Here is a 72,089-nt window from a genome sequence, read left to right as displayed (position 1 = left end):
AACTTTCCTACTGCAGCTCACACACTTAGTACCCATGGTAGTTTGGAAATTATTTAAGACATTCACTAAGTGGTAACGATAATATATTAAATACAGATGCAAAAGGACAATAAATATATTTTGGAAACTAATATGTAAATAAACTATTACCAAATGCATTTAAATTTGTGGTTAACGCTAAATACGCATGATCAAAAATGAGGCCTAAACAGCCAAATGTAGCCAGAACAAACTTTTTGCGATAAGTGGAAGAATACTTAAATAAAAGAAAAACCTTTAATGGCAAGCTTGAATGTTAATTAGTTAATCTATACCAAATGCACTTAAGATTTCGTTATAGCGCTAAGTATGCGCACTCGGAAAGTAAGGCAAAGCCGCGAAATATAAACAAAACGATCTTTTCGCGATTACTGTAACAATACGCAAATAAAATAAAAACCTTTATTGGTGAGCTTGAAAAGCACCCTAATAAACGTATTTAATCAGTTAAACTACAGCAAATGCACTTCCACTTGCGGTATAACGCTAAATATGCACACTCGAAAAATTAGGCCTAAGCAGCAGTAAGTGACCAAAGGAACTTTTCGCGATTATTAGAACACTACGCAAGTAAGAGAAAAACTTTTAATGTTTGGCTTGAAGAGTACACCAAAAAACGTATCTAATTAGTTAAAAGTGTTCAGCTACAATTAATTACAACCTATATTACTTATCTTTCACGAGAGCTCTGTCTCCTTACGTGCGGCCTTGTTCAGGGCTACCAACCTGTAAGAACCATCAAACAATCCAAATATCAGACTATCGCATATCCTATAGTATAATAATTAAGTAAATATGTCAGATATTCATGAGAAGACACATCATGTGATCAAACAGTCGGTCGAATTTAAAACTGTTACCGTTGAAATGCAACTAAAATGCAAATACTAATGTGTGAAAATAGCTGAAGAACTTTTGCAGCGTATTGCTCTCGCTTTGCACATGGTATTTAGGATTTCATTTTCTTTTACTTGACTGTCTGATAATCCATTGCGCTTGCATGGCCATGCAGCTGTATTATACGAGGTGTTCAAAAAGTCTCTCCGCAGTGCCGTATGATTGTTCACCTGCCGCGGTTACTTCCCTTCAATTGGACTCTCCCAACATTGCACTGTTTCGTTTATCTCAGCAAAAGTCAGTAGTATCGTTGGTGTGTGTCGTTACGTGTTGACGTGAACGTTTAAGTTCAGTTCCTTTGTCGTTTGTTTCGTTTTTGGCACTGTTAAAAAGCTAACCATTGAAGGACGTGTGTTTTTAGTCCAACAAGTGTTCAAAGCTGGTGGTAAATACACAGTTTCAGTTCGTCAAACATTCAATTCAGTTTTCCCGGAGACAACACCCCCACATCGCGATACAGTGCGACATTTCATAGACAAATTTTGAAGTACGGGTTCAGTGAGAGATGCACCGTGAAGTGCTCATCCTAGCTCTTTGTCTGAGGATAAACTACTCGATACTTCCGATAAAATGTCCATTGGTCCGAACACGTCAGTAAGAAAACTCTCCCAGGAAATCGATGATAGTGTCGGAACGGCCCACACAGCTGTAAGGAAAAAATTAGAACTTTTCCCATACAAAGTGACAGTCGTGCAAGAACTGAAAAATACTGATAATGGCAAGAGACTGCATTATTGTCAATGGCTCAAAAATTTCGTTCAACAATATGGAAGGGATATTCTTAATGAAAAGTTTTTCAATGATGAGACTTGGTTTCATTTATCCGGGAACATGAATTCGCAAAATTCTCGTACGTGGAATACTGCAAATCCATTGTGTATTCATGAGGAACCACTTCATTCTGTGAAAATAGGGGTTTGGATTGCAATTTCTAGACGTCGGATTGTGGGTCCCATATTTTTCAACGAAACAATAAACGTACAACGATACTGCACAGATATTCTGTACCCATTCATAGGAGAACTTGTGTTAAGTGAAATACTGAACGCTTATTTTCAACAAGATGGTGCAACAGAGCATACAGCTCGCGTTTCAGTGTCACTGCTTGTTGATGTTTTTGGTGATCGCATAATTTCACAGGGACTTTGGCCTCCAGGATCGCCTGACCTAACACCACCAGACTTTTTCATCTGGGCTGCAGAGAAAGCAACTTTCTCTCAATACCGTCCAAAATCCATCGATGAATTGAAAACTGCAATATCCACTTTCACTGCTTCTGTTACAGAAGAAATCTTACAGCTTGTGTTTGGAAACATGATTAGACGAATTGAATTGTGTATTCAACTACAGGGGAGACACTTTCAACATTTAATGTGAAAATTTGTAAGTAAAAATGTATGTTCAATAAATTAATAACTTGTATTCACTGATTTTCATTACGGTATATTCACTGCGGCATACGGCACACGCAGCTAACGATCATATCGCACTGCGGAGAGACTTTTTGAACACCCCATATACTTTTCCAAAACACTGTCTGTTATTGGACGTTCTCTGGTAGGTAATGTTTTACATGACGATCTTTAATGCTGTCTTACGAAAATTCTTAACAGCTTACTATTTTCAGATTTCTTAGTACAGTTCTCTTCCAGTATTTATTGTTATTATATCACCTAATTGCCACAGCATGTCCACTGGCGCAACACTGGTTCTTTTCTTTGAATTTGGCTCATATTTTTATACTGCCTCATTTTAGCGTTTTCTTGGTAGTTCCTGTTTACAGGCATTAGTCCCCTGACTAATGAATACAGCTATTATTGTTTAAAGTAATAGTAAATTAATTTTTATTTTGGCATATTTACAGAACATTTATTAATGCAGATTAATGTTACTTACAGCGATACTTCTCGCTGCTTACAACGTGCTGATCCCACTTCATGCAAGAAACATCATTTCTATTGTCCGCATCTTTTTTTCACTTGATGACATGGTAACCTACAACACTAGGTTTCTAGCTTAATTGCCGATTCAGCTGTGTGGAATACTTTGTCTGTATTCAGTTGCAACTCAAATGTTTCCGATACATCTGTCTTTCTTTCTTTCATCTGCTGATTAATCTGTTTACTGACATTCGCCCGTTAAGTAATGAATATGGATATCTAGGTGACGCTGTTTCCGGTTTACACTGTTACTTTTATGCTAATGTGTTGTACTGACTTCATGAGTTACTTCTTATTTAGTAACACCCCTACAGGTTACAAGATGTCAATACTCATAATACCCTACAAGCTTTTCTTTTATTTGCTGTAAGTTCATATTTTTACACAATTTGCTTTGGTTCTCTTCGGATGATTTATGACACCAATGCCTACTTGTTTGAATTATTCATATTATGTAGTAGTGATAGCTTTGCTATGCGACATTGTTGGTTATTACCTTCATAGTTATTTTTCTAATACAGTTATTAGTGTTACTCCTAGCACAGATATCATTTCTTACAATTTTACTTTACAAATCTGACGCTATTTTTAACGTTTATTTTGCATCAAAAAATAAATAAATCATTTTTTACTTTAACTTTCTAATATTGGTAGACAATGAATGTATACGGCTAATGTTTGCATTACCTGACACTACTGTGTTATTGTTATTTCTGTTAAGTGACTGAAGTGCTTGTTGAAGGTTTCATATCATGGTGTACGTTCATGGTGTATCTTTAGTTATAACTCAAATATTTTACTTCATCACTGGTTTATTTTACTGAAATACATTAATATGTATCATTGGCTTCGTTTATGTAATATGTACTACATGTGACATCCTTTTATGTGTTTATCTGCTGTCCTATATTTTACATATTGGCGTGAAGATGACGTGATTTGAACGTCCAAACTGGTTGTCTAATAAAACAATATCAAAAAACCTTTCTTGGTACGGTACTGTTATATTTCACCGACCAACCGCATGCCCAAGGTTCTGAATCAAAGATGAAATTACATTTACTGTTTGTTATCTATCCCTCGTGCTTCATTTCGGTGGTTGAAGATGACGAGGAGATGTCGCTTATGGTCGGATGAGAAATGTTTAACCATCTGACTGTGGATCAGATCTTGCCCAAGAGCTGTGTTGGAGCAATGTACAATGGCGCTGAGGAGCTCCCACTCTGTAAATCGGGCGTTATAGGGTTCACTTGTGTAGTGTAGTGAACGACAGGACTTTCCCTACCATCCGCTGTTTGAGGATGCGAAAGGCTGAGAGGTAATTCTCCGATGCAGAACCTTCAGCACACCGCTCAGCAAAGTGCTCGGCAATTGTGTTTGCGTCGGTAGATAACAAGCCATTGATGTTAATTCCAGGGGCACCTGTCGGGGTCTGGTGCCCAAAAAACACGTCTGATCTTCGTACAGATTTAGAAAGTCGTGACGTTCCTCTCCCAACACTCCTGTTTCCGTCTTTTTATAAGCTAGCGAACGCGGACACGGAGCCGTTTAAAACCTATTAGGTGCTTCTGGGAAGAGATCTGCTTATGTCGCTATAGAGCCTGTCTACGCTCTTTAATGGCCTCAGCAATTTCCGGCAACCGCCAAGATACTGTCTTTCGCCAGACGCGCCCTAAGAAACAAATGATCGCGTTTTGTGCCACAGAAACGATAGTCCGGTTCACTCCGTCAACCATCACATCGGTGTTACCATAGGCCTCCGTGGTCATTACCCTGAGGAAATGACAGGAAGATGAGGAAGTGGTCACTACCACACAAGTCATTGTGGGCTCTCCAGTGGACAGATGGGAGAAGCCCTGGGCTCCAAAGTGATAAATCAATGGCTGAGTAACTACCATGAGCCATACTGAAATCTGTGAGGGCACCACTATTTAAGAGGCAGAGGTCGAGTTGAGACAATAAATTTTCGACCTCTCTACCTCGGCCAGTAAGCATGGTGGCACCCCACATGGTTATATGGGCATTAAAATCTCCCAAAAGCAAGTAAGGTTTCACGAGTTGATGAACCAGTGCAACCAATACATTCAGGGTAACTGCACCATCTGGAGGAAGATATACATTGTACACAATTATTTCCTATGTCGTCCTTATCCTGACAGCCACAGTTTCAAGAGGAGTTTGAAGGGACACTGGGTAACTACATATCGAGTTCAGGACATAGACGCAAAATCCACCTGACCCTAAATTATATTCTCTACGATTCTTGTAATATCCACTATAGCCACACAGGGTGGGGGTCCACATTACTGGGAACCAGGTTTCCTGAAGGGCAATGCAGATAGCAGGTGTAAAGCTTAACAGTTGCCATAAATCAGCCAAATGGTGAAAAAAACCGCAGCAATTCCACTGGAGGATGACGTTATTGTGAGTCTGGACAGGTATGATGCACACAAGGGGGCAGGTTACACCTCAGGGTCACCTGCTGCCACCGATTGAGTATTTGTTTCCATTCATATTGCGGATGAAGTATCAGTGAGATCCAGATCCTCAGACGACGCTAAGATCGCCACCTCATCCTCAGATGCAGAATTTGTATGGAGTGATAGTGTTGGGGCCACCAGAGGGTTCTGTTTCTTAGCAGTCTTTTTCTTCGTTTGCTTACGCTCTTGCTTCTCTTTGGGGGCTTGCTGGGAGGCCTTCTCTAAGTAGCTTCAGGGACAGAGGAAGACTGCGAAGCTCTTCGTCCAGCAGCTTTTCGCTCCGTTAGACACTGGCGAGTGTCTGCTGTGGCATTGTGGAGACCTTGGGAGAGAGGGTCCCAAGGGACCCTTCTGCGTCAGAGAAGCTGGAGGAGGCTGTTGCTTCTTTGGCTGGAGGGAGTGGACTGATGTCCCCTGCATTTGGTAGTGCCTTGCTTCTGAAGTAGAAGATTTTCCCCCTACCACAAAGGGGGCGGATGTATTTTGGCGGTCCAGAGGGCCCATTGTTCATGGCACAGAGTGTGGAACGAGTGGCACTTGTGACCAATATGTTAAAGCAGCTGCAGCATATGTGGGCCTCAATCAAATGGCGTGTGATCGTTCGAATTTCCATTTAGCCTCTTGGTAACTCAATCGGTCCATGGTCTTGTACTCCATGATTTTATGCTCCTTTTGGAGTATTGTGCAGTTTGGCGAGCACGGGGTGGCGAGATACAAGTGGGAGGAGGCGCACATGGAGTATCTGGATGGAGCGGATGTCTGCAGTCTCGATATGTGGCGCTGGAAGTGCAGAGGCAAGAAAAGTGTCCGAATTTCCAGCACGTAAAGCAAATCATAGGGGGAGGGACGTTTTGTTTAATGTCACAGCGGTAAACCGTCACCTTGACCTTTTCAGGCAATGAATCACCATCAAAGGGCAGGCTGAAAGCACTGTTGTCTTTGGGTCAGCTGTAAACGCTCTGGATGAAATGAACACCCCGCCGTTCTAAAACTGCGGCGAGCTCGTCGTCAGACTGCAAGAGCAGGACTCGATGGATAATAATCCCCTGGACCATGTTGAGGCTTTTATGGGGAGTATCACCCAGCTGGTCACACGTGAGTAACACCCGGGATTGGGCTAGGGATGCTGTCTGAAACAAGAGTGCACCACTTCTCATCTTGGACAGTGTTGTCACTTCCCAAAACGAAACTTATCCTCAAGATGTTCAACAAGAAACTGAGGCTTCGTACGGAGAAAGAAGTCCCTGTCCATTCGGCTACAGACTAAATATCGAGGCTAATATGGCTCTCTTCTTTCTGTAGCACTACTTTCCTCCCAATGTGTAGCGAGGGAGGGAAACGATTTAGGGTCATATCTGTCAGCATTTTATTCGATATTGCCCTTTTTAGAGAATGCTGGTGCCGCACAGTCAGTACAGTCACCCACTTCATTGCGGGTCATCTGGCCTGATGTCACCCACTCCAATCAGGGTCTCTCTCCATAGGCGCCACCCAGCCACAGCAAAGGCTACCTGGCACGATGATTGTTGCTGGGAGTCCGGGCTCCCCATGAAGGTGGGGACTCCTTGGCATACATGGTTAGTTCACAGCTCAGGCATCAGCAGCGCAATACCTGTGTTGTCAGTGGACTGTCACCAAATGGGTACATTGTGGCCCCACCATAACGAACTGGCTACCATGCTGGATATTGGGTGAAGAGAAATCCAATATTGTCATGGGAGTGAAAGAAGACAGGAGACAATGGAAGAAGATGACATGCCCTCGAAAGTGTCTTCGCCCAAATAGTTGAATTGCAGGTGGAGATGCAAAGCCATGACGACAAGAGGGTCAGGGGATCGAATCTAAGGGCACTATGGATAACTCTGGCACCACGTAACGCGTCTTTTCCCCTATGGCCCGCACTTATGTAGAATTTGGAAAGTGGCATGTCCAACAATAAAATGGGACCTGAACTTATAGGGCCAAAAAGTGTGAGACTCCTTTTAGTCGCCTCTTACGACAGGCACGAATACCGCCGGACTATTCTAGCCCCCAGACCCTCAGGAGGTCAGAAAAAATGTAAGTAGCTCTGAGTGTTCAATAAAAACTTAATAATGCATTTAGATAATAATAATAATTTCGTGTGTGGTGCAAGTCTCCCTATTGAACGCCACTGCAGCGGCCTGCGCGTCCCTAATCTGCCGTAGCTAGGGAGAGGGCAACCACGTATTGTTTCTCGCGACTCCTCGCACCGTTTCGAGGGCAAGGCTGGGTTAAAACGGAAACCGAAATGTCCGTAGTCCTACCGAAAGTCGACCGTGGGAACTTTTGCTATGCAGGAACGCCCTTTCTCGCTACACCACCGAAAGAGGCATGTATATAGATGGTTCGTCTATAGACTGTGCTTAGTGAATTTGCATCAAAATATGTGACCTATATGGTCGTATTTCTGACTGCATTGACTTAGAAGCTTTACACAGCCAAGGGACCATAGACCTTGGTGTTTGACGTAAATTTTAATTTGAGATCTCTACCAATCCTTGAAAAATAAGGGTTAAAACTGTGCCGGATCGGGACCTTCGCCTTTCGCAGGAAAGGGCTCTACCACCTGAGTTATCCAAGCGCCCCGTCCTCAGTTCTTTGTTTCCGCCAGTACCTCGTCTACTACCTTCCTCGTCTACTACCTCCTTCCACAGGAGAGCTCCTGTGAAGTTGCTAATTTTTTGGATTCTAGGTCAGCTGGAAGTATCCTATAAGTTTTGATGAGTGAGTTTTCAAGTATCGGAATATGATATAAATGGCCGTATATTTTGATTTCATTGACTTAGAAGCTTAAATTTTTCAAACCACGAATAGATGGTGGACCTTAGTATATTACATAAATTTGAACTTGATCCACCTATCCGTTTCTGAGAGAAGGGGTCTTAACAGTTGGAAAAACACACAGACAGACGGAAAGCAAAGGGATCCTGTAATGGTCACGTTTCTACCGATTCGATTACGGTACACTAAAAAGAAGCATTCAAGAAAAATATCAGATAGCTAAACATTCTGTTTTCCACATACAATTATGTTGCTCTGCCTAGAAACGACGGTAGAAACAGCTGCCAGGAAAAAAAATATCGTTACAATTTTTAGATTTCTCATGGCGCTGAGTGAACGTCAATCTGAGATGAAAATGCGTTGGAAACAAAATTCAAAGTTTGTTCTGTCACGTAAGCTCAAACACAGCGTAAAATGAATATTCAAACTCAAGAGGAAGACATTCAGGTCGTGGTGTCTGAGGAAGAACAAATTAAGGAAAAACTACGTATAAAACAATGTAAGAAGATTGATTGACATTTTTGAGGTATTCAAAGGAGAAAAAGGAACTCCTACTTCTGTTGTTGTAATCAAGATTTTAGAATCAATATATAATGATTTCAAAACCAGGTGTAAGAGTTTTATATATATATATATATATATATATATATATATATATATATATATATGCGCGTGTGTGTGTGTGTTTCTGTGGAGTCTTTGGAGCTCATGTCATTGTATCATTCCTGGAATAGGGAAGCTTGGAGGGCAGTATCTGCTACTATGAAACTAACGTCGTGTTGTTACCTATTATATGGTTTCAGTTTTGGATTTATTTTCCGTAAACAACTAGAATACCAGAGAGAAGTGGAGTACACGCTCAGATCCACTTGCACTGCACGTACCGTTACTCATTCGCGCTGCCCTTCAGCAATGGATTTTGTTGAACGTAGGAAGTTTGACGGTCAGTAGGGAATAGAGAGAGAAGGGAAACCGTAACAATAGCTCTCACTTGTGGGGGTCATTATGACATTTGAAGGAAACACTGCAGAGGCCTTCACTAGCGACTGGATAAAGTGACCTCCGTTTGCTTCCTGCTTCATTTATTATCTCCAGTTCTGATGGACAAGTTTCCCTAATTCATTTTGTATCTAGGACACGAAACTGCTGCATTTGCTCATCCATTCATCGTGACTAAGTAGAGCATTAAAAATGAAAATTATAGTTCTCTTCATTCCTGTTTCGTTTTTTCAGTGTTTGTCATTCTGGAGCTTTTATATTTATGTTTATTTGTATGATAATGTTACACATTACTTAATACTTTCTGTACATTCGAAATATTTCCTTAACAAAATTATTTCTCTTCGAAGTCTCGAGATGTGAAATTTGAATGCAGCTGATTTTTAAACGAGGAAAGTTAGACATTAGAAAAATTGATATGTTTGGACACTATGTGACTTGTCAACATTTGACCAGAAAACGATACAAGAAATCGAATTCTGTAAAGATCTATTTTGGGAAAATGAAAGAAGCATCTTGTTCTACTGTTTCGTACAGAACAGATCAAGAAGGTGGTCAACGTTTATGCTCATTGGAAGACAATTGAGGACAATGGTAATAGAAAGTTGAGCCTGTTGATGACGCCATGAGGACTAAAGAAGTATTCGGAATGAGGGTCAGAAAGTAAAATTAGAGAGTCGGGTATCCGTGAATCTGTATAGCTTTCCATAAATCTCAACGGTAACCTAAAACTTAAATTGTCGTTTGTGATAAGATTTATCAATAGATGTTACACTTCTATCAGGAAATTTTCACTATTTTGTTGTAAGGCTTCTTAGTTATTTTATAAACGAAGAGATTGATTGATGTGGTTCAGTCATTCAGGTAATGGTAATTTAACGCAATGAATCTCACTTGTAATTTTGAACATGTTTGAATTGTATGAAATAGACGTGCATATAGGTCAGTGGTTATCACCTATCCTGCGACCATTATCCTTCAGTCATAAGCTATCACTCTACCCCCCCCCCCCCCTTCCACCCAATCATCAACATTAGCGAGTAATAAAACTTTAGAAAGAAAAAGAAATTTCCTTGAACTCTTTTATATTAGAAGTCATGAAAGATAATTGATATTTAGTTTTGTTACACTACGAACTAATAACTCAATGGCACAATTGAAGCAGCTTATTTCTAACAACCTTTTCTTATAAAATGATGTAGCATTTCTCAGCGCATCGTGCGTCATACCTACAATTCCTTCTCAGAAAAGAAAGCTATCTACTTTGAGGACAGACACTTGTTACAAACACAAGTCCTATGCGCCAAACCTCTGACTACGGGGAGTTGCTTCGACCACCCCTGCATCATCATCATCAGTTTTCTGCTGTATTAGCAGTTCCTTTGCCTCTCCATTTTCTGCCATCCAATGCTTCCTCCTCGAGGCTGCTGTATGTTGTACCGTCCATCACGTCATCCAGTAACTGAAATCTCTTCCTTCCTCGCTACCTTTTCATTTCTACATAACCTTCTGTAACTATTTGTATCAGTCCGTCATTCTTTCTTAATACACACGTCAAAAAACGTGTCCCGTCACCTCGGTTCCAAGAGTTCCAAAACCTGTACAGAAAATTGGAATAGAGATCAAGATAAACATCATTTCTGCCCTTTTTATAGCTCATGAAAACCACACATTGCATGTTGTACCACCATACAGCGAGACCTTCAGAGATGATGGTCCAGATTGTTGAACACACTGGTACCTCTAATACCCAGTAGCACGTATTTTTGCCTCGATGCATGCCTGTATTCATCGTGGCATACTACCCACAAGTTCATCAAGACACTGTTGGTAGAGATTGTCCCACTCCCCAACGGCGATTCGGCGTAGATCCCTCAGCGTGGTTGGTGGGTCACGTCGTATATAACCTCCTCGGCAATATGAATGGATACAAACAATCGGTGGCAGCAGGTAACCCAGAGGTGTAACCTGCCCCCTTGTGTAGTTCATACCCCCCCCCCCCCCCAGACGCACGATAACGGTATCCTCCAGTGGAATTGCTGCTGTTTCTTTCCACCATCTTGCTGATCTACGGTAACTGTTAAGCTTTACACCTGCTTTCTGTATTGCCCTCCAGGAAATCTGGTTCCCGGCATTGCGGACCGCCGCCCTCTGTGGCTTTAGGGGATATTACAAGAACCGTAGATAATCATCAGGTAGATTTTGCGCCTATGTCCTGAAGTCGGTATGTAGTGAAACTGTGCCTCTTCAAACTCCTATTGAACCTGTAGCTAAGGACGATACAGGAAATAATTGAGTACATTGTATATCTTCTTCCAGATGGTGCAGTTACCCTGAATGTATTGGAAGCACTGATTCATCAATTCACGAAACCTTCATGCTTTTGGGAGATTTTAACGCCCATAACCCCTTGTGGTGTGGCACCATGCTTATTTGCCGCAGCAGAGATGTCGAAAATTTATTGTCTCAACTCGACCTCTGCCTCTTAAATAGTGGGGCACTCACGCATTTCACTGTGGCTCATGGTACTTACTCGGCCACTGATTTATCACTTTGCAGACCAGGGCTTCTCCGATTTGTCCACTGGAGAGCCCACAATGACTTGTGTGGTAGTGACCACTTCCTCATCTTGCTGTCACTTCCTCAGAGTCATGACCATGGAGGCCTACCCAGATAAGCTTTAAACAAGGGAGACTGTGAAGTTTTCACCTTTGCTGCTCCCATTGAATCTCCTCCCTCTCTCCTCTCCACCTCCCCCCCCCCCCCCCCCCCCCACTTGGTAGCACCGATGTGATGGTTGACCGAGTCACCAGGACGATCGTTTCTGTAGCACAAAAAGCGATCACTTCTTCCTTAGTGCGTCTCCGGCAAAAGACAGTACCTTGGTGGTCGCCGGAAATTGCTGAGGCCATTAAAGAGCGTAGGCGGGCTCTATAGCGACATAAGTGGATCGCTTCCCTGGAGCAGGTAACAGCTTCGTGTCCGCATTCGCTAGCTTGTAAAAAGATGGAAACAGTAGTGTTGGGAGAGGTACTTCACGACCATTGGGTGCTATACGTCGCCTTCCTAAATCTGGACGAAGATCAGACGTGTTTTTGGGTACCAGACCCTGATAGGTGTCCCTGGCATTAACATTAATGGCGTGTTATCTACCGACGCAAACACAATTGCCGAGCACTTTGCTGAGCGGTATGCTCAAGCCTCTGCATCGGAGAATTACCCCTCAGTCATTTGCATCCTCAAACAGCGGATGAAGAGAAAGTCCTCTCGTCCACTTCACTTCACAGTGAACCCTATAACGCCCATTTTACAGAGGGAGCTCCTCAGCGCCCTTGTATATTGCTCCAACACAGCTCTTGGGCCATATCGGGTCGACAATCAGATTGTTAAACAACTCCCATCTGACCACGAGCGACATCTCCTCGTCATCTTCAACCTTCTTGTACGATGTCAGCTTTCCATCACGATGGCGGGAGAGTACCATCGTTCCAGTGCTCAGATCCGGTAAAAACCCACTTGACGTGGATAGCTATCGGTGCATCAGCCTCACCATCGCTCTTTGTAAGCTACTAGAACGTATGGTGAGTTAGCGGTTGTGTTGGCACCTTTAGTCACGGGGTCTACTGGTTACACACCAAGGCGGTGTCCGCCAGGTTCTCTCTACAACTGATAATCTTGTGTCCCTCGAGTCTGCCATCTAACAGCCTTTTCCAGACGCCAATACCTGGTTGTCGTCTTTTTTGATTTATGAAAAGCTTACGACACGATCTGGCTGCATCGTATTCTTGCCACATCATATGAATGGGGTCTCTGTGGTCTGCTCCCGATTTTTATCAAAAAATTTCCTGTCTCTCCATACTTTTCATGTCCAAGTTGGTGCCTCCCATAGTTCCCTTCACATCCAGGAGAATGGATTCCCGCAGGGCTCTGTATTATCTCTATTTTTCGTGGCAATCAACTGTCTGGCAGCAGCTGTAGGAGCATCTGTCGCACCTACTCTGTAAGCAGACGACTTCTGCATTTTGTACTGCTCCTCCAGTACTGGTGTTGCTAAGCGACGCCTACAGGGAGCCATCCACAAGGCGGAGTCATTGGCTCTAGCCCATGGCTTCCAGGCTTCAGCCACGAAGTCATGTGTCGTACACTTCTGTCAGCATTGTACCGTTCATCCAGAGCCAGAACTTTACCTTAATGACGATCCACTCACTGTAGTGGAGACATGTCGATTCTTACGATTGGCTTTCAACGCCAAATCGACTTGGATTCCTCATCTTCATCAGCTGAAGCGGAAGTGCTGGTTACACCTCAGTGCCCTCCGATGAGTGAGCAACACCAACTGGGGTGCAGATCGCTCTACGCTGCTGCAGTTCTACAGAGCCCTTGTTCAATCCCGCTTTCACTATGGGAGTCTGGTTTATGGTCGGCTTTGCCCTCAGCATTTCATTTACTCGACCCAGTCCAACATTATGGCGTTCGACTAGCTTTTAGGACGAGTTCGGCGACCAGCTTCCTGGTGGAGGCCTTAGTCCCTCCATGGAAATTTAGGCGGGCACAACTGCTCACCAGTTACGTTGCACTCATTTGTAGTTCTTCTAAGCATCTGCATTACCGTCTCTTTATCCCAGCCACGGCTGTTCATCTCCTCCATCGGCGGCCCAGGTCAGGGCTTACGATCACAGTTCGTACCCAATCCTTCCTGTGTGAACTACTTTCCTTTACCACCTCCCCTCCGCTTCCATCTACATACACCTCCATAGAGTATACCTATGCGCAGCTTCGTCTGGACCTATTCCATGGCCCTAAGGCCTCAGTTAACCCCGCGCTTTCTGCTGTCACTTCCTCTCGATTTTTGACATGTACCAAGGCCATGAAGTGGTTTACACCGACGACTTGATGGCTGATGGTTATGTTAGCTTCGTGTATGTTCATGGGGGACATATTGAACAGCACTCCTTTGCCAGATGGCTGCAGTGTTTTCACTGCAGAGCTGGCGGCCATTTCTCGTGCTCTTGAGCACATCCGCTAATTCCCTTCTTCTCTGTACTGACTCCTTGAGCAGTCATTCAGTGGTGTTTTTCTGGAGCCCGGGTCACGTCGGAATACGAGGAAATGAACTTCTGACACATTGGCCAAACAGGGTAGACGGAAACCGCTTCTGGAGATCGGCATCCCAGTAACTGACCTGTGATCATTATTATGCAGCAAGGTTTCTCAGCTTTGGGAGACGGAATGGCATAATCTCAGTACGCACAACAAACTGCTTGTGCGTGCCATTAAGGAGACTACGAATGTGTGGAATTCCTCCATGAGGGCCTCAGGCAGGGACTGGATGGTTGTCTGCCGGCTCCTCATTGGCCACGCTTGGGCGACCTACGGCTACCTCCTGCGTCGCGAATACCCACCAGTGTCGGTGAGGCGTCCGTATGACAGTGGCCCGTATTCTTTGCATTTCCTTACTTTGGCTTCCCTGAGATGTCATATTCTGTTACCGTTATCATTAATTTTAACAGACAACGACTCATCGGCTGATCTGGTTTCAGGCTTTATACGTGAGGGTGGGTTTTATTGTTCAATCTAAGTTTTAGCACATGTCCTTTGTCCCTCTGTGTCCTCCACCCTATTGCTTTTAGTCTCGAGGTTTTAATGTGTTGCATCGTGGAATTAGCCTAGCGGTCAGAGACGCTGCAGCCATGGACTGCGCGGCTGATCCCGGCGGAGGTTCGAGTCCTCCCTCGGGCATGCGTATGTGTGTGTTTGTCCTTATGATAGTTTCGGTTAAGTAGTGTGTAAGCTTAGGGACTGATGACCTTAGCAGTTAAGTCCCATAAGATTTCACGCACATTTGAACATTTTGTTTAATGTGTTGCAGAGTGGCTGGCTTATCCATTTATTTTCGTGGCAGCCAGCCATGGTAATCTGCTGTCCTGTTTTAATCTCTTCTACCTGTTTCCTGCGTCTCTGTGTTTTTCTTGTCCTATTTTGTTCCTCGTAGTGTTTGTTGCTCTTGAGTCGTTCTTGTGGTTTTTCCTTTCTCTCGGTATTGTGCTGTATGTCTCGTTTGTTTTATTCTTTCTCATGTGGAATTGCTACAATATGAACATTTCCTCCCCTTTTAAACCAACCAACCTTTTTTGTCTCTTATATCACAACATTTGATGAGTTGTATGTGTTTCTCACATTTATGTTTGTGTTGTAACTGCAGACACCTGCTTTACTGCTTCGGTGATTCTAGTTATGTCGAATGAGATTTTCTTTGTCTTGGAGTAGTCAGATGCCATTGTGTGTTAAACAGCTTTTAGTTGTATCATTTTTCACATCTGCACCTGTTGGCTATGTTGTGCTATCCTTGGATCCTCTGATTGACTGGCGTCTCGGTAGGAGGCGCGAGTGCCGTACTGATTCCCTCGCTTTATCGCTGTTTGCCAGTGAGGAAAAGAAGGGACCCTTTCCACGGTTGCCCGTTTGTTGTTGTTACGAGGTGGCAGCACGTACGGACTGAGAGGCTAGTCTGTTGACATGGTGGCCGTTGGAGCCTATTGCTGTATTTGGAGTCGAAAGTGCGATAGCATATAGTAACGCTGATTTCTGAGTTTTGGAGAGACAGTGCATTAGTAATTTGCCTTCTGTGCTGTTCTCGCCGTGTGCAGTTTGCATGTTGGTGGCCAGAATAGTGTTCTGAATAATGACAAATGTGTTTGTTCCCTCAGTGAAACTCGCTGGGGAGTTTGAAAGATGAGGTTTCCTTACATTACTGTGACCTATTTGAAGCAGCGAGTGTACATTTGCTGTTTTGCTTAGTGATTTATAATTATGTGTGTATAAGTAGTGTTGTACGGGCAGCTGGTCTGATGGAACCTCCGAGTTGGTCTCGGGTTACATGAATGTTGACTTAGATGGGCCACTGACTGAAGTGGTAAATTTGTCTTTCAACTGTTCCGCTCAGAGTCTGCCGGCGGTGCTTGACGTGGACTGGTGTTCCGATTTGTGGTTCTTTAGCTTTAAGCCATTCCTTGTCTTTCGTAAGTTTTGAGCAATGTTGAATCAGCTTTTGACGTTTTACACTAATGTTCCTTTAAATTTGCTTTAGATAGGTTTAAATATTGAAGGTCTGCAACCTCAATTTTATCTGTAGATGTTAAGCCTGAAGTCCGTGTCAGGCGAGTAAGCTTCTCTCTACTATTCTGAGGTTTCGAAAGAGCATTCGATGTCTGTTGATAAACCTGCTCTTGGTTATCACAAGTTTCTCATCCTTGTATTAGCAGTTTTAGTACAGGAACTGAAATTTCTACTTATAATTAAAAACGTTTAATCCTTATTCACTTAACTTAATTTCTTAGCGAACGTTACGTTACTTTAAGGCTTTATAAAGTCTTGAAGGACCTGAACACCTTATTGTCGGAGCTCTTGATTTTATTGTCGTAATGTGTACGCTTTTTGTTGACAGCTTTGGCTTCTGAGCCGTGTCGTCGTATTGATGCAGCGCTTGACCGCGTGTACATATTCCTGTATTTCGGCCTGTGCTTGTATCTCGACAGCATTGCCAATGACAGTTATCTCTCGCTGGAGTTATGATTCCAGCTATAGCTGCTAAACAAGTAAAGTTTTCCGGTTATGCTGTCTGATAGGCGGTTTTAAGTAACTGTCTTGTGATCTAACGTAACGAAGCTGTTAATCTGTTTTCTCTACATTAATTTACGAACATTTACTGTACTTAAGTTTTTGAATGTTTAAATTCCATCTGTAATTCACTGCCTTTGGCAGCCAGCTTGGCTTAATTGGGTGCACACTTCTTGTAACTCATTCCAAGATTACCAGTCTTAAAGTTTTGAATTTGCCCTTTTTTCTCCGGGGATAGATTCTTGTTATTGGTTGTTGTGTAATTTAATTTAGAAATATTTACTTAATTCTAGTGTTATACTTCTGTGGGTTTTATTTAAGGGCCTTATGGCCGTTCGAAATTTTGTATAAGAGTGACCCCTGCGAAATAAAGATTGCTTCGGCCTACTTACTGTAACAAACAGTATTTAGTTCAACTATTGTTTCTCCATTTTAAGTTTACTTGTGTTTAAATTTATATTTATCTTCTCTAAGTAACGCTTGTGTAACAGAAACTTGCTGTTCATTATTACAGAGAAGATTGTGGTTTTAAGTACCATTCTCATTGTTGGCCCTTCCACGTCTTCTAAACGTTTGTCAACCCTGTGCATGGACATTCCACTTGCGTGGGTGTATGTATGAATGTGTGTGTGTGTGTGTGTGTGTGTGTGTGTGTGTGTGTGTGTGTGTGTGTGTGTGTGTGTTTGTGAGACAGAGAGAGAGAGAGAGAGAGAGAGAGAGAGAGAGAGAGAGAGAGATGTGCGTTCCGAGACATGGCTTTGCAATGTGTGCGTGTGTGCACGCACGAGTGCTTGTGTGTATATTGGGTGTCTCTGTGTGGGTGAATGAAAGCGCTTTCTTATTTTCTAGTAGATATTGATAAAGTTGTTCTAGCTCAGTATTTAATTTGTCAACCTTATTATACATTTAACTAATTCCCTAATTGTGAGATTAATTTCCTTTATTTTCACTGCACAGTTACATACTATTCTATTGACATTAGGAGGAGCGCATAAACAAGCTATTTTTGTCTTGTCGGCCTGAGAATTTTGCTTTGAAACGACAGAGGAATATCACGTCGCGTAGTCTTGTGGTAGGCAAGGGTAAATCCTCTCGAATTGTTAGAACAAGTGCAGTACCATTTAACATCAACAACTGACGGCTGAAGGTCAGGGGAGATCATAATTGCAGTTTTTTCAAGGAGCATGCAAATCCACTGTGTGGTTAAATGATCTTGGATGAGGTATTCTGGAGGCAAAATAGTCCCTCATTCGGACCTACAGGCGGGGACTAATCAGTAGGATGTCGTTATCAGGAGAAACGAAACCGGATTGGAACGTGAAATGTTAGATTCCTAATCGGGCAGGTAGGTTAGAAAATTTAGAAAGAGTAGTGGATAGGTTGAAGTTGGAATCTAGTGGGAATTAGTGAAGTTGGCAGGAGTAACAGGGCTTCTGGACAAGTGGGAATGCAGGAGTGGGTTCAATAATGAATGAAGCAATAGCGGGTAAGTTACTACGATCACCATACTGGACGCATTATCGTAGCCAAGATTGACACCAAGTTCACGTCCTTCACAGTAGTACAAATTTATATGCCAACCAGCGCCACAGATGAAAAGATTCAAGAGATGCATGAGGCAGGCGAAATACCGTCAGATTTCAAGAAGAATGTAATAAAACTTTTGGGAAATTGTTCTAAAAAAAACACCTTCTTTATGACATTATAACTTATATCAATACACAATGTTGTGATCGTATTTAAGTTTGTTATTTTTATATGACCGATTTCCGTCTTCTAAAAGATCGTCTTCAGAACTATGATCATCAAGAAATATAAGATCTGAAGATGTACTCTGAAGAGACCCAAACCCATCATCTAAAAATAATTACGACTTTGTGTATTGAAATAAGTAATAATAACGTAATACTAACACGAAATTCTTACAGAAGAATGGAAAAACTGGAATAAGCCAACCTCGGGGTAGATCACTTTGGGTTCCGGAGAAACATAGGAACAAACGAGGCAATACTGAACCTACGACTTACCTTAGAAGATACGTTAAGGAATGACAAACCTACGTTTACAGCATTTGTAGACTTATTGAAAGCCTTTGACGATGTTGATTGGAACACTCTCTTTGGAATTCTGTAAGTAACAGGGTAAAAAGCAGAGAGTGAAAGGTTACCAGTAGCTTGTACGAAAACCAGGCGGTAGTTGTAAGAGTCGAGACACTTGAAAGGGAAGCAGTGATTGAGAAGGGAGTGAGACAGGTTTGCGCACTGTCTCTGATGTTGAACGAAATGGGCAGCTTCTTAAAGAGAGAATATAAGAAGAACATCAACAAAATCCTAACAAGAATAAGGGAATATAGACGAAATAAATTATGTGATGAGAGAATCAGGTTATGAAACGAGACAATAAACGTAGTAGATAAATTTGCTGTTGACAGTAAAATAACTGTTGATGGTCGAAGTAGAAAGGATATAAAAAAAATAGGCTGGCAATGGCAAGAAAAGTGTTTCTGAAGAGACATTTGTTAACACCGAATACGGATTTAAGTGTTAGGAAGCCTTTTCTGAAGTTATTTGGAGTGCAGCCATGTATAGAAGTGAAACATGGACTATAAACAGATTAGAGAAGAAGAGAATAGAGGAATCTAAAATGTGTTGCTACAGAAGAGTGCTGAAAATTAGATGGGTAGATTATGTAACCAATGAGGATGTACTGAATAGAAGCGTGGGGACAAGAAATTTGTGGTACTGCTTTATTAAAGAACGGATAGGCTGGTAGAACATATTCTGAAACATCAAGGGAAGACCAATTGGAGTGAAGTGGGGGGGGGGGGGGGATAAATCCAGTAAGCGGGTTCTAAAGGACGAATGTTCCAAAAGTTATTCGGAGGTGAAGAGGCTTGCAGAGGATAGAGTAGAACGGACACTTGGAACAAACCGGTCTTCTCACTGAAGACAATTACAACATCAGCAACAAGTGAGCCTGTTTCGTGTCTCAGAAGGAGCTGCTTCTGTTGCAATATAGAAAGGATGAGGCCAGAAAGGGAGGTATTTACGCAATCCACACAACATAGTTATCTATTTACGTAAGTATTTTTCCTATCTTCAATAGCTAGGTGCACACAGTAATTTTTCTCAATACCGAACGCCAAAGGCTGTTGAAAAGAACATTAAATGTAACTCATTGTGATAATAAAGCAGTTTCTTGAGAATAAAAATCTTACAGAAAGATGCAGCAACACCGACTGTTAAGTAACACTGAAAAGCAATAGCGTAACTTCTCAATCTGGTTTAGCATACATCTTTCAGATTTGCTCAGCCATTTGTGTTAGCCTGACGTTCTGATGCACTTTCATAAACACTCGTTTGCCATATAGTAAAATTTCCTTCGTCGCTGAAGTTCATCAAAATTGTATAACAGAGTACCGGGTTTGTCGTGTTTTCCTCACGAGGTCTTACCACTAGCATCGGTGACAGAGGCACCGATAATTATGCTGATGTACTGCGTCACCTTTCGAGAGTGGAACGAGAAATATTGAGCGACGGATGAGTAAGCGTTTATATGAAGTCCATTTCATTTTTCCGTCACACGCAGATGCACATAACGCCGCATTAGCGTGCTGCAACATGCCAGAACGCCTGTTCCACGAGTAGAGTGCTGGATTTATTACCATATACTAATTAAATACCATTTTTTAAAGAGGCACACAATTTGTCGAAAGATTTTACACAATGAAACAACTGTTTACATTTACAACAAACGATTACAAAATGTCTACGGTTTCCTATACTTATATACTGTGACAGCTTTAACTTGCACTGCACAAATGCGACCTGTTGCGCTAGCGGTTGAATTCCACACCCAGATGCTAAAGCAACAGATGCTAACATGAAATACTTCTGATGCGGCTAACACGGTACAGTTACAAAATCAACGTTGAGAAGTACCTCAAGTACTCCGTCTTCAGGTCACGAATCGCCTACTGGGACCATCCGACCGCTATGTCATCCTCATTGGAGGGTGCGGATAGGAGGGGCTTGGGGTCAGCACACTGCTCTTCCGGTCGTTATGATGGTATTCTTGACCGAAGCCGCTACTATTCGGTCGAGTAGCTCCTCAATTTTCATCACGATTCTGATTGCACCCCGAAAATGGGGCCTGGATGGTCACCCATCCAACCACGCCCTACAGCGCTTAACTTAGGTGATCTCATGGGGACCTGTGTATCCACTGCGACAAGGCCGTTGCCTTGAGGATTACCTAGATAGAATATTTCAGTAACATCAAAATTAATGGAAAGCCACCACAGCCATATTAATACACCTTCATTCTCTCAAAACATCACTAGGTTGCCCTCACTAAAAGAATTTAAAAAAAAATTGGTTTAAAAATTACATACACAGGAATCGAATTATTTTTACGCTTTAATGTCATTCTGTCTTTAAGGTTTTTGTTTTGTAACAATTATTATCCTACGATCGATATATTACACTCGGCAGAGACCACGTAATACACTTACGTGCTTGCCTCTGTCGTGGAGCATCCGTATCTGAACAGTCTACACAGGCTGCTGTGCCGCGTGCACTTAATCCTTAGGCATGCTTCCGCCAGGCGCTTTGCACAATGTTTATGTAATCGTCGTTTCGAGATATTGTCACTAACGTTCAATATGACAGAGACCTTTTCTATCATGATGCATTACTTGGTGAGTACTGTTGGCTGTGGGAATTGCTTTTTTTTATTCGTGAAGTTGATATACTTATGAGGTTGATGTGTAACTTAGTAGCGTTTTTGTTCTGCCTGTTGTTATTCCGATTGCTATGTGTTTATTTATCGATTCTCATTTTTTATTTGTAGTCCACTGCTACTATTGGAGTTAGCATGTTGCCGTTCTGTCATTTGGAGATAGTGAATGGAACTGTGAACGTTAGAAACTGTAGTTTGAAGTGGAGAAATAGGAACATTTCCGACGCATTCTTCCGTTTTGAGTACAATAGAAGGGAGACAACAGCGGAAGCAGCCAGAAAAATTTGTTCTGTGTATTCCTTCGAGGTTTGATGAAGACCGTTTAGGCGTAATAATCCACAATGGGCCACGTCAGTGTACTCTTAAACTGGCAAATGCGATTATCTGTGATCATTCCACCATCGTACGCCGGCCGGGGTGACCGATCGTTTCTAGGCGCTACAGTCTGGAACCGCGAGGCCCCTAAGGTCTCAGGTTCGAATCCTGCCTCGGGCATGGATGTGTGTGATGTCCTTAGGTTAGATAGGTTTACGTAGTTCTAAGTTCTAGGGGACTGATGACCTCAGCAGTTAAGTCCCATAGCGCTCAGAGCCATTTGAAGCACCATCGTAAGATGCTTTCAGGCCGTGGAAACGCTTTAAAAATCGGGTGTGAGCGTACCGAATCTCTAAGCCAAAAGCACAAAAGCCGTCGGATGATCATATATGCATTTCTGCTTACTCATCACCAATTCGATTGTGAACAATACAGACGATTTGTAACCTGTAAAGCTACTGGTGACAAGAAATGGTGTCTTTTTGCCAATGAAAGGAAAAGAAAGGAGTGATTGAGCCAAAAATAAGCAGCACCTTCCGGTACAAAGAAAGACCTGCGCGTATCAGTAAAAGATAATGTTACGGAGCTGGTGGAACAGCAACAGTGTGGTATGATACGAATTGCTTCCCAGGGTGTAAACATCACTACTTACATTTATTGTCAACAACAGAGAGACGTAGTCCGAGAACAACGACGAGGAAGACTACGTGAAGTGATGCTGCTACACAATGAAGCTCCCCAGCAACTTGTTAGACTGACCAAAAATACTATACAGTTGAAGTCATTCCGCACCCACCTTAATCACAGAATCTTGTGCCCTCAAATTTTCACCTTTTCCGCTTTCTATCGAACAACCTTCTAGCAATTTCCTTGCCGTTGAAAATCCGCTCCGAACATGACGAGTTCTTCGCCTGAAAAGCACGAGCTTTCTCCCACATTTGCCAGACTGTTGTATATAGTGAAGAGGAATATATTTTAAACGATTAAAGTGTATCCGTTGTGTTTATTAAACTTACGGAAAAACGCTACGATATTGTACACCAACCCATTATATAGCTTTAACCCTAAATTCTTGTTTCGCTTAACACGAGGCAACCTGATACAGAATGAAACCGGTCGTGACACAATTAATGCGAGTTAGTCGACTGCAACTCTATTGCACCTGGGAATAAGGGAGGCTCCACTCGGCTGTTGTGTTTGCCTGTCCCATAGAAGCCGATCAGGAGGTGTTCTGCTGTTGTAACGACCGGACAACCTGCACATGAAACTATCCAGACCTTCACAGTGTTCACGAGTTGGATACTGTTTTTACGATAATGGCAGCGCGCGTTTCCGAGAACGGTCGCCGCAGGCCAAGTACAACAGTATCGTGGTTGAGTAGTTACAGCCGTTGTGATTTCCATTAATCAGTAATATTAGCGTCAATCAGCTGTGGAGGTCAACACCACCAAGATTATCAAAATATACACGGGTGTACTGCCGGTCTATAGTGTCCAACGGGCACAATATTTCGGCGATCAAACATGTCGCCATCATCATGTGAACTGACGGACTGAGCTCCTGTGAACGTGCCGGCACGGAGATCCGTACACTATGGCTGCTCAGGGGGAACTGGGTTCGGTCGCGGCGGCGGCCGATTTAAATACCCTCCGCCTGCGGCGCGCTCCCTCCGCCGTCCGCGCCCCGCGCCACGGTAGCGCGGTGGAACAGATTGCGACGGCGTCTGAGATGACGTCGGTGTGATGGCTCTGTCCGCCGTGGTCGTCACAACTATGCGTTTGCTCGTTTTACTCTTAACCCACTCGCTGGTTCCCAAGCCTTGCTAAGATTATAGCCACAGTCACGGTTTATGAGGTCGTCATTGGTGCGAATTTCGATGGCCTCTCTAACAACGCTGTCCCAGTATCTCGACGTCTGTACCAGAATCCTCGTGCGGTCATACTCCATAGCGTGATTTTCCGACAAAGAATGTTCAGCGACAGACTTGCTCGGATACATCAGTCGAGTCTGCCTCTGGTGTTCACGGCATCGATCCTCGACGGTACGCATCGTCTGACCAATATACGACTTGCCACATTGACACGGAATCTGGTACACGCCGGCCTTCCTCAAACTGAGGTCATCTTTCGCGCTTCCCATCAGTGCACGAGTTTTATTCGGAGGACAAAACACAGTTCCGACCCGGTGTTTCTTCAGAATGCGGCCGATTTTCCTCGAGAGTGCGCCTGTGTATGGAATAAATGCAGTGCCTACCTCCTTCCTCGTGACTTCATCCATCTCAACAGGTTGTGCTGCAGTGGTTGGGCGGAGAGCACGTTGAATCTGCCACTCTGAGTACCCATTTTTTCGAAACACAGTTCTCAGATGTTCCAATTCCTGGGGTAGACTCTCTGTGTCAGAGATAATATTTTGATTATCAAATACGCCGGGAGAAACTCAAGAATCACACCACCAAGATTATTAGAGGAAAATCGGCTTTCATCGTTTGATCTTCCTACAATAGAATAGGTTCTGTCAATAGTCAATGTTATAACTTTCAAGAGTTTGAAAATTCAGCCCACCAGTTGCAACCAAAGCTTTATTAGCCCTTGACCAAGATTTCGATATTTGTAAAAATATCTTCTTCAGAAAAAGTGAAGAAGATATTTTTATAAATATCGAACCCTAAGGCAGGAGCTGATAAAGCTTCGTTTGCAACTGGTTGGCTGGTTTTTTATCCTCTTCAGATTTGCACAGTTGCTGTTTCGCAGCAGTATTTAAGACTTAGTTGTAACTTTGTTTTCATGTGTTGCAGTAGGCTACCTCAGTTCTCTCGGGCGATGAATATGTAAATGACTTGGTTCTTTAATATCGATTATAAAGAGCCCTGTGGCCGGCTAACGTGGGTATCATGACTATGACTACTTACTTGTTCTTACACTTACATCATTGTTTCTGTATGGTGGTTACAATCTTTTACCAAAATATACTGATTGATAGTCATTGATATAATGACATCATTACGTTCCCAAGTTCTTTTGTCCCTGTGGAAACTTTACTAATAATGATTAAATGGACTGCGTGGTGTAATACCAAACCTTCTTAGTTCAGCTTTTAGTCACCTGAGGAACTGTAAAACTACGATCGTTATATGACTGTATCTTATCAAAATTCGTGTTGAGCTATCACTAAGGTGTTTTATTCGGTATTGCAGAGTACAGTAATTTCAGTGGTTAAAAGGAACAAAAGTGTGCATCTCAATTAGTTAATGTTGATCTTCTGAAAAGTTTTCTGTTCGATGAATGGATAACTGTGGCACCAGCATGTATTTCTTTCCCTTTAGGTCCAAACTTCTCCTGTGCTTTCGTCCCACAATTATTTTACATTTTCCCACTTTTATTTAAAGAAACAGGTGGGTTACCGTTTGACTAACCGCAAACTTTGGGTAAGCGAAAGATGATGGCCTCAAATAAATAAGACTAGGTAAGTAGTTAGTTGCGATTGCTTTCAAGGTGTTAACCTAACATTCACCAAAAGAGTATTATGGACACTACATGTAACCTGGATCAATTCGGCCACTAATTCTAATCCGAGTAAAGTGCGTTACGACTGCGACATATCAATTTTTTAATTTTTTTTTACAAAGTAACTGGGTGCCTTTTCAACACTACACCCTTTCAAGCTTTTCTGACTGTAGTGTACAGTGCTTTCGTCACTTCACAGATGAGTATTTGCTTTAACATTGCTCGTTACTCTCTTCTTTGTTTCAGACTGATCCTCGTATTTCTTCTACCATTTATTTTATCAACATTATGCGAGTTAAATCGTGTATAATGAAATGAATGTACTAAAGCTATCCAAACGCAGAGGAACTATCACCCTACAAAGGCCCTATTAGCTACAGAATTGCAGTAAAGCGTCTAGAAAGTCCGCAAAGGCACCCGTAGGGAGGTCTGTAGAAGCAACTGTAGTGCAAAAGAAAGAGTAGACTTATAACTTTACAGACAGGGTGGAGAAATATTTATCATTAATAGTAGGTTCTAAAATAAAGAGAAGATATTACGAAAAAGGCTTGACACCCAAAAGTAGCTCATGGCAGGACATCTGAAATAAGGTATTCAGCTTCAGGATCTCCTTTGTTACACTTATGGACTCCAAAATGGTTCAAATGGCTCTGAGCACTATTGGACTTAACATCTATGGTCATCAGTCCCCTAGAACTTAGAACTACGTAAACCTAACTAACTTAAGGACATCACACAACACCGTCATCACGACTTATCGACTCTCTCTTAAGAAAAAGAAAGAAAATGAAGGTTGTTGAATAATGCCCGCAACTTAATGGGTATGCTCCTCCACTGCGCAGCTCACTCATTTCGCCGAACGAACAAGGCGCCGGAATTCCCAAACATAAACAACACATTTATAGCAACCGTGAAAACGTAGTGGCTAAAGTAAAATATTCCATGACGAACGGGAATCAGTGATCAATCCTTGTAATGATCTGAAGCAGAAGCATCGTACTCCCCCCATGAGAACACGTCAGCGTCTACGGCATAGGCAGACCGCTTGCACTGAAGAAGTTCTCTGTTATGTGGCTCGTTAAATTTTCTGGTGGCTCTCAACACTCAACATTAAACTTATGATCAGAGTATAGAAGGTAACTGAGATACACCGGTATGGAACTTCTCATGTTTTTGAGTGCATCGTACTAATACTCCAAAAATATGAGTACGTGGACCTCATTGCTAAGCACTTAACACACAACGGGTACTTACTTAGAACTGACTTCGAAGCATCCATCCACATTCCTAAACCTTAAGCGAGATGGCAGCATATGGAAGAAAGGAAAGGAAAAGAAAAAGAAACACGGCCGGCCGGTGTGACCAAGCGGTTCTAGGCGCTTCAGTCTGGAACTGCGCAACCGCTACGTCTCACGTTCGACTCCTGCCTCAGGTATGTGTGTCATGTCCTTAGGTTGGTTAGTTTTAAGTAGTTCTAAGTTCCAGGGGGCTGATGACCTCAGATATTAAGTCCCATAGTGCTCAGAGCCACTTGAACCAAAAAACACGATCGAAGAGGGACAGGTCAATCTGCAACCTGTGTCCTCTCGAAGACAATGTGTTGCTTACTGGAGGTGTAGTGGACAATATTTAAAGTAGGTGATGAGGGTGCATTTTCGTATCATAAAATTTCCATATCACCTTCACGGGACTTCTTCGTGCGGCTGAACATAAGCTGGCTTAAATAACATATTATCTTCGCGCAAGTATTACTCCAGTCAGCATGTAACTGTGTGCAAGAGACTGAGCAAATTGAGAAACCTGTCCTGCCAGTGTTAGCATTACCCTCTCATCAGAAAGTGTAACCTGCTAAACAGAACCGTAGGGATTTTCTAATAGATGGTAGACCACCCGTACATTCGAGTGTCTGTATAGACACCGTAGACTTTGTTACACGATAGTGCCACATCTTACCTTAAAGTAAGCGATCGTATAAACAGAAAATTGTGTCACAATAGCCAATCTTGTCAAAGCAGTGGAATTTCTTTGGCTACGCTTTTTTATTTTCAGAATACGACGCATCTCGAAGGAATTATCCAAAAGCCACGGAAATTTGTACATGTGTTACACATCTACACATAAACAAATGATCACAATTTCAGAGCCGGCCGCGGTGGCCGAGCGGTTCTACGCGCTACACTCTGGAAACGCGCGACCGTTACGGTCGCAGGTCCGAATCCTGCCTCGGGCATGGATGTGTGTCATGTCCTTAGGTTAGTTTCGTTTAAGTGGTTCTAAGTTCTAGGAGACTGATGACCTCAGAAGTTAAGTCCCATAGTGCTCAGAGCCATTTGAACCATTTGAACAATTTCAGAAAAAATGGATGATTTATTCAAGAACGTCTGCAGGCAAGCCGTTGCAGGTCATAGGGACTTAGTTCAAATTGGGACGCATCACTGAAGACAATTATGCTCCAATCAACGAGATTCTAAGGCGAAGAAGTGTCTTGAGACGCTCGTGCTCCATACGACATGACAGCCAGGAGTGGTGGTCTTGGGTGCCATTTCTTTTCATACAGACTCGTTGGCTATCATCGGCACACTTAAAACACAACGGTACGTCGACGATATTATACGCCAAGTTTTATTGCCCTTCATGGTTGGCCATTCTGATCTTATATTTCAGCCAGATAATTCCAACTCGCACACGGTGAGAGTTTGTACTGTTTGTCTTCGTGCTTGTCAAACCCTACCTTGACCATCAAGGTAGCCGGATTTCTCCTCAGATGAGAACTTTTGGAGCATTGTGGGCAGGATACTCCAACCAGTTCTGGACTTTGACGACTGGTGCACCAATTGGGCAGAATTTGGCACGATATCCCTCAGGAGGGCATCCAACAAACCGAAAAACTTCTTCGTTACTGAGACGCTCAATTTTCGAAGATTTTTCTCTTGAATAAATCATCCAATTTTTCTGAAATTTTAATCATTTGTTTGTCTGCACCTGTTCGTCACTTCTAGCGATTTACATCCGATGTGAATAATTCCATTATGATGTTTCCTTGTGTATATTCTCAACGCACGAATACGTAATACATTCACAGTGTATGATGTTGAATTATATGTTATAGTGAAGACACTGGACCCAATGCCATGTAATCATGCTATCGAATTCCCTATCTGCACCGACTCCGTAATTGCCCTTCAGGCAATAATCACATGTACCCAATAGGAAAGTATATTCAAATGATCCTCGATACCCATTTCCACTTACAGAGGCAGGGCAAGGTGTCATTCTGCTGGGTACTAGGGCTCGTGGGAACGCAATGTAATACAGTAGCATATGCTACAGTGAGGAATGCCTGCTTGGCAACAATAGTTTCTGTATGTGCTGTCCCTGTACAAGCAGATACCTCGCTGTTAAGGGATAGACTTATGCGTCTGTGGGAGGAGAAGTCGTTAGGTTTTAGGAACATCTAGCTACTGTCGGTGAAACCAAAGACACGGTCAAGGAGTTCATCCTTCCGGCCTCTGCGGAGAGCAGAAGTCCTCTTGACGCACCTCCAGATTCGGCACTGTCCTCTGATGCGTGGACTCCTCCTCCGGCTGGAGGATTCCTGCTATGCAATGCTTGTGGTGTACAGGTACCCGTAAATCACATTTTAACAAAATACGTCTTATGTCGAGACATGGAGACTGCAACCGGCTTACCAGCTGGCCTGCCCCATATTTTAGGAGACCATGCATCGAACGTGGTTGGTGTTTCAAGATTCTGTATGATGTTCTACGTTGTAAACAGTGTCTTAAGTAGAAGATGTGAATGTGCTTCCCACTGATCAGCCAGACACGGTTCCCTCGTACATTATTTCAGCTGTTGCGTAAAGATGCTAAATATTTGTCTTCCGTTTTGCCAGCAAGTTAGTGTATGTGAACTGGCTAGTAATTGCAACTGTCGAGTAACTCTCAATGTACATAGATTTGATGTAAAGGCTAGTTATATATTTCCCTTTTGTAATGTTCCTAAGATTTATTAATACAGTTGTACGTTATTTGATGATTTGACTTCATGCTTTTTTAGTGAGGCTAGATAATACTTGCTGTATAAATCTCATTGTTTGTGAGGCAATGACTAAAAAAGGATGTAATTTTTCTGAGTAGTGTAATTTCAATTGTCAGACGTTTTGGAAAGCCAAACTTAATTATGAATACTATTTCACTATTGAAAAGGTCAGTGTTAGTAATTCACACAAATCAGTGCCGTCCCCCTGTCTAGGTCACATGTTTTTTAAAAACATTCAATTTTTCTTAAATGTTTATATTTATCAGCGAAAAGAATTTCATGCACATTTCAAAGTAATACGGCCAGCATTACGCAGCGCTGAGCCTGTAGCAGTATACTTTATTCTTCTTCATGAGATACCAGAACATCTCGCGATCCACCGTTTCTGCTTTAGAGGTAAGGAAATGTTATTTATTTATTATTTGTACAGGGACCAAAGATACCAATTTTGAACAAGGTCAGAGGATTCAGTGCCTTAGATGCCGAATTTATTTTGCAGCGACTGTACTTCTTTATTGGTATTGGGAGTTGCATACTCCAATCAGCTCGAATTTTTTTTTTTTTTTTTTTTTTTTTTTTTTTTTTTTTTTTTTTTTTTTTTTCTAACGGAGGAAGTACCGCACTTGCCGTTACAACACGCTACACTGTAACTCCAGCTTTTTATGCATTACCAGTTCAGGCATTCATTCAGTGTAACACTAAGAAGATTATTTTAAAGAACGTCACACTTTTATTCAATGTATTCCAAAGTAACACATTTATAAAGAGCGTTACAGCATGTACTAGTTAAATATGCGTACAGTATATGTATCGAACAAATCTGCCTGTGGAACACTGAGTGGATACTGTGGCGCTTATGCCACATCCCTTCCCACGATTATTACATTTTTGTTGCTACGTTTTAATGCACAGTATAGGAAGATTTTCCACGGGACGGTAGCGAATAGATAGGGTCACAAGGCAGTCTCATTAGAACGACGAGCCAGATGGTAGTGTAGCGCGAAAACGGCCTGACGAGGAAGAGCCGGATGGATTTCCTTACACTAAAAACTTGTTAATAATAATTGCAATAGCACTCAGTTCCTCAGGAAAAGCTAAATACACATTTCAGTTACTGTCAGTGCTTATTAATGGAAGGGATCGACGAGTCACAATTGCGCCCTGAGAGGGCAGGCACCAGACTGCTATGATAGCTCACTACTAGTTTACGATTGGTTTCCTAGGGGGTAATATATTAATCCGTATATAAAATTTGATCTCATGTAAGGACAGAACAGTTTGTTGAAAAATTTCTCGGGTGGCGTACTTGTGCGATGTTGTGTTAGCCAAGGCAGCTGATGATCGGTTTTAGAGGTAGTATCACCCGGACTTGTGTGAAGCGCAGCTCCTCGTAAAGAGGGAATCAACTGTTAAAGTTGCCACGGAGAACATATTTGCAGGATCTCATGTTGATTGTAAGATCGTGTGAAATATTTTTTTGTGATTTGCGGTGTTCGGGAACTAATGATTTATGACTGGGAATCTTGTTATGCATATTAGCGATAGACTGTCTCTAGAAATCGCCTTACTAATTTTACGATTGGTGAAATAAAATAAAATTAGTTGGCACCCTAACAGTCCACTTACGCTTAGCATTTAAACCTACCCACTTGTCACATTATTATGCACCGTTTATTGCATAAGCGTCAGAGCTCGCGATCGACGGAGAAAAAACCAATTGGGGCAAAATCTACCAGACACGAAGTAAGCAAGTTGGCTACAAATCAGTTATGCGAAGTAGGGGACGGACGCACTAGACTTGCATCTGTAAACCAGAAAGTAGTATCACTGTGCCTCCTCGTGTACATAGTGTGACAGACGATATTTCGAACATTAATTCACCTCTATGTTGTGACAGAGTTACACTTGGCATCCCTGTGCGTGAATGTGCAACTAAAGTGACAGACTACATACTGAACAAGAGCCCTCATGTTATAGTGTAGCAATATTCATCAATCCTATGAGACAGAATAATTTCTGAGTACTTCTTGTCAAGTTTAATTCTTGCGTCACTATACTTTCTCAAACTCTCCGAAACAATTGTATGAAAAACGGCAATTTTAGAGTCTTGCCTAATCTCGAATAAATTTCTCCTTTGGCAAAGAAAGAACCCCTTGTCACGCATTTGTCATGAATGGTCAGATACTTAACTATTGTCTAATGGGGGCCAGTCTTTCCGAGAAATACGTTTAACTTTCCTACAGAAGCTCGTAGCATGAGGACGTTAAAGCTGACACAGGTATCTCACATAGTAAACAGCCACAAATTTGATAATAAAATCAGAATACAGGCACAAACTATACTCCTGACTCGTATCAGGTGAGCAACACATAATAAAATCAATGCCGTACACATGCTAAATGGGGAACGTTAATAACGCAGAGAATAATACGCAAGTCCTTGTTGATCCAAATAAGAATAGAGATTTTATTAGTTAATATGTTCCCAAATTTCTACGTGTTTAATGCATAAGTAATATGATTTCTCTTACGTTCTTTGATTTAAACAGCCAAGTTCAGTGTCTATTAAGTCTAATTACTATCTCTACTTATAACTGACACTGACTCACTCACTTACCGACGCATCATCTCCCAGCCCGGAAGACTAAGGATAGAAACTTGGAATTGGCCGAGGGTATTGACCTTATACTTTACGCGTCGTTTAAGATGGTGTGAAATAGGGGAAGAAGAGTTCTTTTTCAAAATATGCGCTATTTTGGCAATTTTGAAATTGGTATTTAGTTTCTCGGTGAGAAATACGTATTTCAGCATTTTTGGAAATTTAACCTCTACGCAGATGTAATAACGGGTGAAAGATTTTTTGAAAATATACCATTCTTAAAGAACTACTAAAATATTTTTGTAGGTACATGTATGAACATTGGTATCTGAGTTCTTGGTTACAAATAAAAAAAATACGGGTTTCAGTTTTTTGGAAACTCAGCTTCTACGTGGGTGGTATAAGGGATGAGGTCTTTAATGAAAATTTTTATTATGAAAGCATATTTAAAGCTACATCTATTTGAATTTGGCTTCTCAGTTGGAAGGAAAAAATACTTGTTTCACTGTTTTTGGAAATTCAGCCACTGTAGGTTGCAATAGGGATGACAGTTTTTGTGGAAATATTTCACTATGCAAGCATTTTTGAAGTTAAAACTATGAAAATTTGTTTGGCTTATCTGGTAGAGCAACGGCCTTTCCGAAGTGGATACACCGGTTCCAGTCAGGTCACCGAAATTAAGCGCTGTCGGGCGTGGCCGGCACTTGGATAGGTGACCATCCGTGCCGCCATGCGCTGTTGCCATATTTGGGAGTGCACTCAGCCTCGTGATGCCAATTGAGGAGCTACTCGACTGAATAGTAGCGGCTCCTGTCATAGAAAACCATCATAACGACCGGGAGAGTGGTGAGTTGACCACACGCCCCTCCTATCCGCATTCTCAGCTGAGGATGACACGGCGGTCGGATGGCCCGATGGGCCACTTGTGACCTAAAGACGGAGTGCTTCTCTGTTAGAAATAAAAAGTAGACATATCACTGGTTTTGGAGATTCAGTAACTAAAGGTGTGAAATAGGGAGTGAAACTTTTCATGAAAACATTTCAGTGCGAAAGCATTTTAAAGCTAAATCTTCGGAAATTAGTCATTGGCTTCTCGGTTGTAAATAAAAAAATGCGTGTTTTGTTGTGTTGGCTGAAGAGCCAACAGCGTGTTACTAGAGGAGGCCGAAATACACGCGTTTTAGCTCACGCAGGCTGGCGTGAGGAAGGATGAACTATACTGACGTGAGGTCTGGAACATGACAAGGAATGAGAATTCAGAGAGCGGACTTAATTAGTTTCATACTTAACTTTAATCCATTAATGATGAACGTCGCTCTTGACGGTACATGATTCACAATACTACCTGTTAGTAACTGCTAGGTCGTAGCAAATGACGTAGCTGAAGGCAATGCTAAACTGTCGTCTCGGTAAATGAGAGCATATGTAGACAGTGAACCATCGCTAGCAAAATCGGCTGTACAACTGGGGCGAGTGCTAGGGAGTCTCTCTAGACTAGACCTGCCGTGTGGCCCCCAATCACTGCAATGGCGACACGCGGGTCCGACGTATACTAACGGACCGCGGCCGATTTAAAGGCTACCACCTAGAAGTGTGGTGTCTGGCGGTGACACCACATGTTTCACTGTTTCTGGAAATTCAGGCCCTAAACGAATGAAATAAGGGGATAAATATTTTTAAGAAAATACATCGTTATATTAAAAAAAATTAAAGCTAACTCTATGAACACTGGTATTTCAGTTCTCAGATATAAAGACATGTGTATTATGGAAACATCACCACAAAAAAGCAAAAGACATAATTAACAAAATTTTTGGACTCCAGCTACTTGCTCGCTTTTTGGTCAGAAGTACGTTGGAAAAGGACCATGCTTCTGCGACCTTAATTAGCGTGAACTATTTAGAAATTGTTACAATTTGTGAGCAACGTAAAAATTCGATTACAGAAGAAAAAAAAGAAAGTCTATCAAGGCCATACAGCCTATTCGAGCGAAGCAGCGGGCCCTAAGTTAGTGTTTCAGTAACAGTAATGTTCAGTGTATCTGGTACAATAACAACACTACGAAGAAATAACGAAAGAAAATTCCATTATATTGTACAATGCTGTGGTATTTCCTATAAAAGCTAACCACAATGATGTCACCTTTACATCAATACCGGCGGAACTCCACCTGTCCGAAGATGTATCCTTATGAGGTCACCTGCAAAATATAGTACGACTTTTCTAGAACGGCTTACGTCCGTCGACAGACAGCCGTACACACATACGTGGTTCTCCTTGTGTTAAATTTTTATGTTTCTCTTTTCCGCAGGGTCACGTTGTAGTAAAGTGTGAGAGAGAACTCTATGTGGGCGTTTTATTTTGATCTAAGGTTGCTAATTGCACGCTGGGCAGGGGACGCCGCTCCCCGCACGGGTTGCTGCGTAACAGCGGTCACAAACCGGCACCCGCCTCGGATGGAAGGCCGACGGCAGCTCCAGTATATAAGCTGGTCGCGGGGCCGGTGCGGCGATTCACATTTCAGCCGGTTCCGCCACCATGTTCCGCCTTCTGGTGAGTCAGAGTATGTGTATATGTGTGTCCGTGTGCGTGAGTCGCCTGTCCTACTGGCACGGTGACCACCTCTGCATATTACTGTGAGTGTTCTCTGTTAAGGGGGCCGACTTGGAGCAGGAGAGGCACCACAGGACATTTTAATTTCCACTGTGTATACTTTTACAAATAAATTCATAAAACTTTGTCAGCACGACCACGAAGGATTCAGAATTCACACTCTTGGCAGTGGAACTTCGAAAAAATAATAACGAAATAATTTTTTTACATGTGAAATTTCATCATTTTTTTCTTATTAATGGCAGCGTTTGTTGCTACAGGTACACTTTTCTTCATAAGTAAGACAGATCGTTCGATGAACTTTGCACAGCATACAATCCATACTTAAAGGTGTATGAAACTCTAGATTTTCCAAATCTATTAAAACTGTGGTAAAAATTGAGATAAATAACTATAAAATTTGTGTTTTTTCTAGTCATGGAGTTTAAAATACAACAGCTCATTAGTTTTTTCATAAATTAAATAAATTCTTGAGTTTCATACACCTGTAAGTATGTTATGTATACTGTGCAAATTTCATTGAAGAATCTCTCTAACTTATGAAGAAAAGTGTACCTATAGCAAGAAATGCAGCCATTAGTAAGTGAAAAACTGATGAAATTTCGCACGATAAGAAATTTATTTTGCTATATTTTCGAACTTCCACTTCAATGAGTGTGAATCCTGAATCCTTTCTGGTGATGCTGACAAAGTTTTACGCATTTATTTGTAAAAGTATAGACACTGGAAATCAAAATGTATTGAGATGCCTCTCCTGTTCCAAGTCGGCCCGTTTGACGTCCTACCCCCCTTAAGACTGGTCATACGTCGGTTGTTTTTATTTTTATTAATCATTCTCTACTTAGAACGAGCTAGTCGAGTAGCGATCCATGTTAGTCAGTGACTATCCAGCCAAATATCGCCGAGTTGGTAGTTGGGCAGTGGGAGTCCCAGTTGGGAATACACTGAAGCGACGTCTTAGGATACCTCCTAATATTGTGCCGGACCTACTTTTGCCTAGAGTTGTGCAGCAACTCAACTTGACGTGGGCTCAACAGGTCGTTGGAAATCCCCTGCAGAAATGTTGTGCCATACTGCCTCCGTATCCGTCCATAATTGCGGAAGTTGTGGACGAACTGACCTCTCGATTATGTCCAATAAATATTCGATGGCACTCAAATGGCTGCAAAGGGTTTCCAAGTTAGTGAATGACCGGTTCAGTTGGACCAGAGAATCCAGTCCATTTCATGTAAATACAACCCGTACCATTATGGAACCACCATCATCTTGAAACTTCCTGGAAGATTAAAACTGTGTGCCGGACCTAGACTCGAACTCGGGACCTTTGCCTTTCGCGGGCAGCATAGTTTTAATCTGCCAGGAAGTTTCATATCATCGCCCACTCCGCTGCAGAGTGAAAATCTCATTCTGGAAGCATCCCCCAGGCTGTGGCTAAGCCATGTCTCCTTAATATCCTTTCTTTCAGGAGTGCTAGTTCTGCAATGTTCGCAGGAGAGCTTCTGTAAAGTTTGGAAGGTAGGAGACGAGGTACTGGCAGAAGTAAAGCTGTGAGGAGGGGCGTGAGTCGTGCTTGGGTACCTCAGTTGGCAGAGCACTAGCCTGCGAAAGGCAAAGGTCCCGAGTTCGAGTCTCGGTCCGGCACACTGTTTTAATCTACCAGGAAGTTTCATATCAGCGCAGACTCCGCTGCAGAGTGAAAATCTCATTCTGACGCCATCATCTTGTATATGCCTTGTTGACAACTTGGGGCCCAACCGATATGGTCACGAGCCAAGGCGACGCGCTGCAAGCTATGCCGTGCTGTTAGCAAAGATACTCGCGTCGGTCGTCCCCTGCCACAGCTCGTTAATGCCATATTTCGCCGTACTATCCTCACGGATTCGTTCGTCGTACCTCCCACACTGATTTCTGCAGTTATTCACGCAATGTTGCTTGACTGTTAGCACTGACAACTATGCGCAAACGCCGCTGCTCTCGGCCGTTAAGTGAAGACCGTCGGCCACTACGTCGTTCGTGGTGAAGGGTAATGTCTGAAATTTGGTTTCCTCGGCACACTCTTGACATTTTCGATCTGGGAATGTTGAATTCCCCTAACAATTTCCTAAATCGAATGTCCCATTTCTATAGATCCAACTACCAACCCACATTCAAAGTTTGTTGTTTCCTGTCGTGCGGCTTTAATCACATCAGAAATATTTTCACATGAATCACCTGAGTACAAATGACAGCAACGCCCATCCACTGCCCTTTCATACCTTGTGTACACGATATCACCGCCATCTGTATAGGTACACATCGCAGTCACATGACTTCTGTCATATCATTGTATACAAGGGGTGAAAGTTTCGGAAAATGCCTTAAAACCAAGGAAATCGTCCCGTAAAGCTTAGTCAGAACTGGAAGAAGAGAACTATTTATTATGTAATTCTTGGACAATAAGTCCTACACCAGTACTAAAAAACCTAGATTATGTTAAAGTATAATTTTTAAAGGTGCGCATACAAAGTAAACACGCTCGACAAATGCAGTGTGACTCTGTGTTGTCGTCTAATATATGAGGGCACTAAGAATCCCAGATGAACAACACTCCACAGACAAAATTACTGGTTTTTTACGGATTTTTATGTCTATTTTGCTTCAACAGACCCGTAATATCAGGTAGCTCATGCACATCGTTTTTCATTTCTAAGCCCATTCAACTTTAAATGTCTATTTTACTGAAAACATATTATCTGATCGAAAGTATCCGAACACTTTTCTACTTGGAATCTACGTCTCAATTATTTGTTGGATGTATTCCAGTCTGCGTTCCCCTACAGCTTATAACCTCTACACTCCCCCTAGTACGATGCAAGTTATTCACTGATGTATTTACAGAAGTCCTATTATCCTATCACTTCTTCTTGTCGGCATTTTCCATATATTTCTTTTCGCAGGTCTGAGGTGTCTTGTCAAGGTCAGTCAGGGTCCCTCCCGTAGGAGGCACGAGTCCTCCCTCGGGCATGGGTGTGTGTTGTCTTTAGCGTAAGTTAGTTTTAGTTAGACGTAGTGCGTAAGCTTAGGGACCGATGACCTCAGCAGTTCGGTCCCATAAGACCTTACCACAAATTTCCAATTTTCCTTTTGTAACCATTTCTCATTCCTCACATCATCAGTACATCTAATTCGTCTGTACCACCTCATTTCAAATGCTTGTATTGTCTTCTGTTCTGGTTTTCCCACACGCCATTGATTACCATCATATAACGCTGCGCTCCTAACAAACATTCTTAAAAATTTCTCCCTCAAATTAAGGCCTATGTTTGATACCAGAAGACTTATCTTGACCAGGAATGCCTTCTTTCCACTAGTAGTCAGTTTTTTATGTCCATATTGCAACGTCCATCATGGTCTATTTTGCTACCTAGATAGTAGAGTTCCTTGACCTCGTCTACTTCGTGTTCCCCAATTTTGATGTTCTCATTTCCGCTACTTCCCATGGCTGCCGTTCTTATTCGGTTCACACTCAATCCACATTCTGTACTCATTACTCTGTTCATTCCATTCAACAGATCCTGTAATTTTTTACTTTCACTAAGGATACCAGCGTTATCATTTATATCCTTTCGCCTTGAATTTTAACCCCGCTTTAGAACCTTCCGTTTATTTCCGTTATTGCTTCTTCGATGTTTAGACTGAACAGAAGGGCCAAAAGACTACACGCCTGTCTTGCACCCTTTTCAACCAGAACACTTCGTTCTTTGTCTTCCTCTCTTATTGTTCCCTGTTGGTTTTTGTACATATTGTATATTATCGGTATTTCCCTATAGCTATATTTGTCAGAATTTCGAACATCTAACACCATTTTACACTGTGTACCGTATTTTATATTTCGATGTCTGGAGAACGTTAACTGTCCTCATGTATAGTGCCAACAGTGAAGGAGGGAGGAGACGGCGTTACGATATGGGGGTATTTATCGTGGTTTGGTGTGGTCTCCTTATTGCGCTTAGGAAAACGCTAAATGCCGAAGGATGTAAACACACATTACAGCATTGCCATGAGCATGACTTTTTATATTGCTTCAGTCTTGCTTCCAGAGACCACACCAAACCACGATAAATACCCCCATATCGTAACGCTGTCTCCTCCCTCCATCACTGTTTGCACTATACATGAGGACAGTTAACGTTCTCCAGACATCGAACTATAAAATACGGTACACAATGTAAAATGGCGTTAGAAGTTCGAAATTCTGACAAATATAGGTTTAGTGTTGAAGGGTTGGCAGAAATGTGCACAGCAGGAGAGTTCAAAAAATGCAGTGGAAGAGCAGTACAGTGACACTGTGCTGAGCGTTCTTGCTCGGACGGCAATCACATCACAATAGTGCTGCACGCTTAAGGATCGCTGAAGTCTTGTATGTTTGATGTGGTACGTTTCGGTGACCGCATTTTTCCCTGTAGGGAAGTTATTTATACAATTACAGTGGAACTGGGTTAAAGCCGAATATATCATTATTACGTTGTTATTCTGGGACAGACCACAGGCCTCTGGTACCAAAATATTCCGAAAATACTCCTGAACAACCTCCGAAATTTCCTCAGCGGTATTCCGTTTAACCCTATACATGAAGTCAAATAGTGAATGATCGAGGGTTCTTTAGTATCAGCAATTGCTATATGCCGATGTTTACCTCTCTGCTGTAAGCTCCGTCCGTGGAATACATCTTCTGGGGAATTTACTTATTGTTCCACAATCCTCTTCAGCTGTTGTCGTTAACGTTCTCAGAATACTTTCGTGTTGCTGCAAGCCTGATAAAGGGTGGACAGTATAAGAAGAAAATCTTACGGGCTGTTTCAGTGTAATAATGAGATTTCTGAAGCGGAATCAAGGAATGGGCATATAATATAGCCTTCTTCGTGTTAGTGTGCACCATAACAGTTCACTTTTAGAAACTGCAAATTTAGGGTCTCGCTGGAAATGCTTCCGTTTATTGTAACCCCTGCTATTGGACAGAAGCCTATTTAATTAACCCTCTACAGGAAGGGCAAAAGGAAGTCCTAATTAACGACGCTGTAGCACATGTTACCAAACGTGTAGAATGCATTAGGCGTTGTTGGATTATTTATTTTTATCTGCTGCAGATGTAGAGAACAGAAATTGAACTGATCGTTACAACGTAATAGGATAAACATATAAATAGAACATTTTCAAACTGTGTGAATACTTCTTAAGTAGCTGCTTTAGCATAATATAGCTAGCAGAAAATATTAATTTTTATGACCTAATAACAAAGTATGTAAGTCAAAATCGTTTTTACTTTATGTGGTGGAACGCATAATAATATTTGAGCGAAAGACGACCCATTCATTAAACGTTGTCAGCCAAGGTCCATTTGAGCATACTAGTATTGAGATTCACTGCACAGTGTACGATGAATAAAAAACTACGGCGCTGTAGGGATGCCATTTGGGCCCTTCATGCAGGTAACTCACAACTTTTCTAGAGCTCAGCAACATCAATAAGTGGCATAACACCACTATTTCTGAGTGATTTCTGTTAGAGGAATGACTGCTGGCAGATGTAGCTCTCCGTACGTCCGCTGTTTATTCATGATTATCTGTAGAATGGAACACTAGCTCGCCCCATATCCAGATCCTTGTCTCAAACTTGCCTTCTGAGCATAGCGGCACACGACCGCCACTAGCGTTCTCTCTTCATCAACATACATTTTTATGATACACGCGGGCAGACTGCTAACACAGTCATTGTTCTCAGTCTGTCCCATATTCTCCTTGCCAAATTTGTGTGTGTCATTAACAAAACTTCTAAAAAGCGTATTACGACAGATATTAATAATTATCGACCCATTTCACTATTAACGTTCTTCTCAAAATTTTTCGAAAGGTTATCCATTTGAAAATAATTAAAATCTGCAAATTTGACATCACACGACTCGAATTCCGGATATCGGGAGTGTTCCCTCCGTTTTGCCTATCGTGATTTAAAAATCTTTAAATGGAAAAACTTCTCCAATATGGTTTATTATCTAACTAAAGCATTCAGAATTTCGAAAAATATAAAATTTTATTACACATTTACAATAATGCTTCTTTGTGACGATGGACTTACATAACTAATTACAGAACCTAACATGTATTTATCTTCATAATGAACAAACAGGTTATATTCTTCCCTCACTACAAAGAAAATTGTAATTCACTACGCATTAACATAGTCACTCATTAACAACCAAAATGTCCAATCACATTGCGAAGTTTTCTGAACTATTCGTGTTAGCTTTTTGAAGTGCGTATGCGTGATAGTGTATCTGCAGTCTAAATAACGCAATACAGAAACTTCACTGTGACGTCACACGCAAGGCTGGAGTTACATTCGCAGAAGCGTGATACGTTTGCGATCATTTGAATTTTACACCGTAATTTGCAGAATATGTCCATTCTTTTAAGATCCAACAGATGTCTTCCTACTGTGATAACATACAATATGTGATCTAATGTATCCGGACACTTGGCTTAAAATGACTTACAAGTTCATGGCGCCCTCCATCAGTAATTCTGGAATTCAACATGGTGTCGGCACACCCTTAGCCTCGATGAAAGCTTCCACTCTCGCAAGCATACGTTCAGTCAGATGATGGCAGGCTTCTTGGGGAATGGCAGCCCATTCTTCACGAAGTGCTGCGCTGAGGAGGAGTATCGATGTCGGTCGGTGAGGCCTGGCGTTCCAAAATTTCCCAAAGGTGTTCTACAGTATTCATGTCAGGACCCTGTGCAGGCCAGTCCTTTACAGGGATGTTATTGCCGTGTAACCATTCCACCACAGGCAGTGCACTATGTACAGGTGCTCGATCGCGTTGAAAGATGCCATTGCCATCCCCGAATTGCTCTTCAAGAGTGGGAAACAGGAAGGTGCTTAAAACATCAATGTAAGCCTGTGCTGTGATAGTGCCACGCAAAACAAAAAGGGGTGCAAGCCTCCTCCATGAAAAAGATGACCACACCATAACACCACCACCGCCTCCGAATTCTACTGTTGGCACTACACACGCTGGCAGGTGAGGTTCACCGGGCATTCGCCATACCCACACCCTGCACATCGGTTCACCACATTCGTCAATCCACACAAAATTTTTCCACTGTTCAGTAGTCCAATGTTTACGCTCCTTACACCAAGCGAGGCATCGGTTAGCATTTGCAGGCGCGATGTGTGGCTTATGAGCAGCCGCTCGACCATAAAATCCAAGTTTTCTCACCTCTAGCCTAACTGTCACAGTAGTTGCAATGGATTCTGATGCAGTTTGGAATTCCTGTGTGATGGTCTGGGTAAATGTCTGCCTACAACACATTTCAGACATATAACACAAGTGACATCCAATCACCTGACCGCATTCGAAGTCCTTGAGCCGGCCTTGGGGCCGAGCGGTTCTAGGAGCTTCAGTCCGGAACTGCGCTGCTGCTACTGTTGCAGATTCGAATACGGCCTCGGGCATGGATGTGTGTGATGTCCTTAGGTTAGTTAGGTTTAAGTAGTTCTACGTCTAAGGGACTGATGACCTCCGCTGTCAAGTCCCATAGTGCTTATAGCCATTTGAACCATTGGAAGTCCATGATTTCCTCGGAGTGTCCCATTCTGCTCTCTCACGATGTCTAATGGTCACTGATATGGACTAATAAGGAGTTGCAGGTGAAGTTATTCTTTGAAGTGTTTATTGGCTAATAAAATACACTATTTTAAAGAAATTCGGTCATTAATTTTTCATGTGATAACAGAGTTATGTTAGGTGGTGCATCGCAGTTGGGATAATGAATTTCAGAAGTCGTAGGATAATATGCAAAACTTGACAGGCAGATTGTCACCGTTATTTGGCCACACTTTTCTTCCATTTTGTATTTCTTAAATTTAATTTGACTGTTTAACTTCACGACACTGATAGAAGTAAACGAAATAATTTGTGGCGAGTCTCACTCTCATAAAAGCACTTCCTCTGAAAATAAAATTTCTCAGTTCGAGACTCATAATAACAATATTTTAATGTTAAATAGATATAGTATCAATACATTAATATTACTTATCAGAGGGTATAGATGGTCAGATATAGTGACAAACAAAGATGTTAAAACTGCTGAGTAATATAGCTTCCTTAGGAATGAAGGGTATACATATATTAACACGCTTGGATCAACCTAACATTGCAATGTAGACGATAGTGTAATGAAAAAAAAATGCAAGGAGAGAGCAACGACGAGAATTATTATTAGTAAATACGCCATAGAGAGATGAAGTGGCTAGCTCAGCATCGAGAGAAAAGAAAGAACACATCATTAATTAAAATGATTTCGATGAAAAAAGAGAGACGAAATCAGGTTTGGTAATTTAGCGGTTAGCAACTGAAATGGTGTTACGCTTGTATTATGTTGGTGATGTCATTGAGTGACAAGGAACTTATGTCAATCAGTGAAGCAGCTAAGAAAAACGTAAAAACGTTACATAAAGAGCCTCGGAAATAAACATGTACGTTATTTTATGCCGTTTGCCACCTTTGGTCCTCCAGACTATTTTCCTAGCATCTGTGCATCTGTGCAGTTAAGCCGAGCGGGATTAGCCGAACGGTCAGGGGCGCTGCATTCATGGACTGTGTGGCTGGTCCCGGCGGAGGTTCGAGTCATCCCTTGGGCTTGGGTGTGTGTGTTTGTCCTTAGGATAATTTGGGTTAAGTAATATGTAAGCTTAGGGACTGATGACCTTATCAGTTAAGTCCCATAAGATTTCACACATTTTGTGCAGATATGGTCCGAGTGGTACTGCACATTATTCCTGTCAATAACTTGGACTGTTAAGATGTTAAGCCGATTGTTCAATATTTCTCGAACTTAACTGCTCTTGCTACCTCCGGAATTGTGTGGATGGTTGTGATTTTTTTGACTCCTTGAATCTTCATAACAAAGGTGTTGGTAAAACTATGAGGCTGGTGCATAAGTCATAACGTTTTTGTTTTTTGTTTGTAATTTTTCTGATTGCAGTTCACGGTCCCTATTTGAGTTTATATATTATCATTTGGAATTAGTCATTTGAGATCTGCACTTTGTAAAATGGATTGTCAAGTGGAGAAATCGCAACATTTCCGACATATTGTTCTGTTTTAGTTCAGTAGAAGGATGACAGCAGCGGAGGCAAGCAAAAACATTTTCGCCGTGTATTGGAATAATGCGACAGGACAGAGGACGGCAAGAAAATGGTTTTCTCGTTTTAAGTAGAATCGTTTTTCACATTCAGAATGATTTTTGTTGTTTGAAGTAGATAGTTTAAACGAAATAATCCAAAATTATTCACCTCAGTGTACTCAAGAACTGGGTCATTACACCATCGTCCAACATTTTCATGCAATGCATGCAATCGGGTGTATGGGTGCCGCATGCCACAAGCCAAAGTCACGTCAGCAGGTGACCATGTTTACATATCTGCTTGCGCGCCACCAACTGGCTGGTGAACAACGCCTACCATTCCTACCCTCTATCGTTACTGGTGACGAGAAATGGTATTTTTATACTAATACAAGGAAAAGGAACGAATGGTTGAGATCAAATAAAGGAGTAGTTCCCCGTACAAAGACCTGCCCGCATCCAAAAAACATAATGTTATGCAGTTGGTGGAGCAGTGACCGTGTGGTGTACTACAATCTGAGTTGCCCAAGGGGTATCTCAGTGCAGACATTTATTGTCGACAACTAAGGCGTCATGCAGACGCAATCAGAGAACAGCGACAAGGAAGATTGCGTGAAGTGATGCTACTCCACGATAAGGGCCGCCCACATTCTGCTAGACTGACAAAAAACGCTATACAAGAGTTTGGTTGGGAAGTCATTCCGCAAAAACTTTATTCACCTGATCCTGCGCCCTCAGATTTTCATTTGTACCACTGTCTGTCGAACAAACTTCAAGGAACTTCCTTCCCAGGCGAAAATTCGCTACGAAGATGGCTCGGCGATGATTTCTTCAGTCGCGGAGTCGGAAAGTTACTGCAGCGTTGGCAGACTACTTTACACTGAAGAGCAAAAGAAACTGGTGTACCTGCCTAATATCGTGTAGGGCCCCCGCGAGCACGCAGAAGTGCCGCAACACGAAGTGACATGGGCTCGACTAATGTCTGAAGCAGTGCTGGAGGGATTTACACCTTCATTCCTGCTTGGCGATTCATAGATCCGTAAGAGGGGGTGGAGATCTGTTCTGAACAGCACATTGCAAGGCATCCCAGATATGCTCAATAATGTTCGTGTGTAGGGAGTTTGGTAGCCAGCGGAAGTAAAATCGGAAGAGTATTCCTGGAACCACTCTGTAGCAATTCTGGATGTGTGGGGTGTCGCATTGTCCTGCTGGAATTGTCCAAGTCTGTCAGAATGGACAATGGACATGAATGGATGCAGGTGATCAAACAGGATACTTACGTACGTGTCACCTGTCAGAGTCGTATCTAGACGTATCAGTGGCCCCATATCACTCTAACTGCACACGCCCCGTTTCAGAGCCTCCACCAGCTTGAACAGTCCCCTACTGACATGCAGGGTCCATGGATTCATGAGGTTGTCTCCATACTCGTGAACGTCCATCCGCTCGCTGCAATTTCAAACGAAATTCGTCCAACCAGATAACATGTTTCCCGCCATCAACAGTCCAATGTCGGTGTTGACGGGCCCAGGCGAGGCGTGAGGCTTAGAGCCGTGCACACATCAAGGGCACACGAGTGTACCTTCGGCCCCGAAGGCCCGTATCGATGATGTTTCTGTGAATGATTCGCACGGTGACACTTGTTGACAGTCCAGCATTGAAATCTGCATCAGCGTAAGGCTTGCACTACTGTCACGTTTAACGATTCTCTTTAGTCGTCGTTGGTTCCGATCATGCAGGACCTTTCTCCAGCCATAGCGATATTGGAGATTTGATCTTTTACCGGATTCCTGATATTCACGGTACGCTGGTGAAATAGTCGCACTGGAAAACCCCCACTTGATCGGCTACCTCGGATGCGTTGTGTCCTATCGCTCGTGCACCGACTGTAACACCACTCTCAAACTCACTTAAATCTTGATATCCTGCCATTGTAGCAGCAGTAATTTATCTAACAACTGTGACAGAAACGTTGTCTCATCCAGGTGTTGCCAACCGCAGCGCCGTATTCTGGCTGATTACATATCTCTGTATATGAATACCCATTCCTATATCAGTTTCTTTGGCGCTTCAGTGTAAATAGTGAAGAACGTATATTACTGATGACTTATGTCTCTGTTATACGTAGTTTTTGTGTTTCTTAAACTTATGGGAACGCTACGAACTTATGCACGAACCTAATATTTTCTTTTTTGGGTGGTGAGTATCTGGTTAAAAAATTAAGTACACTAGTGGCCATTAAAATTGCTACACCAAGAAGAAATGCAGATGGTAAACAGGTATTCATTGGAGAGATATATTACACTGGAACTGACATGTGATTACATTTTCAGGCAATTTGGGTGCATAGATCCTGAGAAATCAGTACCCAGAACAACCATCTCTGGCCGTACTAATGGCCTTGACACGCCTGTGCATTGAGTCAAACAGAGCTTGGATGGCGTGTACAGGTACAGCCGCCCACGCAGCCTCAACACGATACCACAGTTGATCAAGAGTAGTGACTGGCGTATTGTGACGAGCCAGCTGCTCGACCACCATTGACCAGACGTTTTCAGTTGGTGAGCGATCTGGAGCATGTGCTGGCCAGGGCAGCAGTCGAACATCATCTGTATACAGAAAGGCCCGTACAGGACCCTCAACATGCGGTCGTGCATTAGCCTGCTGAAATGTAAGGTTTCACTGGGATCGAATGAAGGCTAGAGCCACTGGTCGTAACACATCTGAAATGTAACGTCCACTATTCAAAGTGCCGTCAATGCGAACAAGAGGTGACCGAGACGTGTAACCAATGGCACCCCATACCATCACGCCGGGTGATAAACCAGTATGGCGATGACGAATACACGCTTCCAATGTGCGTTCACCGCGATGTCGCCAAACACGGATGCGACCATCACGATGCTGTAAACAGAATCTGGATTCATCCGGAAAAATGACGTTTTGCCATTCGTGCACCCAGGTTCGTCGTTGAGTACACCATCGCTGGCGCTCCTGTCTGATGCAGAGTCAAGGGTAACCGCAGCCATGGTCTCCGAGCTGATAGTCCATGCTGCTGCAAACGTCGTCGAACTGTTCGTGCAGATGGTTGTTGTCTGTTGACTCAGGGATCGAGACGTGGCTGCACGATCCATCACAGCCATGCGGATAAGATGCCTGTCATCTCGACTGCTAGTGATACGAGGCCGTTGGGATCCAGCACGGCGTTCCGTATTACCCTCCTGAACTCACCGATTCCATATTCTGCTAACAGTCACTGGATCTCGACCAACGCGAGCAGCAATGTCGTGATACTATAATCCGCAATCGCGATAGGCTACGATCGAACCTTTATCAAACACGGAAACGTGATGGTACGCATTTCTCCTCCTTACACGAGGCATCGCAACAACGTTTCACCAGACAACGCCGGTCAACCGCTGTTTGTGTATGAGAAATCGGTTGGAAAGTTTCCGCATGACAGCACTTTGAAGGGGTGTCGCCACCGGTGCCAACCTTGTGTGAATGCCCTGAATAGCTAATCATTTGCATATCACAGCATCTTCTTCCTGGCGGATAAATTTCGCGTATGTAGCACGTTATCTTCGCGGTGTAGCAGTTTTAATCGCCAGTAGTGTAATATAAATTTTGAGACAATGTAACTTGCAATATAATCACGAAATGTGGTGAGACTGAGCGTTGCCTACGCCGTCATGTTGCAGCTGTTGTTCCTGGCGCTGGTGCTGTCGGCGGTGTTGAGCGTCGAGGCTGCCGGCTATGGATACAGGCGCGGCGGCTACTACGGCCGCGGCTATGGCGGCTACGGCGGCTACAGGCGTGGCGGCGGTTACTACAGACACGGCTAGCCGCACCTCCACAACACCTGCTGCACCGACACCTCCCTGGAGGACGGCTGCGCCACCAACAACGTAGTTACAGAAACAATCTCCTAGCTGCACGTATATCAGTGTCCACAAGCTACTTCCATTTCATTCCTTGTAGATGACTGAACAAGAAATGATTTGCTAAGTGCAACCAAAGGTTACAGATCAGCTTATCTGTCAATTACGTTTGGTCAATACTCACCCATTATGACAGTCAACTGTCGAAGAAATATATAAATGTTTTACATCTAGTATGTAGCAGATATGTAGCTCCAATGTAACAGTTAATTTATAAAAATAAAACAGATTCAAAGATGGTTTAATAAAAATCTTTGCATCTCATACAGTGCCTCTCCTTTCTGAATTATACCTGTGTCAGAGGGATATCTTCTCACATATAACTGACGTAAATATTCAGATTATATAACATTCATTCCACAGTCGAACAAGTAAGCTACGAGGGCGAGTCAAATGAAAACCTTAAATATTTTTTGAGTATTAGTTATTGTGGAAAAGTAGTACAAAGTTGTATCACGTTTCAACATAATCTCCCCCATGCTCATTGCAAGTCCTCCAGCGCTTACAAAGTCCATAAATTCCTTTAAAAAAAATTCTTTTGGTAGTCTGCGCAACTACTCATGAACCATGTGGCGTACCTCTTCATCAGAACGGCACTTATTTCCTCTTTGAGTGGTCCAAATACATGGAAATCAGTTGGGGCAAGGTCTGGTGAGTATGGTGGATGAGGAAGACACTCAAAATGCAAGTCTGTTGTACGGGTAGTGTGGGGCCTTGCATTGTCATCTTGCGAAAGGACGCTTGCTGACAGCAATCCACGTCTCTTTGATTTGATTGCAGGCCGCAGATGATTTGTGTATGTTGCACTGGTGACAGCGGTCCCTCTAGGGGTGTAATGCTCCTAAATGACGAATTTTTTGTCCCAAAAGAGAGCCAACATAACCCTCCCTGCTGATGGTTCAGTTCGAAACTTTGAAAGAAGACTGTTAATGAAGTAAAAGATCCACGCAGTGAACACCAAATGAACAAGCTACTGCTTGTCTTTCTGATCTAGACTGCCATAAAAATGCTAAGGAATTGTTAATAAGAAATCAGGGAGAAGTTGTAGTCTAATTCATAATCGATTTATTGATCTTAAACAAGACAAGACAACAAAATCATTAAAGAAAAATATTTATTTAACAAAAGCCTTACTAAAATGGGATCTATGGTGGACAAAGTTATCTGCTGGGGATCGACACACAACACTAACGAGAACACTACTCGCTCTATCTCACTTCCTGCACGTGAATGCAGGTTACGGCATCAAACTACACCATCACCAAGCATTTATATTCTACCATACAAAAAATACGAAAAATATGGTTCGAAAGAACAGAGTGCTGAGAAGTAGATATTATAGCCGTACGTTGCAGCAGCGAATACTTTACCATCCTACCGGTCAAGGCGGAACACTACAATGCGTTCAGCGACTGAAATCATGGGCGGCGGAAATCTGTTCTTAAATGCGCGTTGCCAAAAAATGCAAGTATGCGGTCTCACTCTCGGTTAATTCAGAACGCAGGTACTTCCCTAAGAGTCTCTGAAACCCTGACGGATTCCAGTGTGCAGATAGAGTCGTTTGCTGGTCTGCCAAACCAATTTGACTCCGTGCCACGACTGTGCATGTTGATATACATCAAATGCTTAGACAGCCGACACAAGACAAATAAGTACACCCACGCGTCACTTGTTGTGACCGAGATGATATAAGCAGTACCTCTGAAGGTTCCGAAGGTGACTGGCACATGCTCTAAGTCACACCCTAGCAAAGGACACAAGTCTCACCGTTTAGATAGAGGCCTGCAGTTCTTTACTAGCGAAGCGCCAGTACAAGAGACTTGTACGAGAGTGCCGAACTCCCTTTCTACCCATTTCCTCATCAGCTTGGTTCCAAAAGCACATTTCTCTTTTTTGACTTCCCCCATTTCCACACAAGCCAATCACGAGCTGAAGCCTGGCATTCTAAGCTCGGTGAATGGTCTTTGCACTGCAAACCGATTTTATCAGAGACTTAAAGTTAATTGGCAGAAAATGGAAAAAAATTCAGCTTCGAGCCATCTTTCCCACACGTTTGTCGTGTCTTTTGCTAACACAATACAGGGTGGAAGCACAGCCCTCCATAAACAGCTTGTTATCTCCCCTGTTGCATCCATTTCAAAGTTTGCAAAGAACAGCCATATATTCGTATTGACAAAACATGTTTTCAAACAGGGTCTGGACGTCTGGGCCCCAGTTTTCCTGTCCCACGGGCATCTGCAGAACGTTTACATTTCTTTTGGCTTCTTTCTCGCTAACAAAGCCTTCAATGTGCTGTCGGTGACCTTTCGGCGCTAGGCCGTAACCCTGGACGTCTGGCGACAAAGCTAATGTGTTTCCTACAATGCAACCACTGCACACAGCCGTCTGGAAATGTCTCTTCATCGTTCCCCAGAAAAAAACGCGCTTTGTCGCCCCACCAATGCCGTGCTTTTACTGTAGTCGTTTAAGTCGGCAACCTGTTACTTTGAACGCAGGTAAAGCTTATTGTATTTCTTTCCCTAGAGCTCGCTGACAAGACCATAAACTGCCGCCCACCATTTCATCACAATGTATGAAGTAAAATCGCCATAGATCGTATTCCCTACACCGAATCAGAAGTGAGAGGGCCCTGCAGTCTCTCAACTTTATTGGTTTTGGTGATGAGGAATGGCGCCATTCCTTGCTTGCTCTCTTTGCTTCTGGTTGGTGAAAGTGAACCCAGGTTTCGTCTCCAGTAACGATTCTTTCAAGGAAGCCATCACCTTCTCGTTCAAAGCGCCAAAGAAGTTCTTCACAAGCATCAACACGTCATTCTCTCATTTCAGGAGTCAGCTGCCGTGGCACCTATCTTGCAGACACTTTGTGAAACTGGAGCGCATCATACACATCATGCTGACCAATGACTAATCTGTAAACATGCTGCAATGTCATTTAGTGTCACTCGACGGTTTTCCTTCACTATGGCTTCAACTGCTGCAATGCGAACTTCCTATTCCATTCGTAGCCTTGCTGCTGTGACAAACATGCATCATCGCACTGAATCTTCATTCGTCGATGAATTTCAATAGGTTTCACACCTTCACTACGCAAAATCCGAATAACAGAACGCTGTTCTTCCATGGTGCAAGTCGCAAGTGGGGTGGCCATCTTTATACTGTTACTGCTACGGTATGTGTGTATCTGCACTATGCTGCCACCTGCAGGCCATTCTTCATGCTGTTTGTAGCACACTTACCAACTTACAGGATTACGGCGCGACATTTCCATTTGTTATTACAAATTTAAGGTTTTCATTTGAGTCGCCCTCGTAGGTGGCCTATATTCAGATTTGGAAATACAAACTGAGTGTATTTTTAATCAGTTCGTTTAATGTTGCGACGTCAGTATGGCCGTTAGCGATTCCCTTACGCTACAGGTATTTTTCTTAATATTTTTTCTTGTGGGAAGGGAGGAAGGGGGAGGGGTTCGAGGGAAATCCATTACAGAATACTCCGTCCATCCTGGAATTCTCCCGATCTTTTGTTAATAGAAATACTGAGCCAGAATTTAAATTTAGTTCTCCCTCATTTCCTAATGTGGATGAAGCACCTAAGAGAAATTGTACATAATTTCTTTATATACCTGTGGTCCTGTGGTTATCAACTATACAAGAAAGTCAAGCACCCAGAAGACATGGTCCGATGTCAATGTAACACATACACACCATAGAATGATACCGGTGTGTAAACAATTAGAAACGCAGTTCTGTGTGGCAGGCAGAACTGCCACTTAGTGTTCTTCGTGTTTGGTATTGTCACCAGGCCCGGTAAGGCATACAGTGGGTTTGGATAGCGTCAGACACAGAGTGATCACTGTGAAGGATGCAGATATGAGGCGGCGTAATCAGTGCCTGTCAGTGTGACAGAAGCCTCATCTTTGGTTCCCATTTGGCCTGTTGGACGATCGTCCAATATCCAGATTTGTGGGTCCTACGGATGTGACAGTGGCCCATTGTTTTAGCCTATTGGATCCCGAGGGCAGGCATAGTCTTCGTCAATTTCCAGTCCAACGCGTCTCACCAACATTAGGGATGACCACAGTATTGTGCAGCAAGCATGTCACAAAATCTTCACAGCTGTGCCTGTCATTCTGAATATTCTCTATCATACCACATCATTGGCCGGGGACTTGCAATAACCGGACTACTGAATTACCGTTCCACGTGTAGATTGCTGTTAACATTGCAACACACACGGCTACCTTTGGAATGGTGCCTGGACTTGGCAGTATGGACTGCGGACGGATGGCTTTCCATTGTGTGCGGCAATGAATATCTGTCTTCAACTCTTCAGACGACCGTCGACCTTTGAGTATGGTGGCTAACTGGTAAAAGATCACATTTTTCCAACATTTTGGAGACGCGTATGTCTTACTCCCTTGTTATTGTGTGTGGACTCTGGCAGGATAACGATACATCATGGACAACCTGCGTCCTCATGTGTTACCCCTCAGGCGATAGTAGACTACTGTAGTGCCATTTTACAACAGTACAATGCTCGTGGTACGTATCTGCTTGGGGTTCAGGTATTCCTCTGGCAAGCAAGACGACCAGATGTCCCTTATTAAATGTATGGGACTACCTCAGATGTCAATTCTGTCACAGTGTCCAGGATATGAAATACCGGTCACAATAGTTATGGTACAGATTTCCTCACGAGATGACCAACATCTTTGTCACACCCTTCCCAAATGGATCAGTGCATGCATTAAGGTGAGAGGGGGCTCTACGTCATACTGATAAGCAAACGTGTGCCGCCAAGTTATTTGCAAATTTGACTCGATTTTGTAGACACTGTGAGAACATTACATACCCTCGCACCAGAAGAAGTTTCATTTGCTTCCCCCTCCGCTTCTGCCTGCTCCACTTCTTTTTGTCAGGGATACATAATTTTAGTGGCGATCTGTAGGTGACGTTCGACAAAAAATGCATCTTGAAGTGTCAAACCTGAAACAGTAATTTGCAACAAAAATCAACTTTTGAAGTTGCAGTTATTCTTTTTGAGAATGTCATATCAGATTTCTATAGATTGTAAGAAATAATTTCAGGAACAAACAATAAAAATTCCTTTTATGCAGCTTTAACCAACCATAAAATACAATGTCGAATAAAACAAAAAGCGTATATCGAATTCAAAATGTGTGCTACAACTAAATACTTTGCAGTGATGAAACCACATAAAGTACATTTTTACATATATGGAAAGGTATATATGAGACAGTGTATCGAATCTAATCAGAAAAAGAACAGCATTAAGAAAACGAAAAACGTGTGAAATCTGTCAGTGTTTTTGAGCTCCAATGTAACGTTAATGGGCAGGACTCCATATTCTACACTGATGAGCCAAAACATTATGACCACCTTCTTAGTATCTTGTTTGTCCGTCTTTGGAACGAGATACATCACTGATTCCACGTATCAGGAATCTGACAGTTTTTTGGTAGCTTTGTGGAGATATGTGTCATTATATGTCTATGCACTGGTCATGTAATTCGAGTAAATAACGAGCCGTTGATTTACGTACGCCATGATGGTGTCCGATAGCGAACCAGATGGGTTCCATAGGAGATACATCAAGCGAATTTGGTCTCCGAGATATCAACGTGAATTCACTATAACGCGCGTCAAACCTCTGTAGAACGATTATGGCTAAGAGATGCGGACAGTTGCACCGCTGAAAGATATCACCGTGAGGGAAGACATCAAGCATGAAGGGATGCAGGTAGTTTGTAGCTGTCAGTGTGTCTTCGATTACATCCACAGGTCACATGCAACTGCAGGAGAATGTCACGAATAGCATAATACTGCCCCACCCGCCCGCGTCCATGGCGCGTTGCACGTTTCGAGCCGCCGTTCACCTTGATTACGGCGTTTGTTGAGACGACCACTGATGATCATGATGATGTTTGGTTTGTGGGATGCTCAACTACGCGCTTATCAGCGCTCGTACAAAGTATCACATCACTAATGATGATGAAATGACGAGGACAACATAAACACCCAGTATCTAGGCAGAGAAAATCCCCAACCCATCCTGGGATCGAACCCTGGACCCCGAGATCCAAAGGCGGCACAGGTAGTCCCTAGGCCACGAGCTGCGAACACGACCATCGACCTCGTATAGCAAAGTTGTGATTCATCCAAAGACCCGACACTTTTCCACTGATCGACGATAAAATCCCCATGGTCCCGTGCCCTCTGAAATCGTAATTGACGATGTCATTGCGTCAAAACTTGAATACGTAGAAGTGGTCAGCTGCGGAGCTCCATGTCAACAACGTAAGATGAATGATGTGCTCCAAAACACTTACGCTTGCTCCAGCATTGTGCTTTTTCGGCAGAGATGCCACAGATCAGCACCTATCCCACTATACAGAGCAGACAAGCCTCCGAACTCCGTGCTCTGTGAAGAGTCGTAGACGTCCAACCATTTAGCACCTAGTGGTAGGTTCAATGTCCTACCTCTTTCCATAGATGCTCACGACAGTAGCACGTGAATATTCGACCAGCTTCGCCGTTTTCGAGATTCTCTCTGAATAATAATAATCTGCCCTTCGTTTAAGTCGCTTATCTCAATGGTTTCCCCCTTTGCAGCCCACATCTTCGCTAGGCTGATACCCCGTCCCGTCTGCTCCGCTTACAAACTTTTGTTATCGCGTCACGTGCGCGCGGTGGGCAATGGTCGTAATGTTTCGGCTCGCCAGTGTAACTTAAACGGCAGAAAATATCTATTTTTTTTCGTTGTTGTTGTTTGAACAACATATAAGCGTGACAAAGCTTTGGAAACAGAAAAACTGCATGGTGAAGTGGAATAGGTAATTTGTAGACGCCGCATCGAGTATAAATCTACCATCACAGGTGTGGATTGAGGCGATGTTCTACGGAAGTCAAAATTTTCAAACTGATGCTGAGGCAAAGTTCATAAACTTATACGAAAAATTTACTTGTTTCATTTTTACCTATTATTGACCTAAATGTATCTAAATGATGGTAATAAACAACAGTACCTCAATTACTTGCTCATTTAAATAACTTGTATAAATAAATACAAAAATATTAAATGGTGCAACCACGTAGGCTTTCGCCGACGGTGACATTAAGATTAAAAGTCTTCGGTGTGTTGCGCTGCACCATTTTATAAAATGTGTCATTGTTATAGGTTATATTTAAGGTAGTTAAGGTATTTAATAGTCATGGTTCACTGTAATTCGAGAATAGGAAAAGGGAGAGAAGGAAACATAGTAGGTGAATATGGGTTGGGGCTAAGAAATGAAAGAGGAAGCCGCCTGGTAGAGTTTCGCACAGAGCATAACTTAATCATAGCTAACACTTAGATCAAGAATCATAAGAGAGGTTGTATACGTGGAAGAATCCTAGAGATACTAGAAGGTATCAGATAGATTATATAATGGTAAGACAGAGATTTAGGAAACAGGTTTTAAACTGTAAGACATTTCCAGGGGCAGATAAGGACTCTGCCCACAATCTATTGGTTATGACCTGTAGATTAAAACTGAAGAAACTGCAAAAAGTTGGGAATTTAAGGAGATGGGACCTAGATAAGCTGAAAGAACCAGAGGTTGTACAGAGTTTCAAGGAGAGCATAAGGGAACAATTGACAGGTATGGGGGAAAGAAACACTGTAGAAGAAGAAGGATGAAGTAGTGAAGGCAGCAGAAGATCAAGTAGGTAAAAAGTCGAGGTCTAGTAGAAATCCTTGGGTAACAGAAGAAGTATTGAATTTAACTGATGAAAGGAGAAAATATAAAAATGCAGTAAATGAAGCAAGCAAAAAGGAATATAAACGTCTCAAAATTGAGATCGACAGGAAGTGCAAAATGGCTAAGCAGGGATGGCTAGAGGACAAATGTAAGGATGTAGCGGCTTATCTCACTAGGGGTAAGATAGATACTGCCTACAGGAAAATTAAAGAGACTTTTGGAGAAAAGAGAACCACTTGTATGAATATCAAGTGCTCAGATGGAAGCCCAGTTCTAAGCAAAGAAGGGAAAGCAGAAAGGTGGAAGGAGTATATAGTCTATACAAGAGCGATGTACTTGAGGACAATATTATGGAAATGGAGGAGTATGTAGATGAAGATGAAATGGGAGATACGATACTGCGTGAAGAGTTTGACATAGCACGGAAAGACCAGAGTCGAGACAAGGCCCCGGGAGTAGACAACATTCCATTAGAACTACTGACGGTCTTGGTAGCGCCAGTCCTGACAAAACTCTAGCATCTGGTGAGCAAGATGTATGAGACAGGCGAAATACCCTCATACTTCAAGAAGAATATAATAATTTCAATCCCAAAGATAGCAAGTGTTGACAGATGTGAAAATTACCAAACTAGCAGTTTCATAAGTCACAGCTGCAAAACACGAACATGAATTCTTTACAGATGAATGGAAAAACTAGTAGAAGCCGACCTCGGGGAGGATCAGTTTGGATTCCGTAGAAATGTTGGAACATGTGAGGCAATACTGACCTTACGAATTATCTTAGAAGAAAGATTAAAGAAAGGCAAACCTACGTTTCTAGCATTTGTAGACTTAGAGAAAGCTTTTGACAATGTTGACAGGAATACTCTCTTTCACATTCTAAAGGTGGCAAGGGTAAAATACAGGGAGCGTTAGACTATTTACAATTTGTACTGGAACCAGATGGGAGTCGTAAGAGTCGTTTCTAAAAATATTTGTGTGGAGTGTAGCCATGTATGGAAGTGAAACATGGACGATAAATAGTTTGGACAAGAAGAAAATAGAAGCTTTCGAAATTTGGTGCTACGGAAAAATACTGAAGGTTAGATGGGTACATCACATAAGTAATGATGAAGTATTAAATAGAATTGTGGAGAAGAGGAGTTTGTGGCACAACTTGGAAAAAAGAAGGGACCGGTTAGTAGGACATGTTCTGAAGCATCAAGGAATCACAAATTTAGCATTGGAGGGCAGCGTGGAGGGTAAAAATGGTAGAGGGAGACCAAGAGATGAATACACTAAGCAGGTTCAGAAGGATGTATGTTGCAGTAAGTACTGGGAGATGAAGAATATTTCACAGGATAGGGTAGTATGGAGAGCTGCATCAAACCAGTCTCAGGACCGAAGACCACAACAACAACAACATTTAAAGTATTTTATGCAGTGGCGCGGTACGACAGCCAGAAGAATTTTAATCCACACGATAAAATTGTGTTTGCAAATAAAGTGCGTAAATATGGAGCGAGTAAGGGATAGATGTCTGCCACGATTGTACGGCTCAGTTGAAGTTCAGCACTGCTCAGCAAGTGATACCAAATTTGGAGGAGTTTTTCTCGCTTCAGCGAGACCGAGCGGGTACTGATGGAGGCGCTGGTAGCGCCACAGCTGTTGACAAGCTGAGTGACTGGGGGAACACAGGTGGAGCTCAACACAGGGAGACTTGCAACGGCAGAAGAGGACGATTCGCGGCTGGTAGCCGGGTGGGAGAACAACTAGCCGATAACGGCACCTCCTACAGGGAGAACTGACCCGCAAGGGTTGTCCTGGGAGCCTAGGAGCCCGTGGATGGAGATCATGGGCACTGTATGCTCCTTGTGCTGAACTCCCGAAGTGAAACTCTGATATTGACAGCCCTCTGTTCCCTGTTTAGACGGTGATTTATATTCATATGCCAGCAAAAATGCTAAATGTCTGAATTCACGAGTGTGGCAACAGATTCAAGTTAATGAGCACATTAGCTTCGTTTTAGTTTTCTTCCGTTCCGAGGAGTCTGAGAAGTTCGAGATAGAGATGCATGACTTTTTTCCAGTGTTCGAAGTGTGATTTAGTTCCGCTGTTATTAGATGACCGGTACTGAACGTTCAGTCACAGAATGCCTTACACAACTGAGTTTAGAATTTAATTAAACCAGATATGAATTCACCGTTATTTTATGAGTACTTTATTCTGTGGTGTTTACGGCGTTCTCTTTCTTACATTAATCCCATTCGTATACTTCATATTCTGGTACAGTGAAGCTATGAATCTTACAACTACCAGATCGCGTACGTAAGGCAAAACACACCAGGAGTTCGCCCCCAGTTTTCAAATGACTAAACGCTTAATGTAATAACAGAATTCAGGAGAATGACCTGTTGCCGCGAAATATTCTAGCCTCCTCGTTCCTCCACTGGAATTTTTCTTTTTTTTTTGGGGGGGGGGGGGGGGAACTTAAATGAAAAAGCTTATAGTCCTCTACCCGCGGATTTACACGACCCAATAGCTCGCGTAGTTGCCGTTTCGGCTATGGTGGATGCAGGTCTGTTGCGCAGTGTCCAACAAAGTATGATCCAGCGAGTGGCGAAGCGTTTGAAAATGCAAGGTAGTCGCTTTAAACACCTCTAAATGAACATTGCTCGTGCGTGTACGTGCTGGCTCTGTTAAGATAAACTTGGACGTCAAATGTACAGAATGGAATTATTGAGCGTAGCATAATGTGCACTCTAGTGTAGCCAATCTGTTGTGTTTTTTGTCCCTGACTGAATTCAGACGATGTTACTTTATCCAGTATTATTTTCTGCTGGCTTTATTTGTGTCACGGAAGAAACAAAGTAGTCGTTTAAGTCTGTAAGAAGTTCATGTCATGTCTTAATGTTTAAATAAAAGTAACAGTAAGAAGTACACAACTTGCCGTATTATGAGGATGTAAACTGTGAAACATCCCCTTAGAAAAATTAATGAATTACTGTATTACTGTGATGATAAACCTCTTACATTGTTTGGTTTTCAAACAGCTGAACAGAACTGAACGTACTCAGACATTTCTCACTTTACTTATTCTGATCAACACTAAACTGACACACAATATCTTTAGCTCAACGCAATCTGACTTTCAATAATCCCTACAAAAGAATGGCCCTGAGTAACAATAACCTATACCTTTCATGAATCACTTACCTCATGAAAATCTTCGTTAATCGAACTACTGCAATACAGCGAGCTTCAATACTGCCAGCTAAATAAAATATTCTAACTACTGAAGGCACTAACTACGCACTAACTACTGATAGGCATAGTTATCAATGAAAGATTTTGATAATTTCCCTTAATAATGTTCAAAGGTCATATATATATATATATATATATATATATATATATATATATATATATATATATATATATAAGTTCATGATATCCAATATTACAAATTTACAGTCTCTGATTTACACACGTCCAGATCGTCCGCTCTCAAAATCCTGCAATCCTGCCATCTCTCTCCCCACATCCACCACTGCTGGCGGCTCACCTCCAACTGCGCAACGCTACGCGCTGTTCACATCCAACTGCCCAACACTGCAATAGCAAATATTCCAACAATGGAAACCAGCCACAGACTGCACACGGCACAGTCAGTAATTTTCATACAGAGCGCTACGTGGCGTTACCAACACAAAAACCTAAACAGCCTACTTACAACTGCATGCAGTGTGATACTTCAACTGGGAAAGATCTGCCTAGTAGCAACGCGACTCGAACATCGGCGAGGCTGCATATCCATTTCCCGCGTCACTGTCTCGCCTCGCGGAGTTAATGGCACATTGTTGCCAAAGTCTCATCGTTTAAATCGTATTTCTACTAACCCTGTTGGAGGGACTAGGTTTTGATAGATTAAATTTTCTCTTAAATTGGAATGTGGAACTAGATGGCGGTCGCCAGGTGCGGTACTTTTCCTTCGCCCTGTGTATTCAAGCTACCATACAATTCCACGCTAGGCTGCTGCTAAACTCATCGATGCATTGTTTGCGAATTTCTTGAGCTATTAAAGAGAAGCACTTTTAGTTCGCAAATGTGGCCTAAGAAATATAACCTCGCGTCATCAAAGGAAGCTCTCGTAGCCGACCCCGGGAGTGGTGCGGTTGCTATGGTGTAAGATGTCTGGCGGCGGAAGAGAGCAAGGAAGATTGAGTTTAACTTCCCGTCGACGTCGATGTCGTTAGAGACGGAGCATTAGCTCGGATTGTGTCAAAGAAAATGAAGTAAATGGTAATGTCCTTTCATAGAAGCCATCCCGGTATTTGCCTGGAGTGATTTAGGGAAACGACGGAAAACCTGTGTGACCGGAAGCGAGTTTTAACCTTCGTCCTGCCGAATGCAAACAATGTGCTAACCACAGTGACACATCGCTTGGTTTGGCGGCAGAGAGTTGAGGCCGGACCTGAGGCTGCTGGTGGCCCAGTGAAACGCGGTTATAAAAAAAAAAAAAAAAAAAAAAAAAACTTCATTTACTTAGACGTCTGCATTATTTTAGTGCGGATTAGCGATGAAACAACCCCCCCCCCCCCTCTCACACACACACACACACACACACACACACACACACACACACACATACACCTCCACCCCAGCATATTACAATGCCTGTGGCCAGAAAAGCTAGCGCCCAGCTAGGTAGGGCACCCCGGTTTGTTGTCGACAGTGCTCAGTATGGGTCACCTTGCACCAGAGACAGTCGATAATTGTCAAGATTCTTGCAGCGGTAGTCAGTTCTGCAGAGAATGACCGCATCTCAGCAGCTGATGACACGTGGTGCTGCGGTGCCCACACTGCGATGGTTAAAGGCCGCTTCCGTGCCTGTGATGCGTCCCACTGCCTCCTGGTCCTGGTCTTGGTCGCTCATGGACCGGACCTGGGACGACCCTTTTCCGTCGTGCCACTGGGTGCAAAGGATGGACTCTGTGCAGGAGGCAGGTACCGCGAAGAAAACACGAACTTGTGACTAATGCTGGTGGCTCTATGTCGTCCTTCACCTGCCGTGGCACCCACTTCCTGGTCGAACTGCTAGGCTCCGAATGAATCTACTATCAAAATGCAACTACTCATACAGGGTAACAGCGCACCTGTTACGAGACTGTGGCGCTTCTAGTCACTTTTTCGAGAACACTAACTTAAACCCGCTGGTGGGAAAATCCTCCTGCGTGTACTGTAAGAACTGTGCCTTACGGCTGTGTGGCAGGTTTTACCGAGCAGAACCGGACCCGTCTGACAATAAATCAATAGCTCTTACACTATAACCGCAAATTAATAAGTTCATACTTCCGCGAACGGCTGTCTACTATTCTGCTCGACGGTATTCCAATGCCGTATCAGAAAACCGTTAAGAATTTGGTTATAACTTTGGATGAGCATCTCAACTGGGCAGAGAATACAGTCGTAGTGTACCGGAAGACGTCGGCTTGTTTCTATGCTCTCAGAAAGCATCGGAACGTATTTCCACTGGACGTGAAACGCCAGCTTGTGCAAGCACTCATTCTACCGAACCTCCACTATTGTGATGTAATTCGACATGGCATGAATAGTGGAAGCAAAAGACGGTTAGAACTAACCATAAATGCCTGTGTCTGTTACACCTGCAACATTCGCCGATATGATCATGTTAGTGCTTCATACTCCCAGACAAATCGCTTCACTACATCACCCTATGTCTACTTCAGCGGCTCCCCGTCGCGCAAGCACCCCAGTACCTTGCTTCAGAGATTAAACATCTTTCATGCCATCATAATCGAAACACGAGGTCACTTTTATTTCGTATCCTAACTGTGACCACTCAGAAAACGAAAACATTTGCAGACTCCTTCTCTGTTGCCGTTGTCCGCCTCTGGAACAAACTGCCCCTTACTTTCCGCAAAATTCAATCCCCTGCTGCTTCTAAGAAGAAGCTGAATCATTTCCTACTATCATGCTCATAACGTTTTCCACAAAATTAATGTAAACGGCCAATCCTCCCCGCTGTCAAATAGCAAAACTATTGTCTCCTACCTCGCTCCTTTCTCTTCTGCCTCTTTCTCTATCGCCATTAGCCACGTAATTTTCTTTTTCATTATATTTCCTTAACTGTGTTTCCTCATGTCCCAATTCTTCTCCTCCTTCTCCATCAGCTTCCGGCATACCCACTGCTGCCACACTCTAATTGGAGTACTACTTAACATCTACGAATATAAACTGTATGTGTATGTATTTTTCCAAGTGTACGTTTGTAATTAAATAATTATGAAAACTCTGCCTCGATTGCACAAACTACCTGGTGTTTACCTAGGATTCAGCGTTTGTAACCACGCCTTCTTCAGCAACTACTCGCCTGTTTATGCCTATTTAGGCCAGCTGTTTTATATTTCTTCTGAAGAAGGCGTGGTTACCCACGCTAAAACCTAGGTAAACACCAAGTAGTTTGTGAAATCGAGGTGGAGTTTTCATTATTTCGATACTTGCGATTGCTGACGCACTGCAATGCTGAAAATTCTTACATTTGTAATTGTTTATTTCACTTTCTTTACTAGATGTAGTTTAACATGCGAAACATATGAATTCAAAATATGTAAAATGCCTGCTTAGGTGTAAGAGGGGGCCTGCTGGCCCTAATCTTGCCAGGTTAAATAAATCAATAATGCCAACATCTCTTGCACGCCAGCAGCTAGTGGCTGCTGCAATACTTTACCACAAAGTTTCCATGAAACATTTCTATCATAACCAGAAATTGTTTCCATAATTTATTGATAAGTTGCGTCACCATGACATTTTTGATCGTATGTGGGAACTGGTAATGTAAGAAAAGGCTTCATAAAAGTAAAAAGGCAACTTTACTATGAAATAAAAACCTAACAACAACAAAAATAAAAGTAATCTGTTCGAAACTACACGACCATGAAGTCTAAATCTACTGGTCGGTAATATTCAGTATCTTGCAGTTGTCCATTGCGACATCGTTAAATAAATACTTCGAGTTCTCGCCGCAACTGACTTGTCAGTCTCGAGCTTTCAAGAGTTTGTCCATCGTCATCTGAAGGAGATTATATTTCAGCCAGCCAGTAAATACTTTAGTTGACCAGAATATGTCATGGAGACGTCACGAAGTCACAGGAATTCCATATGTTTGCTAGAGATTGTGTCGATATCTATAACTGAAGAACACTGGTAGAGATGCTGATTTCGTAGGATGGTGGATGACTCAGTAAATTTCTTTATTACCACTCAGTATCAAACGCCCGTTTCCATGAACCACTAACGGTGTAGCTTGCGCCTTCGTTAAAGTTGTTGTTTCACCCGGCGATTTCAATGGCTCCTTTGATGATAGAATCTCAATATGTAGATGCGTTGGATAATATTTCTGTTTTACCAAACTTAATCATATGTTTGTTCCCGACTCTGTGTTTAGCAACAGCAGATTTTTTCAAATAACTTCCGGGAATTCAGCCAGTTAACACTTTCATCGACGGCCGATATTTCGGCGGGAGAACATCCCATCAATTTCAAGGAAAACTGCAACGGACAGGCGGCGTACAAGCAAATTTAAAACCTCGGTTTTCGGACTGAAGAAGGAAAGATAACACACACACTGAACACTAGTGCCACCAAAGATGACCAAAGTCAGAGCTATCGATAGTGAGACTATGAATTCGCAGGTGAGGTAGCATTGACTCTGTCCCTCTGTTTTTTGACAAGGGAGAGAGCCGGATTCCAAACAAAGTTTAAACAGAAATCTTTTGACGACGCAACCTTATCCGTGCTAGGGAACGGTTTAAATTTTGCACCCACTCCGAAGAGTTTGCCGGTAGTTGATTTTATTTGTTCAATTGAACAGGCAGTTTGCAAACTACCTCCTGACGCTGCAGAGGAGGTTAGGAGGGAGTCATGGTTCAAATGGCTTTGAGCACTATGGGACTTAACTGCTGAGGTCATCAGTCCTCTAGAACTTAGAACTACTTAAACCTAACTGACCTAAGGACATCACACACATCCATGACCGAGGCAGGATTCGAACCTGCGACCGTAGCGGTCGCGCGGTTCAAGACTGTAGCGCCTATAACCGCTCGGCCACCCCGGCCGGCGAGGGAGTGATGCCGTGTTTTGACTAGGGCTCGTCCACCCAAGAGTAATGTAACAGCAGCAGAGAGGGCTGCTTTACGCTCTCTCAAAGTTGATCCTAGTATTGTTAGTTTACCTGCGGATAAGGGCAATGCCACCGTTGTTTTAAATAAACATGATTATATACAAAAGATGCAACGTTTACTCTCTGATTCAGGGTATCGCAGAATCGATGCTGACCCCACGAAAAGTGTTGAGAGGAAGACCAACAGCCTCCTGAAGAAAAGTGGTTTGTCGCAGGACACTATCAAAAGTCTTAAGACCTATAGTGCTGTTTCCCCTAGATTATATGGTCTTCCGAAGGTTCACAAGGAAGGGATTCCTTTCCGTCCTATAGTGAGCAACATCGGCGCACCGACATATCGTGTAGCCAAGCATCTTGCTTCTCTCTTGAGTCCACAAGTAGGTCGGTGTGAACATCATATCAGGAAGGCGTCTTGCAACAGACGCCGAAACGTTGGAATTTTATAAATGACAATGCGGTCTCTAACCCAGAAGAATTTTATTGACATTGACAACGGCCGCGGAAGCCTACGGTTACATTTAATCATATCAGGAACTCAGCTGATTTTTTACGTCGTTTGGGGGCACTGAGGTTGAATGACTCTGATATTTTAGTGAGTTTCGATGTGGTATCTCTCGTCACTCGTGTTCCTCTGTCTGATTCACTGCGGTTAATTGGGGCCAGGTTTGGTGCTGAATTAACTAATCTCTTTCTGCATGTGTTGACATCCTCTTACTTTTTATTTAATGCCATTCAGTATCAAATGCCTGTTTCCATGCACCACTAACGGTGTAGCTGGCGCCTTCGTTAAAGTTGTTGTTTCACACTGCAATTTCAATGGCTCCTTTGATGATAGAATCCCAGTATGTAGATGCGCTGGACCACGAGCAGACAGATGGGGTTGCGATGGGTAGTCTGTTGTCTCCTGTGATCGCAAATTTGTTTATGGGAGACTTCGAGAAACGTGCTTTGGTCGGCGCCTTTAAAACCCGCCTGTTTCTTTAGATACGTTGACGATACCTTCGTTGTTTGGCCTCATGGTAGGGAGAATTTGAATGTCTTTCTACAACATCTAAACTCGATCCACCCGAACATTCGTTTTACGATGGAGGTGGAATAGGATGGTTGCCTTCCCTTTCTTGACGTGTTAGTTAAGAGGAAGGATGATGCATCATTGGGACATGAAGTCTACAGAAAACGTACTCACACCGACTTGTACTTACAGGCTAATAGTTGTCACCATCCGGCTTAGCGTGAAGGGGTACTTCGTACCTTGGTACACAGGGCACATGTCGTTTCTGACGCTGAGACTTTGGCAGCTGAGCTGTCCCATCTTGAGGTTATATTTCGTCAAAATGGTTATAGTGATACACAGATTGAATGTTCGTTGCGCTATTGACCAACTGTACATCGGGTGATTGATGATAATTCTGAGCAACACCTAAGTCTACTGCCTTTTGGCCTTACGTAGGAAACACGTCCAACAAGATCGGTCGTATTTTACGGAAATACTACGTGAAATGTGTTTTCCGACCTCCATCTAAAATTATAGCACTTTTGAGTTCAGTTAAGGATGATCTTGGACAGCGTAAGGCGGGTGTATATCGCATTTCTTGTAGCTGCGGCATGGCATATATTGGTCAAACTATCAGGACCGTGGAGGACCGATGTACTGAGCATAAACGGCACACACGATTACAACAGCCAAATAGATCTGCTATTGCCAAACATTGCTTGGATACTGGTAACCCCATGTTATATAATAACACCGAGATATTGGCATGCGCGTCCAGCTATTGGGACAGTGTTATTAGGGACGCAGTTGAGATTAAATTAGCGAGCAACCTCGTTAACAGGGATGGAGCTTTCTGTTTAAACTCTGTTTGGAATCCGGCTCTCTCCCTTGTCAAAAAACAGAGGGACAGAGTCAATGCTACCTCACCTGCGAATTCATAGTCCCACTATGGATAGCTTTGACTCTGGTCGTCTTTGGTGGCACTAGTGTTCAGTGTGTGTGTTATCTTTCATTTTATCTTTCCTGCTTCAGTCAGAGAACCGAGGTTTTAAATTTGCTTGTACGCCACCTGTCCGTTGCAGTTTGCCTTGAAAATGGCGGGGTGTTCTCCCGCCGAAATATCGGCGGTCGCTGAAAGTGTTACCTGGCTGAATTCCCGGAAGTTATTAGAATGTTGTATACGCCAGGAGAAACTCAGGTCCCACAGCAAATTTTCGCAGTAGCAATACTTAATGTGGCGCCGGTGCTCTGTACAGCGCTCTGATATTATTCGTCGTCACTGACGAGTTTACTGCTACCGCTTTCACAAAATATTTTCTACATTCCAGGAAAACCGAGACCAAAGCTGTTTTTCTACAGGGCGCAGCATTTCTGAAATATTATTGGGTGGTCGGATAAAGAGATGCTGCACTCAACCACGAGGGCTCCTGCAGTGCTAAAGTTCGGCACTGGTTGCAAGCATGCTCATTCGATTTCATGACAGCGAATATCGCTGACCACTCCATTCGATTGATGCATAGCTGGAGGATTGTTTTCACGAGCTGCGGAAGGTGTGCCCGTTTATTATCGCCTAGAAGACGATCCTATCACTGAAATGTTGATTTAGGGCAGGATAAGAGGCTGTGTAATGCTCTACCGATATTGCACAGCCCACAAATTTGGCTCGATAGAGACGAAAGCAAGATAAAACTGAGGATCTCTTAGGTGCCCATCAGTTTGATGTTAGGGAGGATAAAGACAGAGGAGAGGGAGTTGCGCTTGATAATGGATGCAAGACACCTTCATAGAATTTGTCGACACAGAAAAATAGAGAGTGTAAAATGGTGCAAGATGTTCGAAATTCTCAAAACATAAGATTTACCTATGGGGAATGGCGGGTAAGAAACAAGAAAAAACAATAAGAATAGAGGACTATGAAGTGGTATTAAAAATCACTGTGAATCAATACCAACGACAAGATTCACTGATTACATTGCTATCCACAGAGGGAGCAGTGAAGAATTTGATTCCCATTCGAAGGGAACGATCAGTCTGTTGAGCACACAGAATGGATTTATAGTTTATCGTAAAAAGACGAAAGCGGAGAGGAGGAGTACAATGAGTTTGGCGATAAACTGAATATCAGAATCACAGACCACTTTAACGAAAAAAAATTAAGAATATTTATTATTATGTAACAATGAATGAATAAATGAAAAAATGGGGGGAGGGGAGAAATGGCTTTCAATATTTATACTATTTACTCTTTCAGTACGAACTTTGTTGTAGAACCCCTTATTTACGTGTGGTAATAAAATTTCACTTAGACAGAATTAAGCACATTTAAAATTACGTGAACCTTAGCAACCCTCTCATGCTGATAAATTGAAACTAACTGATTAATAACATTTATGACTTTGAAAATTATTAAAATTAAATTTTTTTACGTATTTCGGCCTTGGCACACATTTTCTAGATGCAGTGGGTTTTTAAATATTTACTGAATTCTTTCCCGGCCCTAGCTATAGAACACAAGTCTGTCTCTGTTAGCATAAAATGGTTAAATATTGCCAAACCGACCTGAGCGTTTAATTATCATTGACAAAACACACTTCACTATACGTTTAAGCTATTTGCTTTAGAAATGGAAAGAACCAACAGATTAACAACTTCAACGTTAATTATCCGCCTATGAATGCACAAATGTAAAACCAGTAATAAATTCAGGCAGCCTCAGGATCGCTGAAAAAGAAAAATATTTCGTAATTCAATGCTAATTTTACCTTCTCCCGATTTACGGGTTTGGTTAATTTTATAGCGGAACAATTTTTTAAATGTGCCACCGCTGCAAATCGTTCGGTCGCGGCACAGTTTTGGAACACCAACGATAATCGCTAAAAGTGCTGAAAATTCTTTAAAGAAATATTGTAGATGACATGGGCAAGCAAATTTACATTAGTAATACACAATTTTGATAAATTATAATGTATTTAGACCATAACAATAATTTAAATTACACACCTGTACAATTTCTCCTCTAATGGCAGCTAAAGATAGATACAGACAAACGAAGTCTACTCATTCATATAATGCTACGTCACAGGTTCCTCTCTCTCTCTCAGCTCTAGAGAAAGACGACAAAGGATACACATTATGTAGCGCTTTTTATACTACTGCTGATTTTGAAAATCTCTTTGTAATCTTACAACATTATTTTCATCTGTGGCTATATTTTACATTTTTTCATCGCAGATATTAACATATTTCGTAATTACATTATGAGTATAGAAATATTACAATCGTAAATACATCGAGAATATTATTACAGAAAATATTACAATAATAACCAACGTCCTTTACACAATATTAAATAACATTTTTTGTTAAACAATTACAGTACATTCGTATTGCTTCATAGCGGTGACCATAGTACAATTAAATGTCATTTCATTTTATTAATATTGTGTGTGCTGCCAGGGAACGTTACACCACTTAGTACCGAAAGTGAAGCTATTCTGCTACAACTGAAAGTAAATAACATATGTACGAAATGTATTCGCAGTTGCGAATACGAACAACCATCAGATGTATAAGAGAATGACGACAATAAATATCTGTACTAGACCAGGACTCGAACCCGGATTTCCCGCTTTATGCGGGCGGTTGCCTTCCATGTCTGAAGGAAGATAGCATCGTCCTTCTTAGCATCACAGGCGCTAGAAAATAGTAAATAATATAAAACAGACGAAACAGGGAGGAGATAAAAAGTAAACTAGCATATGACAAAAGGGCCTTGATGGCCAAAACATGTCTACTTGCAAGCCTTGGCTTTAATTTAAAAAAGAAACTTCTGAGAATGCACATCTGGAACATGGCATTGTATGGTAATGTAGCATGCACTTTGTAGAACCAGCAAAGAAGACAGTTGAAGCTTTTCAGACGTGGAAATGTAGTGTACGACGATTTGACTGATAAGATACGGAATGATGTTCTCGGCACACTCATTGAGGGCACAAATAAATGGATGCAATTGATAATAAGAAGCGAGAGGATGAAACAACATGAGCTAATAGATGAGAAAAGAGCTTCCATGATATCAGACAGCTACAGATGGTAAAAACTGCAAATGAAGAGATCGAAAAACATGCAATGAATTATTATGGAAGTTCGGTGTAAGTCCCACTCTGAGATGAAGAAAAAGTCATGTCAAACCGCATCGTAACAGTCAAGAACTGATGATAAAAAAGACATCTATACACGAAACTGTGGCAAATAATGATTGATCCAGTCCTTGTTAAGTGCAAGGGCTTGCATGAATAAATGTCGCACTGATACCTTGCCACATCCCTACTCGTGTACTGCTATAGACAAACGCTGCACTTGTCAGTGAAGAGAACTAACGCATTCATCCAACTTCAATTTCCATATGTTCCCTTATCTCTTGTTTTGAACCCATTTTTTCCGGAAACAGTGGCGTAACGTATGCAATTTCATAAGGAAAGACGCATTAGATTGGAGTATTTGACACTGAGGAATATGGTAAACAGCAGTACCAGTGATAGTTGCTAACTGACTAATGCTGCCTTACTCATCTGTTACTCTTGATTCGAATATGCATGCCTTCTAGAAGTGAGAGAACACTGAAAGCATTCTGAACGTTGGAAAAAAGCACGCAGATCGCCAGGGCTGCCATCCCTAGAGCTTATTCAAAGAAGGACTGCAGAGGGAGAGGCGAGAGTCTGTAGGCCATGACCATCAACCAAGATTTTGTAGTGCCATGTTGGGACACCCACTCCGAGAAAGATTATTTTTTAATTGACGAAGCTAAGTGGCACTATGTGAAACTGAGTAACAAACAACTATTGTGTAAAGAAATAGATCGTGTTCAAAAAATTTGTAAACAAAAGTTTGTTTTAATGTCCACGTACGATCATGAAATGTATGAAGCTAGAATGTTGCAACCCATAAGGGAAATTCCTAGCGATTGCATTAAAAAGTTTGTAAAATTGAATGATAGTATGTAGACTCTCCTGAGACAGGATAAATGGTTGTTCGTTGCCCCGAAAGAGGAAGGGTTGACAGTTTTGTGTAACGATAACAAGCCCACAGATGTACTGGTAACAGGAAAGGAAAATTGGCCTTTTATGGCAGGTAAGGGATACGGAACACTAGTATTCATACAGTCTGAACAAATCATAAGAACTAAAGTCACTAGTGAGGATATAGTGCCCGCTCTAAACATGCATATTGATTGTGGTATAGTTAACAAAGAACAAAGACACATATCGGAGCTGAAGTTAGATATGCCGTTAGAGCATGTAGTAGAGCATGTAGTACAGCATTTAGATGACCTCAAGGTCGTTGCTCATAAATTAGCTGAAATAGAGGAAGAGATAGCATTCCAAGAACAGCACAGTTTCTCGAAAATGTCTTGGTATCATTATTCGTTCTGGTCTTACCTAGGAGTTGTAATACTGACTATTTTGTTCACATGTTGTTTGCACCGATATTGCAAATGTTTCCGAGAATGTTTGAAATACGTGTGGATGATTGTTGTGGCCGAATATGTGTGTGAACAACAGTAGTAAATACGTGCAAAAGGTCAGAAATGACACGCATCCAGAGTAGACGACCCCTCCGAAACAGTGATCGAAGTACTGACGAGCGAAATAAGGACTCTGCTACTTCAGCACGCAATGAAGAAAGTATTCTGCGACCGATGCCAGTTCCGCAAAGGGATCAAAGATAAAACAAGACACTGCAGAAAACCCTCTTAGGACATAATGTTGTGTACGTAGTTCTGCGCAGTCAGCACTTACACGACTTTCCCAACAGAGCGCGCCCCGCTAAACACAACAGCACAGGCGCAGCGCTCGTCCGTCTCCGCACTACGAGATGGCGCTGCCATAGAGACGGACCAATTTCTGCTTCCGCCGATCTGCGTATTAATATGTAACGCAGCCAATGAGATTGCTACTAACATAGAACCTTTTCTCCTCGCGGATCACACTCACACAGTGATACATGAATGCGCGAGGTATTATAATGAGTGTACAGACCTCCAATTAGTCAGTTTGCATTAGTCTGTACCAGTCTGCATTAGTCTGTACCAGTCTTTACGAGTTCCAGATTTGCCTGTACCAGTCTATAGACAAGTTTCAGTCTGCACCTAATAAGATTACCATATTCTTGTACATAGCCATGAAGATAAATGTATAGACACTTTTGTCAAGTATCAGAGATATATGTGAGAATAAGATTAACGTACCAATATCAAAGGAACTTCAAATTGTCAATTGTAAATAGCATCCACAACCACATTAAGTAATTTTTATGCTTGTTATTATTTTAATAAATGTGTGTGAAAATTAATGAAGGTCTGCTACTCTAAGCATGCAAGTGGCATTTCTGTCACAGACCTAACGGCAGAAGATAAACACGCCACGATAAGACCACAAGACATATTGCTGACACTCGCCTACTTCGTTACAGCGACAAGTCAGATAATCTGATGGTGTGTGTACTGAAGGTCTTACAGTACACACACCATGCATAACGAACCAATTTTGTAATTCATGTCACTCTATGTAAACTGAATAATGTAAACATGTATACTCTTTTGATATTTCTTATAGCAAATGTAACATAGGACTTCTGTATTGTTGTGTTTCTGTGATGGAAAAAAACTGTTATGGAATAAATAAAAACAATTAACCAAGAATAGCAGCTAAGTAAGTAAATGTATTAAATTTTGGATATATATGTATATGTGATGTACTAGTAAAGTGAACATTTTGTAAAACAATATGTGACAACTATGTTTTCATGTAAAATAATTTATATTGATGATGTATGTGTGCAGTGAAAAGTGTTTTATGTTGTGACAAGACACAAAAGGACTGTTCATAGACTGAAGTGTTTAGCAAAAAGTGAATATAATTAATTTCATTTCTAGAGATAAGATGTTTTAAGGACAACAGAAGAAAGTTTACAAATTTGTTGACAAGTGATTATCAACAAATTTCTCCCACAAGCGGAGGTGTAATATATTGATTATTTCTTGCTACTGTAGTGTTATCTTGAAGCTGTGAGAAAGGAGGACAGGCGTTCCAAGTCGCGGAAGCGGAGACAATCCTGAGGGCAGACGAAACTAGGAGAGATATTGTTAAATGAAGTAAACCGTAAGGGGAGAGCCTTGCGAAAATGCAGACGCCCCCAGACGCGTTCCAAGGGCGTTAGTTACTCTTCAAGGAATTAACATGTAACTTCGTATGTCGTCTAGACCCTGTGGTAGGTTGCCACCGTACGACTTTGTAACCAACAGGCAAGTAATAGCGTATAACGCAAAGCCACCTTGACAGCAGCCCTGAGAACAGCAACGTCAGTAGGCTCACAAGGATTAGAAAGAGAGCGAAAACACACTTCTTTAACTAAACACATCATTTCGTATATTATTTTAATCACAAAAATTAGCTATCGATCCCT

The 72,089-nt window shown here is 42.4% G+C and overlaps 1 long non-coding RNA gene across 1 annotated transcript; it reads left to right on the top strand.

Moving 5' to 3' along the window:
• Positions 1 to 34,442: 34,442 nt before the first annotated feature.
• Positions 34,443 to 47,953, top strand: LOC126266929 (uncharacterized). Its single transcript, XR_007548949.1, has 2 exons — positions 34,443 to 34,521; positions 47,450 to 47,953. It is a non-coding gene; the product is annotated as an uncharacterized LOC126266929 (long non-coding RNA).
• The last annotated feature ends 24,136 nt before the right edge of the window (positions 47,954 to 72,089 follow it).

This window comes from Schistocerca gregaria, chromosome 4 (assembly GCF_023897955.1).
Source record: "Schistocerca gregaria isolate iqSchGreg1 chromosome 4, iqSchGreg1.2, whole genome shotgun sequence".
NCBI classification, from domain to species: Eukaryota; Metazoa; Arthropoda; class Insecta; order Orthoptera; family Acrididae; genus Schistocerca; species Schistocerca gregaria.
Note: the sequence above shows the minus strand (reverse complement) of the source record. Positions and strands in the feature narration are given on the sequence as shown.